The sequence below is a fragment of the Hypomesus nipponensis genome, chromosome 9, assembly GCF_054491055.1.
Source record: "Hypomesus nipponensis isolate SF chromosome 9, ASM5449105v1, whole genome shotgun sequence".
In the NCBI taxonomy this organism is placed as follows: domain Eukaryota; kingdom Metazoa; phylum Chordata; class Actinopteri; order Osmeriformes; family Osmeridae; genus Hypomesus; species Hypomesus nipponensis.
Window position 1 is genome coordinate 457501 of NC_140369.1, and position 68873 is coordinate 526373.

At 48.0% G+C, this 68873-nt stretch overlaps 7 protein-coding genes across 9 annotated transcripts in view; 3 read left to right on the plus strand and 4 right to left on the minus strand.

Moving 5' to 3' along the window:
- The first annotated feature begins 10606 nt into the window (after positions 1-10606).
- Positions 10607-17242, plus strand: pusl1 (pseudouridine synthase like 1). 3 transcript variants are annotated; one of them, XM_084705922.1, is made up of 9 exons: positions 10607-11022; positions 11145-11282; positions 11412-11469; positions 13029-13216; positions 14246-14395; positions 15252-15422; positions 16268-16322; positions 16534-16753; positions 17055-17242. In XM_084705922.1, exons 2-8 carry the CDS (start codon positions 11221-11223, stop codon positions 16747-16749), a joined length of 900 nt encoding a protein of 299 aa, XP_084562048.1. In that variant the 5' UTR covers positions 10607-11022; positions 11145-11220; the 3' UTR covers positions 16750-16753; positions 17055-17242. The 3 variants fall into 3 exon arrangements, with proteins under 3 accessions (XP_084562048.1, XP_084562047.1, XP_084562049.1); XM_084705921.1 differs by having other exon boundaries at positions 10607-11282; XM_084705923.1 differs by having other exon boundaries at positions 10615-11282; positions 16534-16696.
- Positions 17243-19064: 1822 nt separating this feature from the next.
- Positions 19065-30286, minus strand: ddx19b (DEAD-box helicase 19b). Its single transcript, XM_084705920.1, has 12 exons — positions 30029-30286; positions 28755-28794; positions 28226-28315; positions 27958-28093; positions 27741-27833; positions 27473-27575; positions 25245-25359; positions 24619-24796; positions 23572-23809; positions 23170-23332; positions 22164-22355; positions 19065-19324 (listed from the first exon to the last, which is right to left on the minus strand). The coding sequence occupies exons 1-12, from the start codon at positions 30083-30085 to the stop codon at positions 19263-19265; spliced, it is 1467 nt and encodes a 488-aa protein (XP_084562046.1). The 5' UTR covers positions 30086-30286; the 3' UTR covers positions 19065-19262.
- A 15330-nt stretch (positions 30287-45616) lies between these two features.
- Positions 45617-46878, minus strand: LOC146272215 (calcium/calmodulin-dependent protein kinase II inhibitor 2-like). Its single transcript, XM_084705790.1, has 2 exons — positions 46381-46878; positions 45617-45733 (listed from the first exon to the last, which is right to left on the minus strand). The coding sequence occupies exons 1-2, from the start codon at positions 46550-46552 to the stop codon at positions 45663-45665; spliced, it is 243 nt and encodes an 80-aa protein (XP_084561916.1). The 5' UTR covers positions 46553-46878; the 3' UTR covers positions 45617-45662.
- A 2167-nt stretch (positions 46879-49045) lies between these two features.
- LOC146272216 (trypsin-like) lies at positions 49046-53325 on the minus strand. Its single transcript, XM_084705523.1, has 5 exons — positions 53209-53325; positions 51970-52276; positions 51084-51225; positions 50475-50741; positions 49046-49856 (listed from the first exon to the last, which is right to left on the minus strand). Exons 1-5 carry the CDS (start codon positions 53273-53275, stop codon positions 49686-49688), a joined length of 954 nt encoding a protein of 317 aa, XP_084561649.1. The 5' UTR covers positions 53276-53325; the 3' UTR covers positions 49046-49685.
- A 2785-nt stretch (positions 53326-56110) lies between these two features.
- On the plus strand, positions 56111-60005 carry LOC146272217 (trypsin-3-like). The gene is made up of 6 exons (XM_084704392.1): positions 56111-56189; positions 57568-57635; positions 57731-57880; positions 58248-58389; positions 58641-58898; positions 59533-60005. The coding sequence occupies exons 4-6, from the start codon at positions 58345-58347 to the stop codon at positions 59683-59685; spliced, it is 456 nt and encodes a 151-aa protein (XP_084560518.1). The 5' UTR covers positions 56111-56189; positions 57568-57635; positions 57731-57880; positions 58248-58344; the 3' UTR covers positions 59686-60005.
- A 1130-nt stretch (positions 60006-61135) lies between these two features.
- On the plus strand, positions 61136-64763 carry cdab (cytidine deaminase b). The gene is made up of 4 exons (XM_084705601.1): positions 61136-61392; positions 62460-62571; positions 62896-62953; positions 63074-64763. The coding sequence occupies exons 1-4, from the start codon at positions 61197-61199 to the stop codon at positions 63206-63208; spliced, it is 501 nt and encodes a 166-aa protein (XP_084561727.1). The 5' UTR covers positions 61136-61196; the 3' UTR covers positions 63209-64763.
- The window catches only part of LOC146272219 (dnaJ homolog subfamily C member 16-like), a 12905-nt gene continuing 8719 nt past the window's right edge, over positions 64688-68873 (minus strand). The window contains 3 exon segments of the mRNA XM_084705596.1: positions 64688-66859; positions 66862-67211; positions 67571-67741. Of these exon segments, the coding sequence (XP_084561722.1) occupies positions 66723-66859; positions 66862-67211; positions 67571-67741 (658 nt within the window). The 3' untranslated portion in view covers positions 64688-66722.

A 68873-nucleotide genomic window follows, 5' to 3' on the forward strand; every position in this document is an offset into this window, starting at 1 on the left:
AACAGGCCCCAACCCTCTACACAGAGCAGAGCAACAGGCCCCAACCCTCTACACAGAGCAGAGCAACAGCCCCTAACCCTCTACACAGAGCAGAGCAACAGGCCCCAACCCTCTACACAGAGCAGAGCAACAGGCCCTAACCCTCTACACAGAGCAGAGCAACAGGCCCCAACCCTCTACACAGAGCAGAGCAACAGGCCCCAACCCTCTACACAGAGCAGAGCAACAGGCCCTAACCCTCTACACAGAGCAGAGCAACAGGCCCCAACCCTCTACACAGAGCAGAGCAACAGGCCCCAACCCTCTACACAGAGCAGAGCAACAGGCCCTAACCCTCTACACAGAGCAGAGCAACAGGCCCTAACCCTCTACACAGAGCAGAGCAACAGGCCCTAACCCTCTACACAGAGCAGAGCAACAGGCCCCAACCCTCTACACAGAGCAGAGCAACAGGCCCCAAACCTCTACACAGAGCAGAGCAACAGGCCCCAACCCTCTACACAGAGCAGAGCAACAGGCCCCAACCCTCTACACAGAGCAGAGCAACAGGCCCTAACCCTCTACACAGAGCAGAGCAACAGGCCCTAACCCTCTACACAGAGCAGAGCAACAGGCCCTAACCCTCTACACAGAGCAGAGCAACAGGCCCCAACCCTCTACACAGAGCAGAGCAACAGGCCCTAACCCTCTACACAGAGCAGAGCAACAGGCCCCAACCCTCTACACAGAGCAGAGCAACAGGCCCCAACCCTCTACACAGAGCAGAGCAACAGGCCCTAACCCTCTACACAGAGCAGAGCAACAGGCCCTAACCCTCTACACAGAGCAGAGCAACAGGCCCCAACCCTCTACACAGAGCAGAGCAACAGGCCCTAACCCTCTACACAGAGCAGAGCAACAGGCCCTAACCCTCTACACAGAGCAGAGCAACAGGCCCTAACCCTCTACACAGAGCAGAGCAACAGGCCCCAACCCTCTACACAGAGCAGAGCAACAGGCCCTAACCCTCTACACAGAGCAGAGCAACAGGCCCCAACCCTCTACACAGAGCAGAGCAACAGGCCCTAACCCTCTACACAGAGCAGAGCAACAGGCCCCAACCCTCTACACAGAGCAGAGCAACAGGCCCCAACCCTCTACACAGAGCAGAGCAACAGGCCCCAACCCTCTACACAGAGCAGAGCAACAGGCCCCAACCCTCTACACAGAGCAGAGCAACAGGCCCTAACCCTCTACACAGAGCAGAGCAACAGGCCCTAACCCTCTACACAGAGCAGAGCAACAGGCCCCAACCCTCTACACAGAGCAGAGCAACAGGCCAGCACAGATTGGGTCATACACGTCTCTTGTGTTGTCAGGGGAGAACATGTGTTGTCAGGTGATCAAAGCCTAAATATCCCGGTTTTCCGGGAGGAAGGAGAAAGTTGTATTAAGAAGAATCTGGAATGGCCAGCTGTCTCTTCTAGTTCCAACACGCCAGCCACATTACCTCCTGAGGGGGATGTGTGTGATCGTGTCAAGCTGTTTCTTCACACCTTGATACAGGTCTGTCTTGAGTGTGTGTCTGCTGAAAGAAATGAACATTCTTCCCACACCACCTGCCATCAGCGCCTTCCCAAGGAGTCATTATCATCTTCATTTTCCTTCCTGTTCTTTAGGGTTAGGGCTAGGGCTAGGGCTAACCCTTTCCCTCTCTTACCGTCCAACAATCATCACTCCATTCCTGTAAGGCACCTTTCACAGTGTTCCAGCCTAACTGTCATCTGTGTCCCCAAACATCGAGGAATGTTGGAGGGTTGGAACCTGAATATTCCTTCATCAGCGTTGAGGACGCCATCTGTCAGACTTTCAACCATCATCAATACTCTGATCTCCAGAACGTGATCCCGACCACGATAACTCAACACTACTTTATATCCCAATGCTCCACACACATCACACAGACAGATTGAAGGGGAGCTTGTAGGGTTTGGTGGTCCGTAGGAACTACAATCCCCCGCCCAGATGACTTGGCCAAGAGGCTGAAGCAGTGTTAGAGAGGTGATGGGATATGTAGTCCAGCTGTTTGGTTTCAATGTGTGAGAGGTGGTTCCTATGTCCTACATGTCCAGACTGTAGGGGTCATGTGACAGGTCAGAGGTTAATCTGCTGCATGGAAGACTGAGACTACAGACACACATGTTTGATGTTGGGTGTGTCTGTGGTGTGTCAGTGAATGGTAGCCCATTATCCAGACCTCCACACAGACCGAGACACCAGCAGAAAGACACTCCCCTTCCGTACACACAAACACAGTGACAAGCCCAGTTGCTATAGCAAACAGACAACTGTTTACAATTGTCTCCTGGCTTCACATGATCTAAGCCTGTGTTGTGTCGCACACACACACCCTACCTAACACAAACACACAAAGGCCAGTCTGTGCTGATCAATGTCTGCCTTCCACACATGATCTCTCAGCCGATAAGAGAGGCTGAGATGTTTCTGCACCGTGTGGAAGATGACTCACAGACTGCAGTGAACATTCCTCTTAGAGCAGGACAAGACACACACACACAGCCTCCTTCATAATCCTGCTTCTTCACAATCCACTCCATAACTAACCCTGCAGCCAACCATGACGAGGGATTAAACAACCACATTCCTCCAAGAACATGACTATCTCTCCTCATGCTTGGTGTTCATCCATGAACAGCTCAATTGAAAGGTCACAGCCATGTAGGACAAGTAAACGTCCTCTGTGGTATCATGCATAATTATTAGGGGTGGAACGGTACATTTACATTTAGTCATTTAGCAGACGCTCTTATCCAGAGCGACTTACTGTACAGGAACATTCCCCCGAGGCAAGTAGGGTGAAGAGCCTTACCCAAGGGCACAAAGTCATTTGGCACGGCGCGGGGAATCGAATCTGCGACCTTCTGATTACTCGCCCGATTCCCTAACCGCTCAACCACCTGCCTCCCATGTACATGTATTCGTATTGAACCCAAACGGTACGGGCGTCACGGTTCAGTGCATGAAATTACACGGAGAATACACGGTATGAAAATTAATAAAAGTTGCGTTCAAATTAATTAATGTACTCGTGTTCTTTAGGGACACCTAATCTGTAGCCCCGCTTTAGCTCTGAAGCTCTGATTGGCGTCGCAGGGAGTCAGAGGTAGCTAGCAGCACTAAGGACGAGTATGGTGAGTGGTGGCGACCCACAAGAGATAGAGGACCCGCCGGCCTCTTTAAAAGCGCAAGTTTTGGAAAACTTTGGATTCCCAGTCAGTTACAGTAGTACAGGCGAGATAGTGGTGGATAAGACAAGCACTGTGTGTCGGCGTTGTTCAGCAGTTGTGGGGTATGAGAGTGGAAATACATCTAACATGCTAACGCATATAACACATCTGGGTTGTGCTAAATTACTAAAATATCCAACACCATCACCCAGGTGTGCCAATCATTGGAACGAGACAAAAAAACCTGTCCAACTTCTCTTCCCTACAGTGCTTAACCAGCCATTAGATACACTTATAAATAGGGCAAAAAAAAATCACTGAACCAATCTGAATTTACATGTCATCTTCAATGTGCCGTATTCACTCACAGAAGAACCTGGTTTGTTTTGCTTTTCCCTCCGTGGTACCGAACTTGTACCGAACCGTGATGTCTCAACCGCGGTATGAACCGAACCGTGATGTCTGAACTGGTATGAACCGAACCGTGACTTCAGTGTACCGTTCCACCCCTAGTATTGTGCTTTGTTTGCTGTTACTTGAAGGATATTTCAGAATAATCTCAGTCTGTCCTCGATCTTTCTGTCTCCAGCAAAGCCGTGCCCAGCTCCATCTGCCTCAGTCGTGGAGACTTGGGTCTCTGAGGAGACCATCCTCCTCTCTGCTCGCTGGGGGTGAAGGACAAGACAGGGAGGCCAAACAAGAGCTTCAGAATAGAGGAGGCTATTAACTAGTCATGTAGTCAATATACAATGACACTAGCTTGTATCATCACGAACAGCACAGACAACACCCAAACACATGAATGGGAGCACACACAAAAGGATGAATATACACAATCTCACATACCCAACCACACACAATCTCACATACCCAACCACACACAATCTCACATACCCAACCACACACAATCTCACATACCCAACCACACACAATCTCGCATACCCAACCACACACAATCTCGCATACCCAACCACACACAATCTCGCATACCCAACCACACACAATCTCGCATACCCAACCACACACAATCTCGCATACCCAACCACACACAATCTCGCATACCCAACCACACACAATCTCACATACCCAACCACACACAATCTCACATACCCAACCACACACAATCTCACATACCCAACCACACACAATCTCGCATACCCAACCACACACAATCTCGCATACCCAACCACACACAATCTCGCATACCCAACCACACACAATCTCGCATACCCAACCACACACAATCTCGCATACCCAACCACACACAATCTCGCATACCCAACCACACACAATCTCGCATACCCAACCACACACAATCTCACATACCCAACCACACACAATCTCACATACCCAACCACACACAATCTCACATACCCAACCACACACAATCTCACATACCCAACCACACACAATCTCACATACCCAACCACACACAATCTCACATACCCAACCACACACAATCTCACATACCCAACCACACACAATCTCACATACCCAACCACACACAATCTCACATACCCAACCACACACAATCTCACATACCCAACCACACACAATCTCACATACCCAACCACACACAATCTCACATACCCAACCACACACAATCTCACATACCCAACCACACACAATCTCACATACCCAACCACACACAATCTCACATACCCAACCACACACAATCTCACATACCCAACCACACACAATCTCACATACCCAACCACACACAATCTCACATACCCAACCACACACAATCTCACATACCCAACCACACACAATCTCACATACCCAACCACACACAATCTCACATACCCAACCACACACAATCTCACATACCCAACCACACACAATCTCACATACCCAACCACACACAATCTCACATACCCAACCACACACAATCTCACATACCCAACCACACACAATCTCACATACCCAACCACACACAATCTCACATACCCAACCACACACAATCTCACATACCCAACCACACACAATCTCACATACCCAACCACACACAATCTCACATACCCAACCACACACAATCTCACATACCCAACCACACACAATCTCACATACCCAACCACACACAATCTCACATACCCAACCACACACAATCTCACATACCCAACCACACATTGGGACAACACAAATTCTGATATTAGTATTGGGAAGTGGAGTCCTCTTGGTTAGTGGTCTATTTTTACATGTATGTTGCTTGTATTTATGGTACAGTGTATGTTTGTAAATTAACAAATGCTAATTATATATTTTGTGATGTATTTGCACAGTTCGAAAAGAACCGGAGTTGTATGTTTCCTGGAGGGAGTGATACTCGTGAAGGAAGGAAATCCCAAAGACTATCAAATGGAAATGAGACATGTCTACAGATGATCCAGTAAACCCGCTCTTCTCAAGCATCATGGTATGGACCACTCAAGGCCCTGGGATTATACCCTGTTGTAAATGACAGTATTCCATTAACAACTCAAACCAGCCTCACCTCCTGAGAAACATGTCAACATTCAAGACTAGATCTGTTTCAAGGCTCATTATTGGCTTGTAATATCTTAGGTAAACAGCACAGCATCTCCCTCATAGACTGATCTACAGACACGCGCCACAACAGACACACGCCACCACAGACACACGCCACCACAACAGCAGAAGAGACATCAGTTCATCCTCCTCCCCTTCGACGGAGACCCAACCTTGTGATGAAAACCTGGTTCACCTCGTATTCCCTCCCCCGGCACCAAAAACTCCACATCTCCTATCACCCAGAATGCCTTTGAAGTTGTGGAATGGTGCTCTTATGCTTCCGACATGAAAGATTTCTCCCCTGGTGCTCATGGCAGGAGACATTCGTCACGGCAGCAATATGCCCCCCCAACGGAAGACAAATATTGTTGCAAATTGGAAGGGCTGGACAGCCGGTTTTTGTGACACTATGAACAGCAAAGGTTCAGATGGTTAACAGTTGGTATAAAGGCTGCTGATTAAATCATGTAACAACACATGCTCAACCTGAGGGAAAGAAAAAGAAAGAGCGAAGGAGAAAAATCCAAACGGTTGCCATAGCAGCTCAAGCAACAGGTCACCAGGGCGACGTCAGCATTGATACCTGCCAGCGATGAAGAAAGAGATTGGGCCACCCTGCTGCATAGTTGCCAGGTGAACCAGCCGTTCTATCTACCAGACAGGCCATGAGGTCCTCGAAACTGGTATGGAACAGAGACAAACAAGCTCTGGGACGTCAGTGTGTAAAAACCAGGGCATCAATCTGGAACCAACAGACGCTGGGCCTTGTTAAAAAAATGACGTGACTCAGAACACAACAATCACTGAAGAACAGAATGAGACATGCAGCAAGAAGAGATGAACATCCCTTTCTGTTCTTAATATTTATGGTTATGAGGAGAACTCGACAGGAGAGAGGAAATAAATACTATCGTCTTTCTGGCTCAGATCACCCTGAACCATGCATGCATCCCCTGCCTCACTCCCATGTGGAGTTGGTTAGCAAGACTGTGTCTAAGACAGAGGTTCCATAGAAAGGTCACCACCTCATATCTCCTTCTCGAAGAAGTAAGAAGTGGTTCTTTTTCAGTAACAATCAGAAACAAAACAGATACACTATCATACCAAGTACATCGTCAAAGGAATAAAAACCAGGGTTGTCCTTTTTAAAGAATAAAAGAGTAAAAACGACCAGATTTGACACAGCAGAATCAGGCCAGACGTGAACCTGGAACAGAAGCCACCAGAGCAGATCAGCCGAGTCTGTCCTCACATGGAGAGCGTGGGTGAACTAGAATTGAAACCTGCACCTTCAACCTTCCAAAGACAACTCCTTCATAGCATCGCTCTTTTGGTTAGTGTGTCATGTTTTCATGGATTAGATAAGACCCATGTCCGTTTGTGTTGCAGCTTAACTCTGACTCCATTTGCTTCCTACTCAGAGACAGCACTGCTGTTTAAACATGCATCAGGCTGGAGGACTGGGCCGGAAGCTTGTGTTGGATCCACTGACCTGCAAATATGCCAACAGGAAAATGAGAATTATCTGAGCCAATCAACATCCCTATCCTGAGAATGAGAGCAGGTCACCTGACTAACCCTAAACATGATTTACAACCAACCCTGCTGGAGAGCAGGTCACCTGAGCTGCACACCTCACACAGCTCTGGTGTACAACCTGCCAACACGGCGTCATCTCCTCACCGCCCATGAGGGGCGAGTGAAACTTAATGACAGAGAGGTGGAACTCCAGACAGCGTTGTGTGTTGACACAGAGTCCAGTTCAGCTGGACAGTGGAGCAGCTCTGGACAGGAGGGGTTTAGGGTGTGGCAGCTGCAGGTGGCAGGACAACAGAGGGACTCATAGGGGAGAGAGAGACAGAGGAGTGTCAGTGTGTCTCAACAAGGAAACCAGAAAGAAAAAGAAGTGTGTGTGGCACAGGCAGGTCTGGGCCTGCAGAGAGAGGGGGTGTGCTGTTAGAGACACTTGTTTTACCATCCTAGTGAGGACAAATTCACTCCAGTTCCAAATCTTATTTCCCTGACCCCTAACCCCAACCCTTAATGTAATTCTAACCATAACACCCCCCAAAAGGTACATTCTTTTATAGTTGACCAAAAAAGACCACACACACTCACTCTCTCTCCCTCAACAGCATTGCACAACAGCCACACCAGACAGCAGCCTGCCGTCTTCTAGAACTCTCCCTCCGGTTGGAGGAACACAAACCAGATCTCACTACGTAAGGAAAATGTCCACTTGCTCCACACAGACCGTAGCTCTGTCATACATGCGAGTGTGGATCCCCTCCAGACTGAGATTCCTATCAAAGTTTGGGGGTTTTAAGTTGTTTTTCCTCATCTGCTACTTCCATTATAGTGTCGAGCCTTATGAAACAATCTAGCTCTTATCCCCTGTTTTAATATGAATGTCCTGAGAGAGGCTGAGGCTGAGAGGCTGAGGCAGAGAGGCTGAGAGGCTGAGGCAGAGAGGCTGAGAGGCTGAGGCAGAGAGGCTGAGAGGCTGAGGCTGAGAGGCTTAGGCAGAGAGGCAGAGAGGCTGAGGCAGAGAGGCTGAGGCAGAGAGGCTGAGGCAGAGGGGCTGAGGCAGAGGGGCTGAGGCAGAGGGGCTGAGGCAGAGAGGCTGAGGCAGAGGGGCTGAGGCTGAGAGGCTGAGGCAGAGGGGCTGAGGCAGAGGGGCTGAGGCAGAGGGGCTGAGGCAGAGGGGCTGAGGCAGAGAGGCTGAGGCTGAGAGGCTGAGGCAGAGAGGCTGAGGCAGAGGGGCTGAGGCAGAGGGGCTGAGGCAGAGAGGCTGAGGCAGAGGGGCTGAGGCTGAGAGGCTGAGGCAGAGAGGCTGAGGCAGAGGGGCTGAGGCTGAGAGGCTGAGGCAGAGAGGCTGAGGCAGAGAGGCTGCCGTAGGGACGCAGGGAAGAAGGACAGAAACAGAGAGTTTCCCAGGAGGAGAGAAGAGAGTGAATTCTCCAGTGTTTCAGATTACAGATATTTTTGGAGGGTTAGGATTAGAGAGCTGTTTGGAAGGTTAGAATCTGTTTGGAAGGTTAGAGATCTGTTTGGAAGGTAAGAGATATAGAGTAAGTAGCGAAGAGTTGTCAGCCTTGATCTCTGGTGTTACTGGGTAATTTCTATAAGTGACTGCATCCCTGATAACTCTACTATTATCATAATACCCAACAATACTTTCTCAAAAGCTCATTATCACAAAATGTTTCTAAAATGTTTATGTTCCAAGGCAGATTGCCAGCAACAGACATTTTAGGATTGTTTGAGTTTGTTCTTGAGTGCGTGTGTGAGAGTGGGAGTGTTTGTGTCAGAGTGTGTGTGTGTAGGATTGAGAGAGATGATACATAAATAACATGAAAATGTGAGAAAATTAATGAACGACAAAAACGACAAAACCAGAATATTTCAGTACTATAGTGTGCTCATAACTCCAAATAAGAACATTATACTTCAACACAGACAGGAACTAACAAAATATACCTCAGTAGATCTCAAATCAACAACACCAGATTATATAACCATAGTAACCAGGCAATGTATGACCTAGATCTTAGATGACCTTCGTTTATCAAGCTCCCCTGGTCATACCCCTGAAGGATGTTTGGTGCATGTTAGACGCTACCCTCCAGGGGCCAGAGAACTGGCCCTCTGCCCAGAATATTAGGCCCTTCCCTGAAGACAGAATCCACAACCTCCCTGCCACGGCTCTGGTGGTTTGACAAGGGCATCTCCAGATTGGCAGCCACTTGTCTTTGCACTGTCGTGTCCCTACAGTGTAGTAAGTGAACCGAGGGACTGCATCTAACATGCATCGCTTTCAGAAATTGTAATACGTCAGGAGACATGCAAATAGACACGGGGACAGCATCCCCCTTCAGAGCGCTGACTATCCCAGGGAAGCCCTCAGCTACAATAGTTTCATGTTTGTGAATGAAGAAACTGAATTAGTTTCTACAGTCTCAGAGAGAGAGGGAGAGAGAGGGAGAGAGAGAGAGAGAGAGAGAGAGAGAGAGAGAGAGAGAGAGAGAGAGAGAGAGAGAGAGAGAGAGGGAGGGAGGACCCCATTGATGCGTATGTCTGATTGTTGCCTCTAGAAAAGAAAATCTTCGAATTCAACATGCTGTATTATGAATACATTTTCAGGATGTTTATAAGAAATTATTTTCCCACATCATCTCTGTGTACGATAGCAATCTCCTTTCTACCCGTCACCTTATAAAGAGTAATTAATTCAACTGGTTCTGGGGGGGGGTTGTGCAGGCGGTTACAAACAAGGTGACAGACAGCAATCCTCAAATTAAAGGGCACGAGTAAAAATCTTTCAACGATTGCTTTCTTTCATCAAAGCAATGTAAACATGTATCGATAATAAGTCAACGTGATTTATTGGAAACCATTGTCAATATGTCCGCATTGCCGTCCATCAGTGAACGACAATATTGTAATAGCGTTATTGCACGAAAGAATCGACTAAATATATTCTGACCCTGGAATGATATTACTCGTTCCAGAATTGGGCACAGCTGTACTCGACATAAGTATTCTTACCTGAATCGAGGTGAATCTTTAATACATTCCTCAAAATCCACCGTCATTTTTGCGTTTATTGTATGTTTTTTTGGTACTATTCCTTCAATCTGTAAATTACATTGCCCGGCGCTTCTTTCGCGTGAAATATAGATACAGTGTCTGTTATTCCCTGTCGCGCGGCAGCTTCTTGCCCGGTATCGTTGACACTGTGTCACCGTATTCACTCTCTCACTGCATGTCAAATGACCAGTCAAACGAGCACTGCCACCGCCGGAGAACGACTGGGGGGCGTGGTTGCACAAGTGAGACGACACACCCCTCTGCCAATCCACATGACGACATCATAGAGGGACGAACTTCTTTGACGGATAAAGAACCAAAGCGTAAAACACACTTAAAATCCGTGTTTTTCCCTAAATGCTTCACATTTCTGTTGACATAATATTTGTCCAAAATGTTTTGGGTAAATTACCTTTTTATGTAATTGGTAGGCTATTTTATGATTTTTAATAATGTGTTGAACGCGATCAGCCCTGCAAAGGCCACATGCTCAGGGCTCTCAAGTTGGATATAAATGTTATCTTGAGATTGCCATACCTGTTAACGTTTTAGTACTAAAATTCGGGAGACGGGTTGGTCGATGTTTCTGATAGGGGCCATTTAACTCTGTTTAACTCGAGAGCTCTCAACTCGGCAGAAAACTTCCCTCAGTAGCCTATGCCTGCGGCTCAGCGTGAGAAGTTATAGCCTACCTTACTTCTCAGCATGATAAATACATCTGACTGTCTCACTCTGTTTCTATAGCAATTCATGCATTTCATGTTTTCAACTATGTCATGTCACGCACATGATTAGACTGCTGTGAAAGTTCATACCGGAAAGACTAGGCTGGGTTACAGGAAGACTGAGATCTATACATGAAACTTCAGTAATGATGAACACAGGTAGCACACGCTATCTTATCTTTTTTCAATACATTGGAACTAAATACTGGTAAGAAGAACATTGTCATAACTGTTCAATGTATATATATCTTCAGTCTATATATGTATATATACGTCTATACGTATGTAGTTCTCATGTATGTAGTTGTCACCATGATGTCTTGTACTGTGTTCCCAGTGGAGTGGTCAGGTCACCTGCACACCATCAGATGTTCGGGGTCCAGAACCATCTGGAGGTGAGTCAGCCGGGAGGCGAGGCAACAGGTAGGCGAGGCAGCCAGGTGTTGATGCACCAACACCAACACCAGCAGACCCTTTTAACAAGCCTACTGATGTATTAGCTTATGTGTAGAGGCCTCATCAGGAGAGAGGCAGGGCCTCATCAGAAGAGAGAGAGGCAGGGCCTCATCAGGAGAGAGGCAGGGCCACATCAGGAGAGAGGCAGGGCCACATCAGGAGAGAGGCAGGGCCACATCAAGAGAGAGAGGCAGGGCCTCATCAGGAGAGAGGCAGGGCCTCATCAGGAGAGAGAGAGGCAGGGCCTCATCAGGAGAGAGAGAGGCAGGGCCTCATCAGGAGAGAGAGGCAGGGCCTCATCAGGAGAGAGAGGCAGGGCCTCATCAGGAGAGAGAGAGGCAGGGCCTCATCAGGAGAGAGAGGCAGGGCCTCATCAGGAGAGAGAGAGGCAGGGCCTCATCAGGAGAGAGAGGCAGAGCCTCATGAGGAGAGAGAGGCAGGGCCTCATCAGGAGAGAGGGGCAGGGCCTCATCAGGAGAGAGGGGCAGGGCCTCATCAGGAGAGAGAGGCAGGGCCTCATCAGGAGAGAAGGGCAGGGCCTCATCAGGAGAGAGGGGCAGGGCCTCATCAGGAGAGAGAGAGGCAGGGCCTCATCAGGAGAGAGACGCAGGGCCTCATCAGGAGAGAGAGGCAGGGCCTCATGAGGAGAGAGAGGCAGGGCCTCATCAGAAGAGAGAGGCAGGGCCTCATCAGGAGAGAGAGGCAGGGCCTCATCAGGAGAGAGAGGCAGGGCCTCATCAGAAGAGAGGGGCAGGGCCATCAAGAGAGCATGATACATGTATTATTGTTTATTGTTTTAATATTTATTTTGATTGATTGAGCAAACGTTTGCTGAGATTTCAAAGACGTCAACAAATCACTTCTAGAATAGACCGTTTTACCACCAATCAAGTAGTGTAGTCCAGTAATAAAATGACAGCATGCAGAGACTGCAAATGTGTCACGTGTCACTATTGAGAAATGGCAGACATAGAAAGATTGTTCCTTTCATGCAGCATCGTCAGCATGTGCATGTCTAGACTTGAAAACGAGGTAAAGTCCAGGAAACAGACTCCACTCAGGTTGTGAGAACGTTTGGGTGTTGTCTCTTCCAAACCATGTGATTTATCTTCAGGAGGAACAAGTTTGGTGTGATCCTGGTGTTATCTGTGCTTCTCTGATCTCATGACTGTAAATATCGTACGCCTCCCCCAGATGTGGACCCAGAGGGCCTCATACTGCACCCGTGACATCATCACAGCGACAGGAGCTGAGATTAGATAGTGGAAGATAAATCCTCGTTATTTTGCCTCTGCTCTAATGTTATGATTGAGATGACATGGCTGAGATCAACCCTTGTGTTATCTAATGTGTGTATTTAATCTATGGATTTAAGAAGTGACTGATTCTTTTTTTCACAGAATTGCTCACAGACAGTTTATAGGGACCACATTGATCTGTAGATCTCTCTCTATCCCTCCCTCTGTCTCCCTCTCCCTCTCTCTCTCCTCCTCTTCAGGACGCAGTGAGGAAGCTTCGTCCGCTTAGCGACGTGTCTTTGACCATCTCCAGCCGTACAGACACGGGCGTCCACGCCCTCTCTAACTCCGCCCACTTTGACCTACAACGCAGAAACAACAAGCCCCCATTCTCAGAGGATGTCCTAGTCGATGCCCTCAACTTTCACCTGAGGCAGGAGCCAATCAGGTATGGGCTTTGTTGTTATGTGAGCAGGGCCATAGAGATGTCATGGCAGTTGACTGAAGGATCTGTGACTATATGACGTTGAGGTTGACCTATGTACCGTATTTTTTGGAAATAAAGCTGCGGTTTATATACTGATTTCGAACATTCCTCTCCATTCCATTCAGACTGCATTTGGAGTCTGCTTGGTGTGTGTGTGTGTGTGTGTGTGTGTGAGTGACAAAGAGGGAGAGAGAAAAAGCGGTTGGGAACGTTTTGGATAGTGGCAGAATCCTGCTTTCTCTTTCACACACCGGGCCTGTGATAGGGACTATTACCAACTGCTGAGGGAGTGTGTGTGTCACCTGTGTGTGTCACCTGAACTCACAATACTTCAGTCAAGACACCCGAGAGAGAAATAAAAAGGACAAAAATGACTTTACACTAGCATTAAATATGAGCCATTATATCAGTTATGTTGATGTATATATATGTTGTGCTGTTCTGCCACATGTCCCTGTTGTGGGTCATGTTTTCTGAACAGGGTTAGATGTTCTTTGAACATTTCACAGTGTAGGAAGGGCTGTCTAATCACATCCTGCTTGACGGTTGATGCAAGGCCTGACTCTGCGAGGTGTCACACTCAATCTCCTCCCCAGGAAACCTAACCTACTTTCGCTATAGTCTACTGAGTACTGTATGCTGGCAATATGCACTGCACTCAAATATACCACACACACATCACATACGTGTGTGTGTGTACCTATTCTATTAACATTGAGAACAGACAGACTACAGGTCAGGAAGTCTTCAGTCTCCTAGGAAGCCGAGGGTGTTTTCTTCAAACCTGTTCTGCTCTTTGTTTCACTCACTGTACGACCGCCTCCGAGGTCAGAGCAGGCCCTCCTGCTGTGGTTGGAGCCACAGGCTCTTCAACTAAACAAGAAAAGAGTTGTTCCAAAAAGCTGTGTCAGAATCTCTCTCTAAAACATTTCTCAGGTGTTTTTTGGGGGCCGCTTGATATTCATCTGTGTTTCTGTATGTATTTGTCAGGGTCAACTGTGCCTACCGTGTGCCTGAAAGGTTCCACGCACGATACCGCGCCACTTCACGGACGTACGTGTACCGGTTGGCTGCCGGCATGACCCGGCCCTCCCAGCTGCCCCTGGCTGACCTCAGGCTGTGCTGGGGCCTATGCAACACGTGAGTTACCTTGGCAACCAACGGCCCCTTCCCTAGCTGGGTCACAGTATGTGTTTGGTGTCTTTCTACAGAACCATGAGGAGATCCATCCTCTAACTGAGTTGTAGTCACCCCCCCATGAGAGCTCACCCCCCGACACACAATAATACATGAGCCACACTGCCGTGCCTCTCTCTCCTGATGAAGCCCTGCCTCTCTCTCGCTCTCTCTCACTCTCTCTGATGATGAAGCCCTGCCTCTCTCTCGCTCTCTCTCACTCTCTCTGATGATGAAGCCCTGCCTCTCTCTCTCGCTCTCTCTCACTCTCTCTCTCTCCCGATGAAGCCCTGCCTCTCTCTCGCTCTCTCTCACTCTCTCTCTCCCGATGAAGCCCTGCCTCTCTCTCTTGCTCTCTCTCACTCTCTCTGATGATGAAGCCCTGCCTCTCTCTCGCTCTCTCTCTTCTGATGAGGCCCTGCCTCTCTCTCTTGCTCTCTCTCACTCTCTCTGTTCTGATGAGGCCCTGCCTCTCTCTCGCTCTCTCTCACTCTCTCTCTTCTGATGAGGCCCTGCCTCTCTCTCGCTCGCTCTCTCTCACTCTCTCTCTCCCGATGAAGCCCTGCCTCTCTCTCTTGCTCTCTCTCACTCTCTCTCTTCTGATGAGGCCCTGCCTCTCTCTCTCGCTCTCTCTCACTCTCTCTCTTCTGATGAGGCCCTGCCTCTCTCTCGCTCTCTCTCACTCTCTCTCTTCCGATGAGGCCCTGCCTCTCTCTCGCTCTCTCTCACTCTCTCTCTTCTGATGAGGCCCTGCCCCTCTCTCTCTCCTGATGAGGCTGTGCCTCTCTCTTTCTCTCCTGATTGTGTGTGTTTGTTTAAGGGAGCTGAACGTGGGGGCCATGCGTGAGGCTGCTTCCCTGCTGGTGGGGACCCATAACTTCAGCAGCTTCAGAGCATTGAACTCTGAGACACCCTTCAAGGACCCTGTGAAGACCCTGGACCTGGCTCTCCTGGAGCCGGGAGAGGCGTTCGCTCACAGACATTTCCACAGGTAACACACCTCCACAGGTAACAACACAACAGGAAGTCTCTATTCTCACAGAGACAAAGAGATAAGACATTGACCCTCTCGTGGGGACATTTGAGAGTACTGTATGTTTACAGAACACAACATAAATGAGTAGGAATGTAGACTGATACTTATAATAAAGTTAATATGCATGCAGGCTTTCAATCTGTTAGCTAGACTTGATTCTATGCACTTCAGGGGGGGGAAGAAAAGAAAATGTTTAAATATACCATGCAAGGTTTTTAGAACTGGCTTAAACACCCTTTCAGCTTTTACAGTAAATGTACATCCCCTCGTTTGTGTGTGTGTGTGTGAGTCTGCCTGTGGGGTGGCAGATATAATCCAGAATGCTGCAGGAGTTCAAAGTGGAGGCGCATGATGTTGACAGGATTAAAGGACCACAGGGGTGCTCCCTTGCCAAATGGCACTTTCATGATCATTTATTATTACACTTTTCTTTTAAATTATTAACCATAAGAATATGGTCAAATCCCAAACAGACATACGGTCACATGAAAACTCCATTAGCCCATGTTACTTTTTCTGGATTGTCAGACCAAACTTACATTCTCTTGAGCTACTATTCCCTTTAACCTCAAATCAGTTTGTGATTTGTTTGTCGAGCAGTAAAACAGATTGAGGATGAAAAACCGAATGTGTACCGCATACATTTTCAAACGGCCTCTCAATTTAGAATATTCCATCTAAATTTTCTAAATTCCATTGATTTTCTTGTATATATATATATATATATATATACAGTAAATATATTGATTTTCTTCACCATATCTTCCACTTTGTTTGACTTTCTGGTTGTGTCCTTTCAGAGAGATCCAGTTCTGGGAGCTTACTTTCAAGAGTAGATCCTTTCTCTACAAACAGGTGCGTCTCAAGTGGCTTTCCTTCATTTTCACAAGATACCAAAAGGCCTTCCTATTCACGAACAAGTTTACAGTAGATTTTTAGCACCTCCTGCTGGCAAATATGGAATACTGACTGGTAAACATCAATGACTGATCTGTTGTGTTTGTATTTTTGCAAGCTCCCTAACCTGCCCTCCTTATTGCCTCGCCTGTTTGCTGTTGTCCTGCAGGTGCGCAGGATGACTGGGGCTCTGGTGGCGGTCGGCCAGGGAAAGCTCTCCATCTCTCAGCTAGAGAAACTGCTGGAGGCCCAGGACTCCCTGGCCTACCCACAGAACCTGACCGCACCCCCCCAGGGCCTGTTTCTGACCCAGGTGGAGTACCAGCAACAAGGTGAGATGCTGCAGCTGAGCTCCAGGATTCTGAACGCCCCGGCAGCTTACTAGATAGGTATGTGTGCCGTGTAGGATGAGGCCTTACCGCACGGCCTGGGGTCCAGCTGAGGCCTTACCACACGGCCGGCCTGGGGTCCAGCTGAGGCCTTACCGCACGGCCGGCCTGGGGTCCAGCTGAGGCCTTACAGCACAGCCTCTCCTGTCACTTTATTTTCTTTTGGGTTAGGAAATTATTTTTAAAAAGGCATATAAGCCAGGAAATATTGCTAAAAAGACATCTTCAAAAGACAGGGAGGGATGCATACGACTGTAGCTCAGAATGTGTTGTTTGATGGAAGATTGTGTTCCTGTTTCAGATCTCCTTCCCTGCGCCAGCCCTGTGGGGTGACATCAGGACAGAGTTCACCTACTTTAGATCCCTAGGCCCATTCATGTCCGTCGTCATGTCATTTATTCTTTCAAAATATTTGTATTTATGTTTATGTAACAATATGCCAATATTCATGTATTTGTATCGAGCCGTTATAAACGTACTGAATCTCAATGAAGATCCACAAAGTTTATTTCAACACATCATTCAGTGATACATGACTGTGTCCATAAATGCAGCTCAGGTATGGAACATGACAACAACTTAGAACAGATTGTCGTCATGCTACATAACACCATAGTCCTCACAACTTGTGTTATAAGATCTGACATCTAATAATTCCTACATCAGCTTGAATATTAAACCTAAGTCTATTTACAATTAAAAACAATTTCTTTAGAATGAAGTAACTTTAGTTTCAAGTACACAAAGACAGTTTGTTCTAAGTGGAGCATATGGGACCATAGACTTTGCTGCTCGGTGTTCAATGGAAAGGTTATGTAAGGGCCAACAAAGTTCACTCAAAACTGTATGTCCAAACATCCTGGCAAAACTGCATTCAAGCCTCTTGGCTTTAACAAAGACCCAGCACAATATATAGATACATGTTGCTCAACACGATACTCTCGCTGATTACAAATTTGGCAGCATTTTTTCATTCAATATAAACGTGCATACACGTCTTTCTCACAACACAACATTCCAGAAAACAGTCAATAGAACAAACTCCAACTGCATTTTCAATGACAGTTGGAGGAAAATGAGGTTTGTAGGATACAGTTCTGATTTGTCATTAATTGCCCTTTATGTTTGACAGCAATCAAATTAGAAGTCATGAACTTTGAAAATCACCTTCAGCTACAATAGGTGTTTTAAGATTTACCCGTGAACAAGATGATAAACTACTTATTTGCGATCAACAAGTGCCGTGCCTAGCGTCAGGAATGTTACCGCACTTTAAGCAGTGATGCAAAATCATTCGGCCAGCCCAAAAAATAAGTCTGTCTAATGTGAAAAGTTCAGGCAATCCTGTCCAAGAATCCATACACACATTAATTCTGGCATAGCCACTGTCCTTGAGTCAAATCTGCATTTGGCTTTAAAGAGAAAACAGTACGTCATGTTTTCCTAAACCTGCCCAAATTTCAAGTGTCTCAGAATATGCACTTCAGGAAGGAATTCGGTTTGGAGTTGAATTGAGCACCACAAAATGATGTTTCAAGTGACTTTTTACCCGAGGGCAAAACCACAGCCTGCTCACTAATGAAGTTGACAAAGTGCGTAATTTGAAATACCGACCCAGAAGATTGTGAAAGGACTGATAAGAGTATTAAAATGAGACCACTAGCTAGTTTATACTCAGATATGAACATTAAATAAAACAGGACAGAAGCAGTAACATAATGACCAAGTTTAAGTGTAGCTGCTAAAACATTGAGATGGTCCATGGTTGGAATTCCCAAACGCCCAAGCCTTTGATCAAATGTTAAATAAATGATGAATAGGCTACTCATCACTGGATTCGTCTATATATCCTCAAAATGTATTTTGCTATCCAAGTATTCGCATTTGAACTAAAATCCCTGACTTTGAAAATGAATTTAGCCTCATTCCCATTCCGCTGTGTAAGCTGCACACTAAGACAGTGCTACAGGTTTGCATAGAGCCTAAAACCCAACCATAACCATGTCAAAGTAACCGTACGTAAAAAAATAAAATATTCTCTGAACAATCATATTTCACTCTTTGTAATTCCATTAGAGGCATATCATTTTGTTGTTGTTAAGAATTAAATTTGTTTACATGTAAACATGTTTGTTTACAACAGAAAATCAATGTTGCTTGAGGCAAATATTTAAGGAATGCTCTTTTTAAGAGATAAAATTGTGTCTAGTGTTTTAAGCAAAGTGTTGTTTTCAGTACCAGCACAGACATGAGCAGAACGGGAGGTACTTCACTGTTAACCACCCTTTCCTTCAGGCACACACAACAGGACTAAAGAGCACATATTTTATTAAGAAGCACAAAGAGTGAAAGACATGTTTCAGAGATTAAAACAATCAAACAAGGAGGTACAGGAGGACATGTCCATATGTGTGTGTGGCTTCAGTCGTCTCCCAGTAATAAAAGAGTAAAACACTATCCAGTCTGGGGGGGGGGGGTAACCTAAAAGTTGTGGTCGCAGACTTCCACTTTAGCTCGCGATTTTCTCTATTTCATCCAGATCGTCTGTGTCCAGTTTCTCGATCTTCTTGTCTGTGGAAAGCGTGGAGATGGAGAGTCAGAGCTTCTGAAAACACTTCCATTGAATCTAGGCAGCTGCTTGGGAAGATTCTGTTTCCCAACCAACCAACACATACAGTAGTCCCCTTTCTACAAACTACATTTCACTAAAGTTGCACTCTTAAACACTACGCTTCACACAGGAACAAACACTCAGTTCTCCTAGCAGCAACTTGCTTAAGTTTCTACTCGACTAGCTGTAACATTATTTCACAATTAAATAATAATAATAATAATCAGTTGGCCATTACATCAAACATTAGGCCTACATTGGGAATATTAATTGTAACTAAAATATAGTTAACTTAAAGGCAGGGTAGGCTATGTTGTTGAGAAGCACTTGGTCATATTTGCAAAAAGTAACTTCACGTCTTGATGGCAACCAATATATCTGAAGGTTTGACAGTTATATGAAATCATTCTGACATCTGTGGTCATCGCAATACTGTAATAAACAGGACCAATCATTAAGGGGAACCGTGACTATTGATTGGAAGGGCTAGTTGTCTTTTTACCGACCTGTGCATTCTGCCCCTCCACTCAATGCTCGTTACTAGGGGGGTGGGGGGAAAATAGATTCGCATTTGAATCGCAATTCAGTGTTCTAGCTGATCATTGTTCGGTTCATACCAGTTCAGACATCACGGTTCGGTTCATACATCACGGTTCGGTACAATAAAAGGGAAAAGCAAAACAAACAAGGTTCTTCTACGAGTGAATACGGGTGCATGATGACATTTAAATTCTAGTGCTGTCAAACGATTAAAATATTTAATCGCATTAATGTCATAGTTAACTCGCGATGAATCATAATTAATTGCACATTTTTATCTATTCTAAATGTCCCTTGATTTCTTTTTGTCCCATTCTTTTTTCAAATTGTAATGCTCTTATCAACATGGAAAAGTGGAAAGGTGGACGAGGGGGCGGAGAATTCGCATCAGCTGTACGCTTGGCCATCAAGTGGTATTTCAGACTAGACATGCTGCGATGATAGCTCAGTTTACAACGACAAAACACAGATCACTTTGGTCTTGTCAATGGAACCATTTGGCAACTTTTAAAAGTACAATTTCCATTCAGAATCGTATTGGCATCCATTTCGGCGTCTCGCGCTCGCCATCCACTCAAAACGTAACGTTACCAACTACCAGAGAATGTCTAATATCCGTAAACGGGCTCTGCTACTACTCTTTAGCCAGCTCGCAAGCCAAACAAGTGTGTGGCGTGCCTGTTGTTTTGTTTCCGGTCTAGCTAGATCCGGTGTAGTTTGTAGTTTTTCTACCGTCGGTAGTTGCTGCAACAGAATGTGAAAAAAAACTATACAAAGTTTGCTAGGCCAAAAAGAGCGTTAATCGCGGGATAAAAAAAAATTGACGCCGTTAATAACGCGGTAAACTGACAGCACTAGTAAATTCGGATTGCTTCAGTGATTTTTGGCCCTATTTGTATGTGTATCCAAAGGCTGGTAAAGCACTGAAGTTTGGACAGTTTTTTTGGTCTTGTTCCAGTGATGGGCGCACCTGGGTGATGGTGTTGGATATTTAAGTCATTTAGCACAGGCCAGATGTGTTATATGCTTTAGCATGTTAGATGTATTTCCACTCACATACCCCACAACTGCTGAACAACGCCGACACAGTGCTTGTCTTATCCACCACTCTCTCGCCTGTACTACTGTAACTGAATGGGAAACCAAAGTTTTCACAAACTTGCGATCTTAAAGAGGCCATGGCGGCACCAATCAGAGCTAAAGCGGGTAAACAGATTAGGTGTCCCTAAAGAACACGAGTTAACTTGCTTCCCACAACTTGCCTACCCCTGCCTTTAACGTACGTTTAACTAGCTAGCTAGTTAACGTTCTCTCTCGCGCTATCTAGAGGATGTATCCTCTGCCCTGTCACCACCAGGCTGAGCGGGGAAGGGAAAGCGCTCCGCTCTCATCTCGCTGTTCTTTCAGTTGTCATGACTTCGTTAGTGATTGATGTTCTGTCACTGTTCAGTTGCTCATCATCCAATCAAAGAGAGAGCTGCAGATTACCGTTTGAGTCCCGTGGAGAGACAGCTCCGCAGATTAATATCAATGTGATATTTTATAGAATTCTGAAACAGCAATGGCAATGATTTTGTAGCGCCGGGCTGCCGCTGAAAAATGCATGCAGACGAAACACTGAACAAAGTACAAACGAGTAGTAATTAAAAGCTAAAAGGAGCGGTGAGGGAGTCGGGCTAGAAATCAGAAGGTTACCGGATCGATTCCCTGCCATGCAAAATGACGTTGTGTCCTTGGGCAAGGCACTTCACCCTACTTGCCTCGGGGGGGAATGTCCCTGTACTTGCTGTAAGTCGCTCTGGATAAGCGCGTCTGCTAAATGACTAAATGTAAATGTAGAGAAGGAGGTTTAAACAGTGAATGTAAGCTTGAAAAGGTGGGTTGAGGGCATCTCAGGTTGTGTAGAAGCTGGTACTGTCATTTAGGGTTCTGTGGTGGTTGTCAAACTACTTGTACTTGCTGTAAATTGGTACATTGTTGCTTGCTTTCCTATAGGTACACTCTTGAACTTTTGAGGTTCATGTTCTTTTAATTGTAATTTGTTTAACTACATGCTCTTATGTTTCTTCCCATTTTGCCTTCTTTGCTTTTCACAATGTATGCTTCATGTTTTGGCTACCCGCAATGTTTGAGGCCATATCGTTGTTTATGATCATTGACCTATGCACTTTTGTAAAGCTCTCTTGGAAGTTGCTTTGGATGTGTGTGGTTAGGGGTGTGCGGAGGCTGTGTGTGGTTAGGGGTGTGCGGAGGGCTTACTGAAGTGATCCTGGATCCGGTTAAGAATGTTCATACTGAACTTGCTGTCCACCATGTTGATGGCCAGTCCCCTTTTCCCAAAGCGGCCTGTACGTCCAATCCGGTGCAGGTAAGTCTCGTTGTCTGGGTTACCATCCCGGTCCACCGGCAGGTCAAAGTTGATTACCACAGAGACCTGCTCCACATCGATACCTGGAAGTCAGGTTCAGGGTGAGCCTTGGTAAACAGGTACAACCTTGTTACTATTGCAGCCCTTTGTGCTCCGACATGTTTAGTACCTTTCTCATCTGTTCTGTTGTCAAATACTAAGAGGGGAAAAATGCTCTTTGCAAATCAGATTTGACAGTCACTTTAAACTGCCACTGTGAACAAGACTGATCAACTTGTAGTTCCACAAAACTGTCCAACTCAACCCATTACACAAGCTGGACATGTTAGTGGTTTGGTACGTGTACATAACATTTAGAACATTCCTACCAGTGTACTGAGCATTATTATTAGCATTTTTATAATAACCTGTATTTGAGGTCATGTGATTAAATGAGGTGTTGTCAGGCCATAGTGTCCTCCCTGACGTCACAACGCCCAATTTAAAGTTTTCACTCCTTCGATAGCAGGTGCTAGCTAGTAGTTGTTTTTGTCCCCCAAAAATTACTTATTTAGCATCAATTTTAACAGACCGGGAAGGCAACACGTACAGTATTCTACCTGGGTGCGTTGCTGTCTCGGGAATGTTGAACTATTGAACACTTTAAATAGATAAGTAGAATAAACTGGTTTAAATAAGCCTAAATACAAAACTTCCTACCTAGTAACCAGTATAGCAACCATGACAGTTTCCTGCTAGCACGTAGATATCTCAGGAATTTAAGGTCAGCATAGCAACGGACGCGTCCATGCTTCGGAACGGCATTGTGACGTCAGGTAGGACACTATATGGCCTGACAGTGCCAGCAGGCTGTTTTTCAGAGCAGAGCACCAGGATGTGGCCAGGAGCAGGCAGTACCTCTGGCACAGACGTTGGTGGTCACCAGCACCTTCTCCTTGCCGTCGCGGAAGCGGTCGATGACGGCGGCCCTCTGCTCCACCTGCATCTCTCCACTCAGCAGCGCCACCTGGTGGCCCTCCCTGGACAGCTCCCCCGCCAGCCAGCCGGCCGTCTTCCTGGTCTGTGACAGGAATGAACAGGCTCACACTAACTCAGAAGCTTTTTTTCACACACACAAACTTAGTAATACAACAGCTGGAAAATCACAACCACCCAAAACCACCTATAATTAAGGCTGACTTGCATCCAATCAGGAAATGAACAGGTGGAGACAGACAAACCTGACAACACAGAACGATACCCCTGCCCTCCCTCCCACGCACACACGCAATCTCACACACCCCAGTCACACACACTCACATGACAGAAGATCATAGCCTGAGCGATGGTGATGGCTCCATAGATGTTGCAGAGGGCTACAAACTTCTCCTCCTTGCTGTTGCAGAGGACGTAGTACTGCTTGATGGTATCCAGGGTTTCCTCCTCGCGCTTCAGCTTGATGATGTTTGGGTCGGGGACGATCCGCTGGGCGAAGTTCCACACCGTCTCCTCGAAAGTGGCAGAGAACAGCAGCATCTGGCACACCCTGGGCAGCATCCTGGAGATCCACATGTCACACTTTACACCCATCTGGGATGGCTCACACATCAACTGCACAACTTTTAACTTGAATTATTTTATCTTCTGATCATTGCAAGGAAACTCGGCTTGATATACAGGGTCAGTCTGTCAACAACAAATGGTTTGTTCTTGTTGACATGATGTATGAGAGACGTAAGAGACATTAAGCACGTTAGGTTGTGTGGGCAGAGACGTTAAGCATGTGAGGTTGTGTGGGCAGAGACATTAAGCATGTTAGGCTGTGTGGGCAGAGACATTAAGCATGTTAGGTTGTGTGGGCAGAGACATTAAGCATGTAAGGCTGTGTGGGCAGAGACATTAAGCATGTTAGGTTGTGTGGGCAGAGACATTAAGCATGTTAGGTTGTGTGGGCAGAGACATTAAGCATGTTAGGCTGTGTGGGCAGAGACATTAAGCATGTTAGGTTGTGTGGGCAGAGACATTAAGCATGTTAGGTTGTGTGGGCAGAGACATTAAGCATGTTAGGTTGTGTGGGCAGAGACATTAAGCATGTTAGGTTGTGTGGGCAGAGACATTAAGCATGTTAGGCTGTGTGGGCAGAGACATTAAGCATGTTAGGTTGTGTGGGCAGAGACATTAAGCATGTTAGGCTGTGTGGGCAGAGACATTAAGCATGTTAGGTTGTGTGGGCAGAGACATTAAGCATGTTAGGTTGTGTGGGCAGAGACATTAAGCATGTTAGGCTGTGTGGGCAGAGACATTAAGCATGTTAGGTTGTGTGGGCAGAGACATTAAGCATGTTAGGTTGTGTGTGCAGGTGCTCACCTCTGGATGCGGATGCTCTGGTCCTGGTGACCCTGGGTGGCGATCATCACGTCAGCTTCGTCCAGAACAAACACCTTGATCTTCTTGGGGTCGATGAACTTGAACTTGAGGCACCAGTCCAGCATGGTGCCGGGGGTTCCTATGACGACCTGCTCCTGCAGCTTGACCCCTCTCTGTACTGGACGAGGACAAGAATGGACTGACATTCTCTCCATGCTAATTCTCTCCTGTCACCATTGTTATGACGATCATAGCTAGTTACACATGGCTGCTACTGTTCACCAACAGCAAATCCTCCACTACACCAACATACCCCCCCCCCACTCCCCGTTGCAAGTGTCTTTGTAAATGTTGTTGGGCTTATGTGCTGAGGTTTTTGCCTGTTCCCACACTACTCCTCAAGGAGCATTGTCTGGGGGTTGCCTTTTTCTCTCCTCCTCATGTTATGCTGTAACTTTTCTAGTTGGTGCCGAAAATGGTTGCCTAGATAGGCTCTCCTGCCAAAGTAAATTTCTTGTCTGTGCAAACTTTCATGGCGAATAAACACCAATTCTGATTCCGATTCTGATACTGAACATCCTCATCCACAAAAGAAGTTACAATGCATAAATAATAAGTGCTGTTACGTTTGTTGCCTCTGATAGCGTAGACCAGCTGAACCTCAGGGTAGAACTTCCCCATCTGCTCGATGACCTTGCCAGTCTGCAGCGCCAGCTCATAGGTGGGGGACACACACAGGCACTGTGGAGAGAGTCACACACACTGAGGAGAGAGTCACACACACTGAGGACAGAGTCACACACACTGAGGAGAGAGTCACACACACTGAGGACAGAGTCACACACACACTGAGGAGAGTCACACACACACTGAGGAGAGTCACACACACTGAGGAGAGAGTCACACACACTGAGGAGAGAGTCACACACACTGAGGAGAGAGTCACACACACTGAGGAGAGTCACACACACTGTGGAGAGAGTCACACACACTGAGGAGAGAGTCACACACACTGAGGAGAGAGTCACACACACTGAGGAGAGAGTCACACACACTGAGGAGAGAGTCACACACACTGAGGAGAGAGTCACACACACTGAGGAGAGAGTCACACACACTGAGGAGAGAGTCACACACACTGAGGAGAGAGTCACACACACTGAGGAGAGAGTCACACACACTGAGGAGAGTCACACACACTGAGGAGAGAGTCACACACACTGAGGAGAGAGTCACACACACTGAGGAGAGAGTCACACACACTGAGGAGAGAGTCACACACACTGAGGAGAGTCACACACACTGAGGAGAGAGTCACACACACTGAGGAGAGTCACACACACTGTGGAGAGAGTCACACACACTGAGGAGAGTCACACACACTGAGGAGAGAGTCACACACACTGAGGAGAGTCACACACACTGAGGAGAGTCACACACACTGAGGAGAGAGTCACACACACTGAGGAGAGAGTCACACACACTGAGGAGAGTCACACACACACACTGTGGAGAGAGTCACACACACACACTGTGGAGAGAGTCACACACACACACTGTGGAGAGAGTCACACACACTGAGGAGAGAGTCACACACACTGTGGAGAGAGTCACACACACTGAGGAGAGAGTCACACACACTGAGGAGAGAGTCACACACACTGAGGAGAGTCACACACACTGAGGAGAGAGTCACACACACACTGTGGAGAGAGTCACACACACTGAGGAGAGAGTCACACACACTGAGGAGAGAGTCACACACACTGAGGAGAGTCACACACACTGAGGAGAGAGTCACACACACACTGTGGAGAGAGTCACACACACACTGAGGAGAGAGTCACACACACTGAGGAGAGTCACACACACTGAGGAGAGAGTCACACACACTGAGGAGAGAGTCACACACACTGAGGAGAGAGTCACACACTGAGGAGAGAGTCACACACACTGAGGAGAGAGTCACACACACTGAGGAGAGAGTCACACACACTGAGGAGAGTCACACACACTGAGGAGAGTCACACACACTGAGGAGAGTCACACACACTGAGGAGAGTGTCACACACTGAGGAGAGAGTCACACACACTGTGGAGAGTCACACACACTGTGGAGAGAGTCACACACACACTGTGGAGAGAGTCACACACACACTGAGGAGAGAGTCACACACACTGTGGAGAGAGTCACACACACTGAGGAGAGTCACACACACTGAGGAGAGAGTCACACACACTGAGGAGAGTCACACACACTGAGGAGAGAGTCACACACACTGAGGAGAGAGTCACACACACTGAGGAGAGAGTCACACACACTGAGGAGAGTCACACACACTGAGGAGAGAGTCACACACACTGAGGAGAGAGTCACACACACTGAGGAGAGTCACACACACTGAGGAGAGAGTCACACACACTGAGGAGAGAGTCACACACACTGAGGAGAGTCACACACACTGAGGAGAGTCACACACACTGAGGAGAGTCACACACACTGAGGAGAGTCACACACACTGAGGAGAGTGTCACACACTGAGGAGAGTGTCACACACTGAGGAGAGAGTCACACACACTGAGGAGAGAGTCACACACACTGAGGAGAGTCACACACACTGAGGAGAGTCACACACACTGAGGAGAGTCACACACACTGAGGAGAGTGTCACACACTGAGGAGAGAGTCACACACACTGTGGAGAGTCACACACACTGAGGAGAGTCACACACACTGAGGAGAGTCACACACTGAGGAGAGTCACACACTGAGGAGTCACACACACTGTGGAGAGTCACACACACTGAGGAGAGTCACACACACTGAGGAGAGTTACAGAGTCAGGGGGCTCACCTGGGGCCACTTGTTGTTGGGGTCAACATGACTGAGCATGGCCAGGACGAAGGCAGCTGTCTTGCCCGTGCCGGACTGGGATTGGGCAATCAGGTTCTGAGGTCTGTAACACAATAGGAGACCATGTCACGACCAGGGGGACGAGGGGGAATAGAAAGTGAGAGAGATGGAGAAAGAGAAAGAAATAGAGAAGGAGAGAAACAGAAAAAGAGATCCAGAAGTGGAAGAGCATTGTATCTCCTGCAAGCATGTGGCATTATGTCCTCACGGTTCAGCGAGCATCATGGGTAAAGCGTTCTCCTGGATCTTGGAGGGCCTGTTGAAACCCATGGCATACACACCTTTCAGCAACTGAGGTTTGCTGTTGAGGAAGAAGTTCAATAAGAGAAGAATAATAAGAATAATAACCAGCTAAAGGAAGAGGATTGTCAACGATTCAAAATAATCTTTGTATCAACAGGTGGACATTTAGCAGGGCAACTCACAGTCTCAGTTCCTCGAATGACTTGACAGAGTAGAGAGGAGAATTAGGATCCCTCTGTAGCACTTCGACCTGATTGGTTGTGTTGACCAGATTACTGCGTATCAACTTATTCAACAACGACTGTGCTGCCTTGTCATCTGAAAAAAGAGAAACAAGTGTCATTTGGATGGTAAATTATTACAGATCTGTTATACAAAATAATTACTTTCTGACATCAGCTTTAGTGAGTCACAAAATTCGGAGAAACCTCCAGAAGTCTCAGGAATAACCTTTATCATCCTCCTCCGTCTTGTCTCCTTCGGCTTTGTCTGGCTTCGCAGCGGTGCTTGCTTCTGTTGAGGTTGCTGTTGTTGAGGTGCCTTTAGAACAATGTTACCCATTGACAATTATTGAGGGGACTTGTTGCTCTTGTTGGCTAGTTGTAAATGATATAACTATTTGTACTAGCTGTGAATTATATTATTGTTGCTTGCTTTCCTCCAGGTACACTAGCACTTTAGAGGATCATGTTGATTAATTGTATTTTGTTTAACTACAAGCTCTTCTGGTTCGACCCATTGGCACTTATTTGGTTTTTCACAATGTATGCTTCATGTTTTGGCTACCTGCAATGTTTGGGGCTGTCTCACTGTTTATGATCATTGATCTATGCACTTTTTGTAAAGCTCTCTTGGATGTTGCTTTGGATAAAAGGCTGCTAAATGTTTTACTGTTACCCATCAACTCAGGCTACGGCCAGTTCAGGGTAAGTTACTCATTTACTTTTGGAATATAATATATCATGTGATTTACTCTCACCATTTTCTTCTGGCTTGTCGTTGATTTGAAGGGTTCCAATCTGCAAAAGAAGTACAGAGGCTGTTAACTAAACTCCTCAAAAAAAGGTTTGGAAACGTTATTTTTGTTGATTATTCCTCCCCTTCAATAATACCAATTGGTATTGTATTTTATATTGTTGGAAAGCCTGATTAGTCACCTTTACAACGAGGTACAACTTGTAAGGATCGTGCATTCGTGGAATGAGCAACACAGCTAACCGTGTGGGTAGCGGCCCAATATAGTTGGTATTTACCCTCGTTTTGAGCTTCAAATGGGATCAGCTTGGGCGTGCTGTACGTGCCAGAGTGACCAACGCAAACATGTTGATTGACTTGTGACAAATCCTGGTTGAGGAATGGGATGCCATCCCACAGCAGTGTTTGACAAGGCTGGTGACCAGCATGAGGAGGGGCCAAGCTGTTGTGGCTGTGTATGGATTCCACACTGAGGTCCCTGACAGTGTAAAATGAATAAAATGTAAAAATGGCCAACATGTTGTTTTTTCCATATTACTGTGGGAGAGTGCAATTATCAAATCCACCAAGTAACTTAAAACGAGAGTGAATACCAACAGAAGAATATTGCAGAGGATTTGGGCACATTTTTGGGCCGCTACCCACACGGTTAGCTGTGTTGCTCATTCCACGAATGCACAATCCTTACAAGTTGTACCTCATTGTAAAGGTGACTAATCAGGCTTTCCAATGATATAAATACAATACCAATGGGTATTATTGAACGGGAGGAACAATCGACCGAAATAACGTTTCCGAACTTTTTGAGGGATTTAGATTTCTGAGGCGACGTCCGACTCCGATGTCATGATGATGGGACTCGCTGTAATGTCCACATGTTGTGATTGCATGCAACCTAGTAGGGCTGGACACGAGTCTTGTGTCAGCGTGCTGGCTTTCAAGCAATGTACAAAACCCTTAAGTTAGAGTCTCTAACTAACACAGACGGTCTGGGTTAATCGGGATACATTGGGTCAAGCCAAAAATGCTCTAGGCCAGCAAACTCACCTCAATTAACGACACTGAAAAGTTAGTTGGATAGCATGCTTATTAGCTAGCGCAGACACTGCTGCGTCAGCAAGCTAGCCTAGTTGCTATGAGAGCAAATAAATGACAGAGACAAACACTTCAGGTAGCTATAATACGTTGAATAACAACCTAAATAAATTGCAAGTGGCCACACAATGGGCCCATGGTCAGACACATTTCACACAGACAAGTTTGGCTTGAACGACTTACAGATTCCGCCGCGGCTTCCTGCTCGTCCACCGCCAGGGCCCAAGAGTCTGTAGCCATGATGCAGCTGTTCTCCGTGTGCCAATGCTTCAATTTCTCCACCAAAACTGCTTTCGCTTCGGTGCCGACCAGATAACCCCACTAGGAAGCCTAGCTATAAGTTTCAAAAGTCTGTAAAAGAAACTAATTTGTACAATGGCGTGACGAATTCAGCTCCGAGTGCCCCAGTACGACCGCCTAGTCTTCCGGGTGGAGAGACGATAAAACGTAAGATGGGTTCCCCCTGGAAAGCGCTTCATCCTTTCTCACGACGAGTTTAAAAAAAAAGAGTCGGTTCACGGTTGATTTTAGAATCCAATAGTTTGTAGCGAATGTTTAATGCATTTAGATTTATATCAATATATTGTTATTTTATTTATTTTATTTTAGGACATACTTCTTAGCAGTGAGAATACCTGACTCGGTCTGTAGATGTCGCCCACAACGTCCAACCTGAAGAACTCTTTCAAGAACTATTTCATATCTACAAAGTTGCATAGAATGCAGTGCAGTGAGTTAAACGAGTCCCACAAAAGAATATATTATTGTTCGTAATTTAAGAAAAACCATAGTCCCGAATATTAGGGAAAGGATTGGTGGATTCAACAGGAAAGGAGGATGAATGCCAATTTACTATTATGTAACATCCTTCGACATGTTACAGTAATGAATCTCTCGTTCAAGGACAAGGGTATTCCTGATCACGAATAGATAAATATATCTAAAAATCTAAAATAAAGGTAACGTTACTCTCTAGATTGCCCCCAAGGTAATGCTCGGTCTTTAACCAAGGCCAACCAAGACTATTCTGAACCGTCCGTATTAGCTAATCCAAACGTTGCCGTTTGAATCTGTTCTTTTAGAACGGACTCCTAAATTGACACCCAAAATAAGCCATGTTCTTGCAGCCGACTCGGCATTTTGAACAGCCGAGAAAGCCTGTCATACAGCGATTAACGCCATCATCGCCATCATGGAACATTTTTATAAAACGGAGTGATGTCGCAGGTGAAGTAGCCCTGGCTCTAGCCCCCCCTCCCCACTCAGAGCCCCTGAAGGCCGGAGGACCTCGTGCCCTGCATTGACCAGGTCTGCATCAGTTAAGGACGCGAGGCCCAGAGGTCGCCTCTGTAGCCAGACTTGCGCTCCTTAATTAAATCCAGAATTGATTCCACACCTTCCCCTCGTTCCACTGGGGTGGATAGATAGATGACGACAGTAGCTTTGGATTGTGCTGAGGAAGATTACATTGATCTCTGTTCCGCTGTCACTCGATGACAATCGTGTGAGCGGGTGTGTGTGTGCGGATGTGTGTGTGCGGGCGAGGGTGTGTGTGTGTAACACAAGGAAAAAAGGAGACTTGTCAAGCTTCAGTTTAGAGACACAGTTCAGTCTAATGTTGCTTCCAAATCTGCTGCTGTGCTGGAGGTATCCATGGCAACTAAAAGCGTAAAAGTAAGGTTTAGGTCCCGTGAGAGAAAGATAACACCAGAAGACTCATTTGAAGGATCGAATAACACGTTAAAATACTGTGTGGAATCGTGACAGAGTAAAGGTTATCTGTAAGTTAGGCAGAGAAACCATATATATAGATGGTTGCAAAACTGATTATACAACATAATTTCATATTAATGAAAACATATGATTTATTATGTATGCAACAATAGTGTTCCAATGTTCCTTTCTTCACACAAGCTTTTAACTAACTGCCTTTTCTCTGTATGCCTGAGAGGTGATGTAGCTTGGTGTATATGTGGTGTAGATGTGGTGCAACTTGGTGTAGATGTGGTGTAGCTTGGCGAATATGTTGTGTAGCTTGGTGTAGATGTGCTGTAGCTTGGTGTAGATGTGCTGTAGCTTGGTGTAGATGTGCTGTAGCTTGGTGTAGATGTGGTGTAGATGTGGTGTACGTGTGGTGTAGCTTGGTGTAGATGTGCTGTAGCTTGGTGTAAATGTGATCATTGCAAAGTAAATGTTGTTACCTTTTACTGAAACATGTCTTTCCTTTAATGCACATGTGCAAAAGTACACAATTCACTCAACAATACCACTGTTACCCCCCACACATCTTCTCATGATGTAGTTGCCACACAAACAAACAAACAAACTGCATTTATTCCACTCTGGGGTTACATTTGTGCGTGTGTGCAAGTGTGTGTGTGTGGCACTTGTGGCAACACTAGAGCCTTAGAATGTACACAAAACTATGTGGAACCCTTCAAACACATTTGGTTCCAGTCTGATCCCCTTCTAAGACGTACAGCCCTAGTCCTTTGTTGCTACTCGTCCGCTAATTAATCAGAATCAAAGCAACATACTTTATGTCCCTGAGCAGACAGGGATGGGGATTAGGGAAGATTCTCCCCAGACCTCTGCTCTCCTCCTCCTGACAGTCTTTAAGATTCAGACCCATGATGCTGTTCCCTGGCAGGAGCACTCCCACGCCAGAATTAAAATGGTGATGCAGCACTTGTTTTCTGTCTTTGGGAAAAGAGAGGGAAAACGAGAGAGGGATGGCGGAAGAGAGGAGAAAATGAGAGAGGGGGTGAGTGGGCAGCAAGAGAGAGAGAGGGGTGAGAGAGAGAGGGGGTGAGATAGAGAGAAAGGGGGTGCGAGAGAAAGAGAGAGAGGGGGGGGGGGGGTGGTTGGTATTCCTGAGGCTTAGCTGGCAAACCGACCGATTCAGAATAGACACCACCTTGGAATTACAATGGGGATGAAACAGTCCTTCTATTGGTACATAGTCCTAGGCCAGGATAAGGATTTATAGGATAAGGAGACCCTTAATGGAAGTCTATGTACCTGAGGGTTCATTGGATGTGTGAAATAAAATGGGTCGTGGGGTTATCCTTGTCGATGACTTGGACCATAATATTATTGACTTACTACACAGTACCTTTCTACAGGGTATAGGGTAAGGGAGAGGAGTGGGAGAGAGTGGGTGAAGGTGGGGGAGAGAGAGAAGAACGGAGAGGGTGAGGGTAGGGGAAAGGATGGGGTAGAGGGGGTGAGGGAACAGGAGAGGGGGAGAGGAATTGAGAGGAGGTGAGGGTGGGTGAGAGGGAGTGAAAGGGAGAGGAGGTGATGGTGGGGGAGAGGGAGAGAAAGGGAGATGAGGTGATGGTGGGGGAGAGGGAGAGAAAGGGAGATGAGGTGATGGTGGGGGAGAGGGAGAGAAAGGGAGATGAGGTGATGGTGGGGGAGAGGGAGAGAAAGGGAGATGAGGTGATGGTGGGGGAGAGGGAGAGAAAGGGAGATGAGGTGATGGTGGGGGAGAGGGAGAGAAAGGGAGATGAGGTGATGGTGGGGGAGAGGGAGAGAAAGGGAGATGAGGTGATGGTGGGGGAGAGGGAGAGAAAGGGAGATGAGGTGATGGTGGGGGAGAGGAAGGGAGAGGAGGTGATGGTGGGGGAGAGGGAGAGGAAGGGAGAGGAGGTGATGGTGGGGGAGAGGGAGAGGAAGGGAAAGGACGTGAGGGTGGGGGAGAGGGAGAGGAAGGGAGAGGAGGTGAGGGTGGGGGAGAGGAAGGGAGAGGAGGTGATGGTGGGGGAGAGGGAGAGGGAGAGGAAGGGAGATGAGGTGATGGTGGGGGAGAGGGAGAGAAAGGGAGATGAGGTGATGGTGGGGGAGAGGGAGAGAAAGGGAGATGAGGTGATGGTGGGGGAGAGGGAGAGAAAGGGAGATGAGGTGATGGTGGGGGAGAGGAAGGGAGATGAGGTGATGGTGGGGGAGAGGGAGAGAAAGGGAGATGAGGTGATGGTGGGGGAGAGGGAGAGAAAGGGAGATGAGGTGATGGTGGGGGAGAGGGAGAGAAAGGGAGATGAGGTGATGGTGGGGGAGAGGGAGAGAAAGGGAGATGAGGTGATGGTGGGGGAGAGGAAGGGAGAGGAGGTGATGGTGGGGGAGAGGGAGAGGAAGGGAGAGGAGGTGATGGTGGGGGAGAGGGAGAGGAAGGGAGAGGAGGTGAGGGTGGGGGAGAGGAAGGGAGAGGAGGTGATGGTGGGGGAGAGGGAGAGGGAGAGGAAGGGAGATGAGGTGATGGTGGGGGAGAGGGAGAGAAAGGGAGATGAGGTGATGGTGGGGGAGAGGGAGAGAAAGGGAGATGAGGTGATGGTGGGGGAGAGGAAGGGAGATGAGGTGATGGTGGGGGAGAGGGAGAGAAAGGGAGATGAGGTGATGGTGGGGGAGAGGGAGAGAAAGGGAGATGAGGTGATGGTGGGGGAGAGGAAGGGAGAGGAGGTGATGGTGGGGGAGAGGGAGAGGAAGGGAGAGGAGGTGATGGTGGGGGAGAGGGAGAGGAAGGGAAAGGACGTGAGGGTGGGGGAGAGGGAGAGGAAGGGAGAGGAGGTGAGGGTGGGGGAGAGGAAGGGAGAGGAGGTGATGGTGGGGGAGAGGGAGAGGAAGGGAGAGGAGGTGATGGTGGGGGAGAGGAAGGGAGAGGAGGTGAGGGTGGGGGAGAGGGAGTGAAAGGGAGAGGAGGTGATGGTGGGGGAGAGGGAGAGAAAGTGAGATGAGGTGATGGTGGGGGAGAGGAAGGGAGAGGAGGTGAGGGTGGGGGAGAGGGAGAGGACGGGAAAGGACGTGAGGGTGGGGGAGAGGGAGAGGAAGGGAGAGGAGGTGAGGGTGGGGGAGAGGGAGAGAAAGGGAGATGAGGTGATGGTGGGGGAGAGGAAGGGAGAGGAGGTGATGGTGGGGGAGAGGAGGCTCAATATTCAACCAGCACAGAGCCATCACCTGGCCCCTCCAGTCAATAAACAGGAGAGGGAGCAGGCTGGTCCTTGGGAGAATATTAAGGGGCCTACCTTAACACAGCCCTTTGTTCAGGGCTCAGACTCAATCCCCGCCAAATTTAAATTCCCTCATAATTTATTGATGCGGGCAATCAAATTGAGTATCAATAATGTAGAAGGGCTCAGAACAGTGTTGATACAAAGTACTGTGCTTGTGTTTATTCAGACCTGCAGACCTGCAGACATATGTGCTATGTTTAGTCACATGTGCTCTCTCTCTCTCTCTCTCTCTCTCTCTCTCTCTCTCTCTCTCTCTCTCTCTCTCTCTCTCTTTCTCTCTGTCTACCTTTCTCTACCTCTCTCTCTCCCTCGCCAGCACACTGATGCATGATTTGTGTCTGCATCAGTGAGTAGTAGAACAAGACCTCTATATTGCTTCAGAAATGTCTCTTGTCTCCGATGATTTTGCTTTCATAGATTTATGCAGAATAAACCTCCCTGAGGTGAATAATCCCATTAGGAGCGGTGAAACGGCAGTGCATGCAATGCAACACATTTGTGGAAACTGTGGCTGTAAGTTAGAAGAGAGATGACTAGGAGACATGGTGTCACAGCAGACCAGGAGATGACCAGGAGACATGGTGTCACAGCAGAACAGGAGATGACCAGGAGACATGGTGTCACAGCAGAACAGGAGATGACCAGGAGACATGGTGTCACAGCAGAACAGGAGATGACCAGGAGACATGGTGTCACAGCAGAACAGGAGATGGCCAGGAGACATGGTGTCACAGCAGAACAGGAGATGACCAGGAGACATGGTGTCACAGCAGAACAGGAGATGACCAGGAGACATGGTGTCACAGCAGAACAGGAGATGACCAGGAGACATGGTGTCACAGCAGAACAGGAGATGACCAGGAGACATGGTGTCACAGCAGAACAGGAGATGACCAGGAGACATGGTGTCACAGCAGAACAGGAGATGACCAGGAGACATGGTGTCACAGCAGAACAGGAGATGACCAGGAGACATGGTGTCACAGCAGAACAGGAGATGACCAGGAGACATGGTGTCACAGCAGAAGAACAGTGCCAGTCTTGACGTGGGAGAGCGTTCTGTCCCTGGGCTCCTCCGCTGGAGGGGGAGGTCAGCAGACGATGGGAACAGCTGTCCAATGACATGACCACTTTTAATCATGCCTCATTGGATGGTACACTGTTGTGTTTGGACGCGGGCCAATCACGCATGTAGGACAAATTAAGTGACCAATGGCGGATTTCCATCTAGGTCACCATATTTTATTCAGGAGGCACACGTACACAGTTACATGCCATCTCGCCTGGGGGCCTCGAGGAGTCCCACTCCGCCATGGAGACACGCGCCTCCATTTTGTTCCGTTTTGAAAATGATCTCCATGCATCTCCAGGCTGGAGGGAGGCTGGAGGGAGACTGGAGGGATGCTGGAGGGAGGCTGGAGGGAGGCTGGAGGGATGCTGGAGGCTGTCCTAGAGGCTGTTTGTCCTGGAGGCTGCCTGTCCTGGAGGCTGCCTGGAGGCTGTCTGTCCTAGAGGCTGTCTGTCCTGGAGGCTGTCTGTCCTAGAGGCTGTCTGTCCTGGAGGCTGTCCTGGAGGCTGTCTGTCCTGGAGGCTGTCTGTCCTAGAGGCTGTCTGTCCTAGAGGCTGTCTGTCCTGCAGGCTGTCCTGGAGACTGTCTGTCCTGGAGGCTGTCTGTCCTGGAGGCTTTCTGTCCTAGAGGCTGTCTTTCCTAGAGGCTGTCTATCCTGCAGGCTGCCTGTCCTAGAAGCTGTCTGTCCTGGAGGCTGTCCTGGAGGCTGTCTGTCCTGGAGGCTTTCTGTCCTGGAGGATGTCTGTCCTAGAGGCTGTCTGTCCTAGAGGCTGTCCTGGAGGCTGTCTGTCCTGGAGGCTGTCTATCCTAGAGGCTGTCCTGGAGGCTGTCTGTCCTAGAGGCTGTCTGTCCTGGAGGCTGTCCTGGAGGCTGTCCTGGAGGCTGTCTATCCTGGAGGCTGTCTGTCCTAGAGGCTGTCTGTCCTGCAGGCTGTCCTGGAGGCTGTCTGTCCTGGAGGCTGTCTGTCCTAGAGGCTGTCTGTCCTGCAGGCTGCCTGTCCTAGAGGCTGTCTGTCCTAGAAGCTGTCTGTCCTGCAGGCTGTCCTGGAGGCTGTCTGTCCTGGAGGCTGTCTGTCCTAGAGGCTGTCTGTCCTGCAGGCTGCCTGTCCTAGAGGCTGTCTGTCCTGGAGGCTGTCCTGGTGGCTGTCTGTCCTGGAGGCTTTCTGTCCTGGAGGATATCTGTCCTAGAGGCTGTCTGTCCTAGAGGCTGTCCTGGAGGCTGTCTGTCCTGGAGGCTGTCTATCCTAGAGGCTGTCTGTCCTGGAGGCTGTCTGTCCTAGAGGCTGTCCTGGAGGCTGTCTGTCCTAGAGGCTGTCTGTCCTGGAGGCTGTCCTGGAGGCTGTCCTGGAGGCTGTCTGTCCTGGAGGCTGTCTGTCCTGGAGGCTGTCCTGGAGGCTGTCTGTCCTGGAGGCTGTCCTAGAGACTGTCCTAGAGGCTGTCTGTCCTTGAGGCTGTCTGTCCTAGAAGCTGTCTGTCCTGGAGGCTGTCTGTCCTGGAGGCTGTCTGTCCTGGAGGCTGCCTGTCCTAGAGGCTGTCTATCCTGGAGGCTATCCTGGAGGCTGACTGTCCTGGAGGCTGTCTGTCCTAGAGGCTGTCTGTCCTGGAGGCTGTCTGTCCTGGAGGCTGTCTGTCCTAGAGGCTGTCTGTCCTAGAGGCTGTCTGTTCTGCAGGCTGCCTGTCCTGGAGGCTGTCTGTCCTGGAGGCTGTCCTGGAGGCTGTCCTAGAGGCTGTCTGTCCTGGAGGCTGTCTGTCCTAGAGGCTGTCTGTTCTGCAGGCTGCCTGTCCTGGAGGCTGTCTGTCCTGGAGGCTGTCCTGGAGGCTGTCCTTGAGGCTGTCTGTCCTTGAGGCTGTCTGTCCTAGAGGCTGTCTGTCCTGGAGGCTGTCTGTCCTGGAGGCTGTCTGTCCTTGAGGATGTCTGTCCTAGAGGCTGTCTGTCCTGGAGGCTGTCTGTCCTAGAGGCTGTCTGTCCTAGAGGCTGTCTGTCCTGGAGGCTGTCTGTCCTAGAGGCTGTCTGTCCTAGAGGCTGCCTGAAAGCTCCCTGACACAGCATCCATCAACAGAGCCACTGACCCAACACACATTTGTCCTGGCACAGGAGTGCTTTTCTCTCTAGATCAACAATGAGTCAAACAGTAGAAAACAAACTTACTAACTCTCTAGCAATTCAGTTACAACTGTTCTGGTACACATATTACCGTATTTTACAGTAACTGCAATAAGCAAAGACAGAACAGTAGAAGAGTCTAGAAGTTGGTTTCCACCAGCTCCTGTGATGATGCCCCTCGTCTCCCTCCCAGACTTCACAGCAACAAAGCCGGCAAGATCTGGGAACGGTTGCCATGACAACCATCCGGTGGGTCTGAACTGTTTCTCTCTGGCGCACGTTTCAACATACTGAGTCTGGATCCCTCTCTCTCTCTGTCTCTCTCTCTCTCTCTCCCTCCGTCTCTCTCCCTCCGTCTCTCTATCTCTCTCCATCTTTCTCTATACCTCTCTCTCCCTCCATCTCTCTCTCTCCCTGTCTCTCCCTCCATGTCTTGTCTCTCCCTCCATGTCTTGTCTCTCCCTGTCTCTCCCTCCATGTCTTGTCTCTCTCTGTCTCTCCCTCTATCTGTCTGTTCATCGCTCTCTCTCCTCTCTCTCTCTGTCTCTGTGAGCTCCCCCATATTCCTGTTTGATGATAACACACTGTGGCCTCGCCTGTCTGTCTGTGTGCAACGCCTGCCTGCCTGCCTGCCTGCCTGCCTGCCTGCCTGTCTGTCTGTCTGTCTGTCTGTCTGTCTGTCTGTCTGTCTGTGAACTGTCTCACCACCCCAGGAGAGTGAACTGTCTCACCACGCCAGGAGAGTGGACTCACAGTGTGTCTCACCACGCCAGGAGAGTGGACTCACAGTGTGTCTCACCACCCCAGGAGAGTGAACTGTCTCACCACCCCAGGGGAGTGGACTGTCTCACCACGCCAGGAGAGTGGACTCACAGTGTGTCTCACCACCCCAGGAGAGTGAACTGTCTCACCACCCCAGGGGAGTGGACTGTCTCACCACCCCAGGAGAGTGGACTCACAGTGTGTCTCACCACCCCAGGAGAGTGAACTGTCTCACCACCCCAGGGGAGTGGACTGTCTCACCACCCCAGGAGAGTGGACTCACAGTGTGTCTCACCACCCCAGGAGAGTGAACTGTCTCACCACCCCAGGGGAGTGGACTGTCTCACCACGCCAGGAGAGTGGACTCACAGTGTGTCTCACCACCCCAGGAGAGTGAACTGTCTCACCAAGCCAGGAGAGTGGACTGTCTCACCACGCCAGGAGAGTGGACTCACAGTGTGTCTCACCACGCCAGGAGAGTGAACTGTCTCACCACCCCAGGAGAGGGAACTGTCTCACCACCCCAGGAGAGGGAACTGTCTCACCACCCCAGGAGAGTGGACTCACAGTGTATCTCACCACCCCAGGAGAGTGGACTGTCTCACCACCCCAGGAGAGGGAACTGTCTCACCACCCCAGGAGAGGGAACTGTCTCACCACCCCAGGAGAGTAGACTGTCTCACCACCCCAGAAGAGTGGACTCACAATGTGTCTCATCTGAGAAGACAGACCCGGCATACACTCTCAGCTCAGTACTACCAGGATATTACTGGTAGCTAGTATCAGCAGCAGTATTACTGGTAGCTAGTATCAGCAGCAGTGTTACTGGTAGCTAGTATCAGCAGCAGTATTACTGGTAGCTAGTATCAGCAGCAGTATTACTGGTAGCTAGTATCAGCAGCAGTGTTACTGGTAGCTAGTATCAGCAGCAGTATTACTGGTAGCTAGTATATGGAACTATTCCCAGGTAGCTAGTATATATGGAACTATTCCCAGTATAATTTCCATCCAAACCAGACTTTCCGAGTGCGTAGCAGCAGTGAATTCCCTGCCTCGCTCCTGCTGAGCAGAAGGAACAGCTGATTAGCACACAGGCAACCTGCAGACACCAGACACCAACATTTATATGCAAATCTGTTCACATGCAGCTATTTGCATGCTCCACCTCCCCATGCCCGGAGGACAAGCTGCCGGGCCCTTGTCCAGTCTGCAACGCCTGTCTGTCTATCTGCATCGCCTGTCTGTCTGTCTGCAACACCTGTCTGTCTGTCTGTCTGCAACGCCTATCTGTCTATCTGCATCGCCTGTCTGTCTGTCTGCATCGCCTGTCTGTCTGTCTGCAACGCCTGTCTGTCTATCTGCATTGCCTGTCTGTCTGTCTTCAACGCCTGTCTGTCTGTCTGTCTGCAAAGCCTGTCTGTCTGTCTGTCTGCAACGCCTGTCTGTCTGTCTGCAACGCCTGTTTGTCCGTCTGTCTGTCTGTCTGCAATGCCTGTCTGTCTGCAACGCCTGTCTGTCTATCTGCATCGTCTGTCTGTCTGCATCGCCTGTCTGTCTGTCTGTCTGTCTGTCTGCAACGCCTGTCTGTTTGTCTGTCTGCAATGCCTGTCTGTCTGCATCGCCTGTCTGTCTGTCTGTCTGTCTGTCTGTCTGCAACGCCTGTCTGTCTGTCTGTTTGCAATGCCTGTCTGTCTGCATTGCCTGTCTGTCTGTCTGCAACGCCTGTCTGTCTGTCTGTCTGTCTGCAAAGCCTGTCTGTCTGTCTTCAACGCCTGTCTGTCTATCTGTCTGCAACGCCAGTCTGTCTGCAATGCCTGTCTGTCTACAACGCCTGTCTGTCTTTTGGCTCATAGGTGAGAGCTTAATGGGATGTCTTAGAAGTAGTCTGAGTTTGTGAGCAGAGCATCAGGGTCTGTGGTTGAGTTTTTTATTGAAAAGTCTGAATGTCACACCATTGTTTGTGTGTGTCTCATGCCAGAGTGAGGTTCCCCTCACGTCAGACTGACCTCTCAACGCTCTCTCTCTCCCCAGCCTGTCTACCTGTCACAGCTTACATAACCCGACACTGATACACTCCTGCCAGCCCTCTCAAGAGCCCAGTGATTGCACTCTTCTCAGAGTCCTCCAACACAAACCATTAACTACACAATCACCCAGATTACAATGGATTCTTTTTAAAGCCCTCCAATTGCAGAGTATCTCAGTGCAAAGCCCGGCCCTTTAAATAAGCTCAATCATTCCATTCCTTCTAAACATTAGAGCTGTTCACTGGTAGATCTCTGTCATAGATGGCAGTTATCTACCAGGGAGTAAATGGCAGTGGAGCTGAAGAGAGAGGTGGATGTGAAGGGGGAAGGTTGAGGGGGAGGTGAATGGGGGAGAAAGATGAGGAGGTGAAGGGGGAGGTGGGCCATGGAGGGAAAACGGCTTGTTAGAGAAAGAAGGAACGCCAGGTATCGGAGACTTCCACCAGCTCCGGTCATAGCGGTGTGCTGGAACTGTGGGAAGAGGGTGGAGGGAGAGGGTGGGGAATGTTTGACAGGACAGACGAAAGAGGAGAACATTCCTATAAAGATCCAGATGGTATTGAGAAGCCAGCGCTCCGCTGAAGCGTCTGGTGAACACAAGGGGCATCCGTTACCATGGCAGCCAGGCCAGACAGCTTCTTTCATGTCTGTCAAGACTGGAGAGAGAGGAGAGGAGAGAGGAAGAGATAAGAGGAAAGAGGTAGGGAGAAGAGAGGAGAGAGGACAGGAAAGAACAGGAGATGAGGAGAGAGGAGAAGAGGAGGAGGGGAGAAGAGAGGAGGAGGAGACACAAGAGGTGAGTGGTGACAGGAGAGGAGAGAAGAGAACCGAAGATGAGCCAGCCCAGGTGACTGTGCTGCTGTGGCCTACAGCAGGAAGAGGACTACTGTGAGAGACAGAGTGTTCCTGGTATCTACAGCAGGAAGAGGACTACTGTGAGAGACAGAGTGTTCCTGGTATCTACAGCAGGAAGAGGACTACTGTGAGAGACAGAGTGCTCCTGGTATCTCCAGAAGGAGGACTACTGTGAGAGACAGAGTGCTCCTGGTATCTCCAGAAGGAGGACTACTGTGAGTGAGTTCCTGGTATATACAGCAGGAAGAGGACTACTGTGAGAGGCAGTGTTCCTGGTATCTACAGCAGGAAGAGGACTACTGTGAGTGTGTTCCTGGTATCTACAGCAGGAAGAGGACTACTGTGAGAGGCAGTGTTCCTGGTATCTACAGCAGGAAGAGGACTACTGTGAGAGGCAGTGTTCCTGGTATCTACAGCAGGAAGAGGACTACTGTGAGAGGCAGTGTTCCTGGTATCTACAGCAGGAAGAGGACTACTGTGAGAGGCAGTGTTCCTGGTATCTACAGCAGGAAGAGGACTACTGTGAGAGGCAGTGTTCCTGGTATCTACAGCAGGAAGAGGACTACTGTGAGAGGCAGTGTTCCTGGTATCTACAGCAGGAAGAGGACTACTGTGAGAGGCAGTGTTCCTGGTATCTACAGCAGGAAGAGGACTACTGTGAGAGGCAGTGTTCCTGGTATCTACAGCAGGAAGAGGACTACTGTGAGAGGCAGTGTTCCTGGTATCTACAGCAGGAAGAGGACTACTGTGAGAGGCAGTGTTCCTGGTATCTACAGCAGGAAGAGGACTACTGTGAGAGGCAGTGTTCCTGGTATCTACAGCAGGAAGAGGACTACTGTGAGAGGCAGTGTTCCTGGTATCTACAGCAGGAAGAGGACTACTGTGAGAGGCAGTGTTCCTGGTATCTACAGCAGGAAGAGGACTACTGTGAGAGGCAGTGTTCCTGGTATCTACAGCAGGAAGAGGACTACTGTGAGAGGCAGTGTTCCTGGTATCTACAGCAGGAAGAGGACTACTGTGAGAGGCAGTGTTCCTGGTATCTACAGCAGGAAGAGGACTACTGTGAGAGGCAGTGTTCCTGGTATCTACAGCAGGAAGAGGACTACTGTGAGAGGCAGTGTTCCTGGTATCTACAGCAGGAAGAGGACTACTGTGAGAGGCAGTGTTCCTGGTATCTACAGCAGGAAGAGGACTACTGTGAGAGGCAGTGTTCCTGGTATCTACAGCAGGAAGAGGACTACTGTGAGAGGCAGTGTTCCTGGTATCTTGGTGGGTGCAGCTTATGCTGACAGAGCCTTGTCACATGAATCATTCAGTTTCCAAAGCCGAGCAGAACATAAGGTCTCATCATGCTTCCCTGGGCTGCAGGTCAGGGTGAAGTGATGCAGGTCAGGGTGCAGCGCTGCAGGTCAGGGTGCAGTGCTGCAGGTCAGGGTGCAGTGATGCAGGTCAGGGTGCAGTGCTGCAGGTCAGGGTGCAGTGCTGCAGGTCAGGGTGCAGTGATGCAGGTCAGGGTGCAGTGCTGCAGGTCAGGGTGCACTGCTGCAGGTCAGGGTGCAGTGATGCAGGTCAGGGTGCAGTGATGCAGGTCAGGGTGCAGTGATGCAGGTCAGGGTGCACTGCTGCAGGTCAGGGTGCAGTGATGCAGGTCAGGGTGCACTGCTGCAGGTCAGGGTGCAGTGATGCAGGTCAGGGTGCAGTGATGCAGGTCAGGGTGCACTGCTGCAGGTCAGGGTGCAGTGATGCAGGTCAGGGTGCAGTGATGCAGGTCAGGGTGCAGTGCTGCAGGTCAGGGTGCAGTGATGCAGGTCAGGGTGCAGTGCTGCAGGTCAGGGTGCAGCACGAGAGGAGGAGAGAGGGGCTGAGATTGCAGTTCACAGCAGGAGCTGGAAACTCCTTGACTCCTTTCCCTTTGGAACAGGGAAATGGAAGCGCTTTGTGGGCCTGAAGAGTGAGATGTCAGAGATGCAGGTCTACATACATGCCCCCACATAAACTATGGAGGACTCTATGGCGAGCGCCAACACCAATTTGTACATTTTGTCCACTCGATATCCTGTCATAACAACCTTATTCCTCCAGCCATATCGTTTTTTGTTTCTTCTTTGTAGAAACAGGAATTCATGTTTCTCACAGAGAAACTTGCTGACTCGCCCCCTCTTGCTGTCACACACAAGCTGACAGTCTGGGGAACAAGGACAGGGTTTTTATCAGTCACATGGAGTCTGATTTCCTTCCATTCTTCTCTGTCTTTCCATTTCATGTTTTTTTTCCTCAGCATTTGGGAGACATCAGCCTGCAGTGCGGCCCACAATGAACACTGTAAACTGTCAAATAACGTCTTCAGAATCTTTATTTCAAGGTATTAGGCTACTGTACAAATAAGTGAATAGGTACAGTACTCAGTATTAAGACTGATCTCGAGGTTTGTCATTCAAAGCTGTATACGAGGTGTTTCAAACACAAGGTTCTCACAACGCTTTGCTGTGCATGCCTGATCCCAGTAGTTTACCATGCATGAGCTGGTACTTTAGTGTGTTAAGAAAGAGCCCTGAAAAATGGCAACGCCCCCAAACAAATAAAGTGTACAGTAAATGTATAGAAAGCACAAAAGAACAGTTACAGGTATATCTCCCCATGATATTTGGCACACACGATAATATGCAATGCAATATAAATAGTTTTATGAACAGAGTGTATACAGTTTCAGTCCAGGCCTGGGCCTTGCAAGCTTACCATCCTGACATACAGTATATAAACCATCCTGACGTACAGTATATAAACCATCCTGACGTACAGTATATAAACCATCCTGACGTACAGTATATAAACCATCCTGATGTACAGTATATAAACCATCTTGACATACAGAATATAAACCACTCTACAGGATGGTTACAAAACACTCAGATAACATCAAAATTCATAAGTAAAAAAAGGAAAATCCACTTTCATTCTCTACATACAAACACACGCTCTCAGACCTTGAGCACTGCAAAAAGATGCATCCCAAGGATCAATAAATATTGTCTTCTATACAGACGGCTTGTGACTAACCATTTTTCTGTTTTCCACTTGTGCAAGGAAATGTGGGCTACTGTTTCAATATTTACAAACTTGGTTATGTCGTATTTAATTGCACTCGTCAAACTCAAGGGGCAGAAAAACATGGTAACATGGTTTGATTGATAAAGAGTGTGTGCTTTAGTATCGAAAGTTTCATATCCTATCTATCCTCTCCCTGACTGTGTAGCTGAGTTTCCCCACGCTGCAGGAACCCTTTCCTATGTGTTCTTCAGGTGTTCTTCAGGTGTTCTGGAGGTGTTTGGAAACACCATGGATGAGGCGCCTCCTCCCACCTGGGTATCCCTCCGCCACCTCCTCCCACCTGGGTATCCCTCCACCACCTCCTCCCACCTGGGTATCCCTCCGCCACCTCCCACCTGGGTATCCCTCCGCCACCTCCTCCCACCTGGGTATCCCTCCGCCACCTCCTCCCACCTGGGTATCCCTCCGCCACCTCCTCCCACCTGGGTATCCCTCCACCACCTCCTCCCACCTGGGTATCCCTCCACCACCTCCTCCCACCTGGGTATCCCTCCGCCACCTCCTCCCACCTGGGTATCCCTCCACCACCTCCTCCCACCTAGGTATCCCTCCGCCACCTCCTCCCACCTGGGTATCCCTCCGCCACCTCCCACCTGGGTATCCCTCCGCCACCTCCTCCCACCTGGGTATCCCTCCACCCACCTGGGTATCCCTCCGCCACCTCCTCCCACCTGCTCCACCAGGCTACTGTCACAACCGGGAGGTCTGGAAGTGCTTGCTGTCGCATGAAAGTGCTTATATACAGTGTCTTTGGATTAAAACTGTTAATATCGAATAAAAAATTATGCCTTTTCAGGGAGTGTGTGCGCGTGTGTGTGATGGAGAGGGGGGGGGGGGTAATGGTTTAAGAAAGTGTGTGTGGATGGGGGAGGGGGGGTCATGGTTTAAGCCTCTGGAGGGGTCTTCTCTGTTCCATTTTTCTGTGTGTCGTCAACGTTCTCGTCCTCGATCACAACTGTGAGTGGCAGGAGAAAAGGTTAAAGGTCATGAGGAGCTGAGCCGAGTCAGCAAGTTAGTTTTCACACTGTCTAGAATGGATGCCATGATAACCCTGTGTGTGTGAGGGGCGGCTGTATGTGTGTGTGGGGTGTGTGTATGTGTGTGGAGTTCTGTGTGTGTGTGTGTGGGGGGGGGGGGTATTCTGTACAAGGACTACTAACTTGAACAGTTATCTGTAATACACTTGAGTAAATTATTTGAGATGTGTCATTAGTCATGCAGGACACAGAGACGCACACACACACTATTGTTTGGCGCTCAATAATAGGTTGCATTTTTCATGTTCATAGATTGACAATAACTAATTCGCAGCAACCATGCATTTGTTATAGGGGGGTCGTCAGCACGACTTGGCCATCATTCGCATTTGGGGGCAATTGCACGCACGCACTGCGCATTCAACTTATGTTGCAATGCGAATAGAATTCGTGTAAGCCATGGTTTACATAAATTATCAGAAAAACAGATTTTTGAGTCATTTCGCCTAGCTAGTGGTTGGCTGTGTAAGGTGAAGGTGTAGGGTTTCATCTGAGTGGTCCTACATCCATATGGTCCATACAGAGATTGAAAATACCATCATGAAAACATGATAGTTATAGTTACCCCGTTTGCTCCTGCCTATTTGTCCGAGTTTCGGCGGGCGTTTGCCATTCTGTGAGCCACTGAAGAAGTTGTTGGTGTCTTGAAGGCGACAGGTGAAGGAAAGGTGTCCCTCGTCGCCCTCATTTCCATAATGACTCATTTTTTCTTCGTTGAAAGGCAGCACTTCCGACATTTCCAACGGCGTCTTTACTACCAAGGCGCACAAAGGCAAATAGATGGTTGAAGTCAAGCCCTTTTGTGGTAAATAAACCAGAGAAAAAAATTAAACGTGCTGACACTATCGAGCGAGCCCTTTCTGTTTACCTCGAAGGCACGTGTCTCCGTTGATGCGCTACAAAACGCGATTAAAAATAATTTATTCAATTTCCCCCTTCGCCAAGATTCGGCAACATTATTCAAGATTTCCAAAGGTTTCCGTGCTTATATCTTTGGAAATGAAGTCGCATGTAGAACAGCCGTGATACGCCCGTTGGTTTCGAGCGGCTGGACCGTCGCTCGGAAAATCTGAGTGAGAAATGCAAATTGGGGAGCGATGCAAAACACGGATCCCAGGGAGACCTGGGGAGAGAGCGCGTCACGCGTGCGAGCCGGGGCTTTTCTGGTGCAGCCCAGAGAAACATCCAGTTGTCCTCGCGCAGGCTGGATGTTCCACTCGCCGGTATCTGGTATTTTTCTAGCCATTAACGTGTCGACAAATGGAATTTGTTTCGTATTTTTGCAGGAATATTCCGTGATTACCAATAAAGACTGGGAATGGCCAAACTGAAATTGGGGAACTCAAACTCAGATTTGATCTCTAACTAAATATATGTGTTGGTGGAAATAATGTTTTGGGATGTAGGCAACATGGTATAGTCCCGATGTTCTCCACCGAGAAGCCATACACCGCTATTCCATGGACCGATGAGAATACGCATGACGCCTAGCCAGATGATGGCAGTATTTTCTCAGGTTATGACATGACTCATTTGAGACACCAGCGAAGACCTTCCAATTCCCAAGTCAATTTAAACGTGCACCTGCTGTCCACAGCTTAATTTTTTAAATGTCTTCACTTGAAGATTGAGACAATATAGATGTATGAGTATGGGAAGGGTCTGGGATCAAATAGAATAGAGTGTTAGGAAGGAGAGATGGAGCAGTGAGCCTATGTCGTCACTCTTCTCAACCTCATCTGATTCACTCAGTGAAGTTTTTAAGGTTATAAACACAGGCTGAGTAAATGAGTAAAAGTACAGAATAGGATGACTCTTGAAACTTGCAGTGTTCAGTCCCCCAGCTCCATGCAGGTTAGGGTTAGGGCAGTGTTCAGTGCCCCAGCTCCATGCAGGTTAGGGTTAGGGCAGTGTTCAGTCCCCCAGCTCCATGCAGGTTAGGGTTAGGGCAGTGTTCAGTGACCCAGTCCCATGCACAGGGTCAGGGCAGTGTTCAGTGACCCAGTCGCATGCACAGTGTTAGGGTTAGGGCAGTGTTCAGTGACCCAGTCCCATGCACAGGGTTAGGGCTGTGTTCAGTGACCCAGTCCCATGCACATGCTGTCTCCAGTGACAGAGGCTGGTGTCTCTCACTGATGATCTTATAGTAGTTCTTGGGAGAAGCTGAACATACAATGTTGGGCATTTTGTGTTGATGTAGTTTCACCTCATGACAGAACAGTAGCCTAGTCAGGCCCACTGCAGCCCCCCCTCCCCCCACCAGGGACAGGCTGTGTCCAGGTGATCACACTCCAGTCAGACCCCTGGTCTCAGAGTGTCTCCAGAGTGTCTCCTTCTTACGGCCCCTCTGGGCTCCTTTGTGGAGGAGCAGGTGTAGCGTGATGGGCTTTACATGACATATAAGAGATCGGGTGTTCATCCCTAAATATAGTTTCTCACAGTCTCTGTCTCCAGAGATCTTCTTACAGAGCCATGTCAAAGATGATGAAACGAGACACCTGTACAGGAGCCACTGTGGACACGCCCCTGTTCTCACCTGAGGTACAGCTGGGACACACCCTGTCCCCACGGAGCTTCAGGTATAGAGGGACAGGCCTCCCTCCCTCCCTCTCTCTCTCTCTCTCTCTCTCTCTCTCTTTCTCTCTCTCTCTCTCTCTCTTTCTCTCTCACTCTCTCTCTCTCTACCTCTGGTTGGGGAGGGGGGTCTAGAGCTAAAGTTGTGAATAGGGGAGTTGTGTCTCTTGTTATTGATTTAGTTTTTTTGTGTTTTTGTTTGGTTTGATGAAGAAGTAACATTGTGTAAAAGTTGTAAGTGAAGTGGTTTTGTCTTGTTTGTTGTTTGGTGTGGTGAAACGGCTTGGTTGGCTAGCAGTTCTAACTGCCCAATAAAGGTATCTTTAAAAGTCAAGTCTCTCCCTCTCTCTCTCTCTCTCTCTCTCTCTCTCTCTTTCACTCTCCAACTCTTTCTCCCTCTCTCTCTTTCCCTCTTTCCCTCTCTCTCCCTGTCTCCCTCCCTCCCTCTCTATCTCCCTTTCCTTTTCTCTCTTTCTCCCTCTCTCTCCCACACATACAACCCTTTCTATATCAATGTAGCACTACTGTGTAACACCATTACGACAGCATTTGGTAGCATGTAGTCTGTGGTAGTGAGTGAACCCTCAAGGATTCTAATAAATCTTTTCAGTTTAGAACCAAGCAGAAAATTCACAAAGATTTAAAATTTGGCAATTTATTAAAATAAAATAATGGCATAATATTTCAAATCAAACCGATAAAAATCCACAACTATTTTGATTTGTTGTTTAAAAGAGAAAGAACATCTAACTAATACAAAATATTTGATTTAGCTTTGGGAACATTTTGAAATATTTTCAACACAAATAGGTAGTTTTTCTCACTGTAGTTGGGTTTACGTAATATGCTCTGTTTTAGGCTTCTCTCTTCTTCTCTCCTGTCTTCTCTCTTTTCAATGAGAGTTTCAAAAGGTTGAAAAAATATTTGCGAAAATGGTTTTTGAAAAAAAGGATTGGTTGAAATTTTATATATAAAAAAAAAAAGGAGACCAGTAACCAGGTAAAATGGATTCCTGTGTCCATAGTGTTTTGTTGTATTCATGTATTATATTATGATGTGAGGTCCAGTTACCAGTCTTTTTAAACATGAGTATCTGTACTACTTGAGTGAAGGATGTGTGTGCTTTTGCCATCTGACATGCTTCTCAGGAGTGTGTCATACCCACTCCTCTTCACAGGGATTGTCCCATGGAAAGTTGAGCAAAGTTGAACTACTGGGGTGGTTTTGGAAACAGTTAAGGGAGGTGCTGCGTGCGTGTGTGTGTGTGTGTGTGTGTATGTGTGTGTGTGGAGTGCATTAATACTTCATGCAGCGTGTGTACTGGGTGTAGATGGTTCTGTCGATCCAGCGGCGGAACTTCGACACCGCTGTGTAGACTCCTGGAAACCTGGCATCCCCACAGCCGTTGCCCCAGGAGACAACGCCGTAGACACGCCCCTCGCACACCAGCGGTCCCCCCGAGTCTCCCTGGAACAACAAGGCCCCGCCCATCCCTCAGTACTGAGGTCTGTCTCATGGAAAGTTCACTAGTGTTAGGAGTGCTAGGAAGAGTAACAGCCAGGTGAGGTAAGTGGTTTTGGAGACAGTGTTTAGAAAGCTCTCAGAAAGAGATGTAAGCATGCAGACAGGCAGACAGACAGGCTGACAGGAATACAGGCAGACAGACAGACAGACAGACAGACAGACAGGCAGCCAGCAGGCAGACAGACAGGCAAAGAAATGTGGTTTTGGAGACAGTGTTTAGAAAGCTCTCAGAAAGAGATGTAAGCATGCAGACAGGCAGACAGACAGGCTGACAGGAATACAGGCAGACAGACAGACAGACAGACAGACAGACAGACAGGCAGCCAGCAGGCAGACAGACAGGCAAAGAAATGTAAGCATCCAGACAGGCAGACAGACAGGCAAAGAGATGTAAGCATGCTCGTTACAGAAGCATGTTTGACACACAGTTAGTATCCATTTCTGAGTCCTGCTGAAGGTCAGTGGACCGGGCAGAAGGCCCTGGACAGTAGGCCCTGGACAGTAGGCCCTGGACAGTAGGCCCTGGACAGTAGGCCCTGGACAGTAGGCCCTGGACAGTACCTTGCAGGCATCGCGGCCTCCAGATTTGGACCCAGCACAGATCATGTTAGCCGTGATCCTCCCGTTAAAAGACTCGCTGCCGTTACATGTAGCCATGGAGACGATGGGCAGCTTAACAGTTCGGAGGGTGGGGGGTGTATGGGTGCCCTCCGGGCTGGTGGAGCCCCACCCAGACACCCGACACACCCTCCCTGCTGCCACGGCCCAGTCCTGGCGGGGAAGGGGGGCCAGGGACACCAAGCTGTTCAGCACCATCGGCACTCGCAGCTGGAAGGAAGCACAGAGCTGATGTCACCACTTCACTCCACTAGTCGCTTCATTTTGAAGCGACTAGTTTAGCCTATTGGCTAAAAACCTTTTATGCAACACATCTACAACGTTATTTATGTATGTAATAATGTGCACTGCATTGTCCCTGACAAATAAACAAATACATACAAAATAAAAATTTACAGGAGGAATTCATTTGGGCTTAAGAGCTTGACACATAGTACTCATGTGTTAATAGTGTAATACTTCATTGATTTGCACCGTGCAGAAGTTACTCATTGTAAGCATAGAGAAAGAGAGGGTGTGGTAGAGAGGCAGCAGTTTTCTGCAGTGTTGTACCTTGATGAGCATGATGTCTGCGTTGTTGGTGCTCCTGTTGTAGAGGGGGTGAGGGATGAGCGTCTGGGGTTTGGAGTACTGCTCCACCCCCTGGAAGCTGCCCAGAGTGTGCTCCGCAGCCACCACCATCATGTGCTCTGGCCTGACCACACGCCGGGAAACACTACAAATGTTTGTCCAAATAGCAACCATCTGTTGCCATAAGGACACACATACCCAAGGTATGTTCAATTTATTTGAACCCTACGTCCCCCCCCCCACAACAGAATATGACCTTGAATTGTGTTGGGAATCACAATCAGTGCAAACTGGTGGATGAATAGCACAAGTGTGTGTGCGTGTGTTTGTGTGTATCTGAGGGGGCACAAAGGGGCCTTGTGTGAGAGCTGGGACAGAATGACAGTATCTGAGTCCTGCTTCCTGCAGTCACCTGTAACACACTCCACAATGACACAGCAAGGTCACCTGCCAGCCCACCTGCTCCTTGCTGGCCCCCCACTGCTTGCTGTCTAACACAACATGACCCAGCAACATGAAGATACAACATCCCTCCTCTGCAGTGGGAAGTGTGTGTTTACATTCATGATTATCAAGTATCAGGTCAACATAGCTTCTAGGAGTCGTTCATCACTCTCCTTTCACTTCACACGTTCAGTTCATCACTGAAGAAATTCCCCGAAAGTACACCTGTTTTGACATACATTTTCCACTCGATGACTGGTTTGAAAACAACTGGGTTCTACCAATGCAACACCAATTCTCAACAAGGCGACAAGGAGAGTGGTTTTCCCTGACTGTGTCCAAATATCCAATCAAATTTAGAGCAGAGACCAAAACCCTCACCACCCTGTCTTGCACACCTGTACCTATTGAGTAGCAGACATACCCAATGTTGCAGTGAGCGGCCGTCAGCACCCAGTACTTGTGGACCAGGGAGCCTCCGCAGAAGTGTTGGCCTTGGGAGCTCTGGAGCGACACCATGTACCTCAGGGAGTGTGGGGCGGGGAGGGATCCTCCAACCACCCGCCCCTGCCCCAGGTCCTGGCCTCCCTGCCCCAGGTCCTGGCCTCCCTGCCCCAGGTTCTGGCCTCCCTGCCCCAGGTTCTGGCCTCCCTGCACCAGGTTCTGGCCTCCCTGCCCCAGGTTCTGGCCTCCCTGCACCAGGTTCTGGCCTCCCTGCACCAGGTTCTGGCCTGCATGGAAAGAAAAACAGTGTCATTACTGACCGCCGATGTCACGGGTGAGAAAGTGTGGAGTAAGGTTTGAGAGGTTGGATAGTGTTTCCTTTGAGCAACATGTGCTTTAAAGACTCAACAAATGAATTCCAATGAAACGTCCACATCAAATGTATGTTTTTGCATATTTTTTATGGAGATAGAATCAGGCTTGAGAGAAGTCAGTCGCAGCCTAGGTCATTAAGCTTTCACATCAGTTGCAGTTTGAAACTTATTAATCACAAAAAACTGAACGCTGAACAAGAAAACCCAGAAACATGTCGACTTTGTTGTAAAATGCTGTAGGACCACATGATAGGATGACGTATTCGTGCTTTTTCACGGCCATTGACCCCAGTCACAATTAATGGTTTTGTGTCATCTCCATGGGTTGGCTGTAATGAAGAAAATCCTACATGACCTGACCTTCTGTCTCTGTCACATTCCAGAACACTGGAGAGGGTTTGCCCTCGCTGCGTTACACAACCACAAACTACTTTCCCCCAGGCTAGAGACAACATACAAGAAAGACGTTAAAAGACAAGAAGAATTAAAAGCTCAGTCGTGTTTATTTCGCAAAGTCACAATTAAAATATTCATTGTCAGTTGTCAGGCTGTAATGATGGTGATGACAATGTGTGCCTTTATCTATTGTTTGTATTGGTAACATATATTTTTTGGCATAATGCTTAAGCAATAGAAATTGATTTGAGATGTCAGCATTGGAGCTTTCAAAAGCCTACCTGCCAATGTCAGCAAAATATTAACTATTGTATGCAAATATACAATGTCAATGACCTAGTTGTAAATACAAAAATGTACTACTCCTAATACAATGATACCATTACGTAAGTTAGAAGCCAAGCAAATCATTATTCTATCAACATGTGAACCAGTCGGGGAATACTCACAGCTGGCTGCCGGAAGCTCCATGGCCAGGCAGAGACCCAGTAGGACCAGCATGCTAGCAGAGAGCATCGTTTGTCTGAAGGCTATGCTGAGTGGCCAGGTAGCAGGAGAACGACAGTGACTACAGTAGAAGGGACTGGGTGGCACACTCTCCTGTCTGATCAGCAGCTTTCATACAAAACCCTCATTTCACTCTACAGGATACACTGAAAAAAATGGTATCATCGCAACAGTAAAGGATTGAGATTCCTCAACAAAGTGCACCTTTATTCAAGTCCAGACATGCACACACACACACACCCACACACACACACACACACACACACACACACACACACACACACACACACACACACACACACACCCACACACACACACACCCCCACACCCACACACACACACCCACACACACACCCACCCACACACACACCCACACACACACACCCACACCCTTCCATTCCTGACCCTCTGTTGCCATGGTAACACCCACAGTGCCACACTGCCTCTTCTATAACATGCTCTGTGTCATTGGCAAGCAGACAAAGCTTTGTGTGTGCACGTGTGTGTGCGCGTGTGTGTGCGCACATGTGTGTGCGCGTGTGTCTGCGCGCGTGTGTGCGTGCGCATGTATAAAGGAGGGGGTTATTAAAAACTAAAAGGGTGCATTCAAGAGGCAAACCAGCTAAGAAACCTGTATGTACAAACTCAAATCAATATCACAGTATATGTTTCACCTGGTGGAATGAGCAGTGCTCATTTTGGAAACTGGACTGATACGAAAGCACATGTAAGAAGGATAAGGACACGCCCCTCACACCTACTCAGTAACATGTAAGGAGTAAGGACACGCCCCTTACACCTACTCAGTAACATGTAAGGAGTAAGGACACGCCCCTCACACCTACTCAGTAACATGTAAGGAGTAACGACACGCCCCTCACACCTACTCAGTAACATGTAAGGAGTAAGGACACGCCCCTTACACCTACTCAGTAACATGTAAGGAGTAAGGACACGCCCCTCACACCTACTCAGTAACATGTAAGGAGTAACGACACACCCCTCACACCTACTCAGTAACATGTAAGGAGTAAGGACACGCCCCTCACACCTACTCAGTAACATGTAAGGAGTAAGGACACGCCCCTCACACCTACTCAGTAACATGTAAGAAGGATAAGGACACGCCCCTCACACCTACTCAGTAACATGTAAGGAGTAAGGACACACCCCTCACACCTACTCAGTAACATGTAAGGAGTAACGACATGCCCCTCACACCTACTCAGTAACATGTAAGAAGGATAAGGACACGCCCCTCACACCTACTCAGTAACATGTAAGGAGTAAGGACACACCCCTCACACCTACTCAGTAACATGTAAGGAGTAACGACATGCCCCTCACACCTACTCAGTAACATGTAAGGAGTAAGGACACGCCCCTTACACCTACTCAGTAACATGTAAGGAGTAAGGACACACCCCTCACACCTACTCAGTAACATTGATGTTTTACCCAGAATGGCAGGAGCAAGGCTTCCTGTGACACGGCGTTGCTATCAGTCATGGGCTGCTTTACTTCCTGCTTCACTGCCACCCAGCGGACGTCTGCTGCCTCGTCATGTATTGATGGACTGACTGGGCATGCCTGACAGCACGCTTCCTGCCCTGCACCTGGGGGTCACATCATGTTCGAATGGGGAAGGGTCAAAAAGAAACGATGCACAGACAAACCATTCACATTGTTTCCACAAACCAACTTTGAAATTCCACAAAATTCCTTTGACAAAGGAAAGGGACGCCACACAAACAGCATGACACCAAAACACAGTTTCAACAGCAAATACAGCATCTCTGGTGTGCAAACCTGAATTCATGGTCACTGTCCTGAAGTCATGGTCACTGTCCTGAAGTCATGGTCACTGTCCTGAAGTCATGGCCTCTGTCCTGAAGTCATGGTCACTGTCCTGAAGTCATCGACTCTGTCCTGAAGACATGGTCATGCATATGTAGGCTGCACTCACACACACACACAATAATGCACACACACACACACATCCTGTTGTCAAATCAGCTTCCATTCTCTGGGAAAGAAGGAAACACTATCACCTTGTGTGAAGCTCTCCCCTGGGAGCTCAGAACAGACCCTGAGCGGGAACCAAACACATCGTGCTCCAGCGCTTCAGCATGTCGGGTTTCTAAGTAGAATACTGTGTTACTTTGTGTTATTTCAGGACCGCCACACTTCTCTACATGTAGTGCAGCTTCTTATTCTGTTCATTGTCTCATCGTGCTCTGACAGTCTCAGTGAGGTCTGAGGAGGCTGGCAGGGGAAAGACAAGAGACATGGCTGGACATGCTCACACAGGAGACAGGGTCAGGTGTGACTGGGGACACACTGATAACCAATTCTTCCCTCCATATTAAATCACAAGTTGGCGCAAAACCAAGATACGAAAACCCAGAGCAATCAATCTAATCCCTGAAACTTTTGTCCCACAACTAGTTAGCAGCCAACAAACGATCATATAAGACGAGAGCACAACAACAGCCCGTCTGGAGATACCTGTTCAGGATGGCTATCCCCTCAGTAACAACGATGGATAGGATTTCACCTCCCTTGAGATTCACTTTCTTCCCACTCATAGAGGAAGCATGAATATCTGCACTCCACTGTAAGATAAGCTAGAGAAGAAAGAGGGAATGTAATAAAGAGGGTAGATGGTTTTTCTTTTGTGAGGTACTAGGTCAGTCACAGCTTTGTCTATCTCTCTCTCACTCCATCTCTCTTTTCTGTTTATCAGAGCAGTCATGTGGTGGACAATGGGAGAGACAGTAGAGAAAAGAGTAGATATGGTGACAGTATAAAAGCAGGGGCAGGGTCCCTGGCGTTTGGGTTTGGGAGGTGAGAGAGTGAGTGTGTCTCCGATAGAAAGACGGATCCTGATTATAGCTCGGTTAACTATTGGTACATCTTTAAGGTGAGTCTGTGAGTTAACACTTTTAGAGAGAGCTTTTAAGTGAGACATGATTAGTTTGTTTTTCTGCTTTTCTACTATTTGTGATTGATACTTAGATGGGTGGAGAAATGGCTTTATGGGTGGGTACAATTCTGTTGGTGACATGATTTCTGGATATGCTCATCTACTCACTTGTAGAGTCATTGATTATTACTCATAAATCATGGACGTTTATTGAGATTGATAAATTAAGTTTATGAGTAAAAGGAGGGCATAAATATTTCAAATGTCGATCCATGTTCAGTTTATGGTTAATTTAGCTGAAATGTACACGTGCATACATGTCAATGATTATGGCCCTTGCTGGAGGATTTACAAACAACCAGCTGGTTACAGTTAGGATATGTACTTATATGTTTGTTGATTGAGCACAGATTAGGTTTTGTTTGCAGGATTATAGAAGTTAATTCAGGGGTGAAAACAGGTCTCAACATGGGCTGGGTCCTGTAGTATAGTGTAGGCTGGGTCCTGTAGTATAGTGTATATACATAGTCTGGGTCCTGTAGTATAGTGTATATATATATAGCCTGGGTCCTGTAGTATAGTGTATATACATAGTCTGGGTCCTGTAGTATAGTGTATATATATAGTCTGGGTCCTGTAGTATAGTGTATATATATAGTCTGGGTCCTGTAGTATAGTGTATATATATAGCCTGGGTCCTGTAGTATAGTGTATATATATAGTCTGGGTCCTGTAGTATAGTGTATATATATAGTCTGGGTCCTGTAGTATAGTGTATATATATAGTCTGGGTCCTGTAGTATAGTGTATATATATAGCCTGGGTCCTGTAGTATAGTGTATATATATAGTCTGGGTCCTGTAGTATAGTGTATATATATAGTCTGGGTCCTGTAGTATAGTGTATATATATAGTCTGGGTCCTGTAGTATAGTGTATATATATAGTCTGGGTCCTGTAGTACAGTGTATATATATAGCCTGGGTCCTGTAGTATAGTGTATATACATAGTCTGGGTCCTGTAGTATAGTGTATATATATAGGCTGGGTCCTGTAGTATAGTGTATATATATAGCCTGGGTCCTGTAGTATAGTGTATATACATAGTCTGGGTCCTGTAGTATAGTGTATATATATAGGCTGGGTCCTGTAGTATAGTGTATATATATAGCCTGGGTCCTGTAGTATAGTGTATCTATATAGGGCTGGTTCCTGTAGTATAGTGTATCTATAGTGTATATATTTAGGGCTCTGATTGGAGCAGGAAATACATATATAAATACTTCTTGAGAATCAACAAAAGTTCATATATGAGTTAATATTTATGTATAAATGAAAATGTATGACTGTTTTGCCTGTACACTCTACCTTTCCAGAGACCAGATGATCATGTCTCCAGTCCTACACTTGTCTCTGCTCTTCCTGGCTCTCCTCAGCATCAGAGGTAAACAACAACAGAAAAACAGGGGGTCTATTAACCATGAAAACACCTCAGGAGAAGCTGAATAACTGATGACTCATTGATGACCTTCCCCCCAGGAGGGCAGGGCCAGCGGATCATCGGGGGAAGGAGGTGGAGCCGTACTCTATCCCCTACCAGGCCTCCCTCCAGTACAACAAGAACCACTTCTGTGGAGGCACGCTCATCCACCCCCAGTGGGTGGTGTCTGCTGCCCACTGCTGGAGACCGTAAGTACTGCAGCAGGATCAGCGTGCAGGTTAGGGTGTCAATTGACCTATAGGGGACCATCACTTTTTAACTTTTAAAATCACCTCTGCCTTGATTCTGGTAATTATGATATTAATGATCAAAAGTGACAAGTTGGCTGATGACAATCATCTTACTGGCTCTGGGCAGCAACATGTCATGTTTCTCCTGATTTGAAAAAAGCTTCAGAATCTCTGAGACACAACTTCTGCTTCTTTCATCTGGATCTTAAAATCAACATATTAAATTCGACCATTATGTTTCATTTTCATACACAGACTGATGGACAGATGTAGGTTGCCAGATTGGTGGTCAACCCCCCTTTCCTCCCCCTTTTCACACACACAGAAACTACCTGATCCAGGTGGTGTTGAGTGAGCACAGTCTGACCCGTGTGGAAGGCGTTGAGCAGGAGTTCAACGTCACCATTGTCCTGGTCTACTACATGTACAATTACCGGAGCTTCGACAACGACATCATGCTGCTCAAGGTGAGTTAACAGGTGTTAGATGCTGCTCAAGGTGAGTTAACAGGTGTTAGATGCACAGATAAGACTTGAAGTACTGTGTGTTCTGAATTCTTCAAACCTAAATAAGATCAGAAATGTACAATTCAAAGTAAAATATTTAAAATGTCCAAGGTTATGAACTAGAATCTGACTTTTGGGTTGGACGAAGTTTATACAATAGTGGCCTGATGGTGTTTTACGCAGTGGTCACTGAACCCCCCCCCCCCCCCCAGCTCAGCCAGCCTGCCACCCTGAACAGCTACGTGGTCCCCGCCAGCCTCCCAGACGTCAACACGCCTCCGCTGAGCAGCAGCACATCGTGCACGGTGAGCGGTTGGGGCGTGACGCAGCTCTACCAGAACTTCCTGCCCCCCGCGCTGAGGGCCGTGGACGTGGATGTGATCCTCAACTGCCAATACTACTACTACTTCAGGATCACTGACAACATGCTGTGTGCTGGCTCCCGCTCCGGCGGCAAGGATTCCTGTCAGGTGAGCCAGACGGTCTACGTCATGTCTGTGTGAATGAAAGGTGGTTTGGTTGTTGGAGAGGGTTTAGTCGGTGCTGATCTGGCAGCTGTGATGGACTTTGTGATGCTGCCGAGTCATAATGTGCTGAGCCTGAAGGCTGACTGTGAACCAGCTGAGCCTGAAGGCTGACTGTGAACATTTACATGTATTCATTTTGCAGACGCTTTTATCCAAAATGACTTCCAAGAGAGAGCTTTACAAAAAGTGCATAGGTCAAGGATCATAAAGAACGAGACAGCCCCAAACATTGCAGGTTGCTAAAAACTTGAAGCATACATTGTGAAAAGCAAATAAGTGCCAATGGGTAGAACCAGAAGAGCATGTAATAAACCATCGGAAGTGGCTGATGTCGGTTTCAGTGCAATTTTACAGCTCTGTAAAAAAAACTACTGACTGCATTGTCAAAGGATGATTACAGCTGCATTTGTACACTTAAGATCATTGTTCTTGGCTTGCTCTCGTAGCGCCAAGCTAGATACTAGGCTGAGGCCGGTTCTGCTCGACTGTCTCTGAACAAAAAGACTAAAAGCATATCTTTTAAACAGATGATTGTTCTTGCGGTCAGCTTGTGTTCGTTGTGACTTGTGCCCCTCAGGGCGACTCAGGAGGGCCTCTCATCTGCAACGGAAACTTTGAGGGCATCGTTTCCTGGGGCATCAGCTGTGCTAACCCATACTTCCCTGGCGTGTACACCAAGGTCAGGAACTACGCCCAATGGATTAACTGGATCATCCAGAACAACAGCTAGTGGGCACTGCCACCGTCCCTCCATCCTACCATGCTAACAAGCCACCCTGCTAACAAGCCACCCTGCTAACATGCTACCAGGAAATGACTTCAGCAAGGAACAAGTTGCCAACACTGTAAAGACCACCATATTAGTTGGCTGCTGTGAAGTGTCCAGTAACTTTTAAATTAAACAAATGTTTATTAACATGTGGTCAACATGATCAAAAGCTGTTTATTAGGAGAATATACTGTACTGACCTTTCCTCCTCTGAAAAACATACGGGATAAAAAAACAAGAGGATTTTATTAAATAAAAAATCTGTATATCAATGGACCTTATTCAACGCACTGTTGGGGATATTCCTTTTTTTATCAAATTGTCAAATATTCATGTGTTATACTACCTGTACTTTCTATATATATTTTGTAATCCACGACGCCATCTGTTGTGAGCTCACCTGGAGAGAGACGCCTCCTCAGACTGCAGGAGCTGCTGCTCTCTCTGGAGAGAGACACCTCCTCAGACTGCAGGAACTGCTGCTCTCTCTGGAGAGAGACACCTCCTCAGACTGCTGCTCTCTCTGGAGAGAGATGCCTCCTCAGACTGCAGGAACTGCTGCTCTCTCTGGAGAGAGACGCCTCCTCAGACTGCTGCTCTCTCTGGAGAGAGACGCCTCCTCAGACTGCAGGAACTGCTGCTCTCTCTGGAGAGAGACACCTCCTCAGACTGCTGCTCTCTCTGGAGAGAGACGCCTCCTCAGACAGCAAGAACTGCTGCTCTTTCTGGAGAGAGACGCCTCCTCAGACTGCAAGAACTGCTGCTCTCTCTGGAGAGAGACGCCTCAGACTGCAGGAACTGCTGCTCTCTCTGGAGAGAGACGCCTCCTCAGACTGCAGGAGCTGCTGCTCTCTCTGGAGAGAGACGCCTCCTCAGACTGCTGCTCTCTCTGGAGACAGACGCCTCCTCAGACTGCAGCAACTGCTGCTCTCTCTGGAGAGACACCTCCTCAGACTGCTGCTCTCTCTGGAGAGAGATGCCTCCTCAGACTGCTGCTCTCTCTGGAGAGAGATGCCTCCTCAGACTGCAGGAGCCTTATGAAAGCAATAAAGATTAATGTTCTGTAAGTCACACGTGCAGCTAATCAGTCCATGTATCAGTGTGTATTTTCCCCACGCACAGCAAGCCTGGCTTGGTGAACTTTATACATGAAGGGGATGATGATTAAGCTATCTGGATGGTCACAGAGTACTGTTCAGCATGTTCACCCCCCCCCCCTACAGAGTACTGTTCAGCATGTTCACCCCACCCCTACAGAGTATTGTTCAGCATGTTCACCCCACCCAACAACATCCCTTGCCAGGCGATAACAATGTGGGAGTTTAGGGGCGGACATCAAAGCCAACACGATTGGCTGGAAAAAAACAGCAACTCCCCCAACACTGTTCCCGGTTACAGGAACTGAACTCATTCAACCAAAACAGGCACACACACGCTCACATTCAAGAGAACCACATAGTCTAACAGCCGCTATGGGAGACCTGGATGTGATGCCCCAGGCCAAGGCCCAGGGTGTGAGGATAGCCTGCCCAGCCAGAGGGCCCCAGGTGGGGGTGAAGGAGGGGCTGGTGGCTCGGTCTCTGGAGGCCAGAGAGTTTGCCTACTGCCCCTACAGCAGCTTCAGGGTGGGGGCAGCCCTCCTGACTCACGACGGCTTGGTGTTCACAGGTGAGATGGCTGCACTGGCGGTTCATTTTTGTGAAACGCTCCCTTAAATGTATGAAGTTGCTATATGTAATATTATAATACATGATTATATGTCACTATGCATGCTCTCATTTTCTATGTTGAAATTAAATCAATGTATGTTCCGAGATAACCACTAGACAACCGTTTTGTTTTTTCTTATTATAAGTTGTTTACATATTTACTGTTCTTAATGAGGACAGGGTTTTTATTGATTCCACTGACGAGACTGACAAAAGTCATTAATAGAGAACTAAAGACGGAAATAATCCCTTATATCGTCATCTGAAAACATACAAATCTAACTACACAGTTTTTAACGGTCTGTTTTATAAAAGATACTTCTGGATTCCGCTGTGCAGTGTAGAAGCACACGAGATCAATGATCACATCTGACTTAGTTCAGAAACAAGTTACTGATTAGCTACAGCAGGCCTACAGTATGTCATCACTTTGGACTTGAGACAAGATTTCAGAAAAAAAAAGTTTCACATAACATTTATCACTGTTAACAGAAATCTTGTTTCATGGTTTGAAATAAATGAATGTTAATCATTGTAACGTTTGTTAACCAATCACTAAATAATTTACCAATAATTAATTTACTAACACATTTTTTATACTTGTATTATATGTTGCTTCAAATTTGGCTATCATTGGGAGAATGTTTTTGAAAAATAGGATCTGTAAATCTCTGAATGTAGATTTCAACAACCTTGCATTACAGGGACATTTCCATCATGACTCAATCCTGTCCAGGTCACACTGCAAGTGTGTCAACAACCAGACCTGACCTCCTTGCTTGTGAAACCACTTCCTGTTAGTTAAAAACATTGCTGTCATGTTTCAGGGAAAAACATGTCATGTTAAGACAAAGAGGGAGAATGTGGAGGAATGACAGTAATAATCTTGATTGTGATCTTGACATGAGGATCTCAGTTACTGGGTCTCTGTGGGGGAGGTGAGGAGGAACAAACCAAAGACTATAGTAACTGAAAGACAACACTCAACTCAGCAAGGTTTGGATGACTGCTTTGTGTTCCTGTCAGGGTGCAATGTGGAGAACTCCTGTCACAACCTGGGAGTTTGTGCGGAGAGGAATGCCATCTCTAAAGCTGTCTCAGAGGGCTACAGGCACTTCAAAGCAATAGCCATTGCCAGGTACAGATCCAGGGGCCAACACTTTAGTAAAGAACAATATTTTCATTATTATTGAATACTTAAAAGTTATATTACTTTTACTACGTGTGTTAGAACAACTGTGACATTAATTATGGAATCCTAAACTGTCAAATGACATCACTGATATTCAAGTGCTCAAGTCTAATCCTGAATCCACATCTCAACCTCTCTAATGCTTCCCAGTAGTGGTGATGCAGAAATGTGACATTTCTCAATAAAACTACAAACATGTCTGAAATAAGTCCAGGTCAGAGTTCATCTCCTTCTGATGCTCTATGTGACGAGACATATGTGTGCTTCCAGCGATCTTCAAGACAAGTTCATCACCCCCTGCGGAGGCTGCCGACAGTTCATGAGAGAGGTCAGTCCATGTCTGGACCTCCCTGACCGCTGACCTCCAGTAATCTGCTTCCCACTGACCTCCAGTAATCTGCTTCCCACTGACCTCAAGTAATCTGATTCCGTCTGTCTCCCTTGCTAGTTTGGGATGGACTGGGAGGTGTACATGTCCAAGCCTGATGGCTCTTTCCTGGATATGCGGGTGAGGGACCTCCTGCCCCTCTCGTTTGGCCCAGAAGACCTGAAGATGAAGAAAGAAACCCCCAAGGAGTTTTGACTGTACACCTGTCCTGTTACACACCTGTCATCTGGAATCATCCTGTCATACACCTGTAGCCTCAGTAATTCATCCTGTCATCGACCTGTAGCCTCAGTAATTCATCCTGTCATTGACCTGTAGCCTCAGTAATTCATCCTGTCATCGACCTGTAGCCTCAGTAATTTATCCTGTCATCGACCTGTAGCCTCAGTAATTCATCCTGTCATTGACCTGTAGCCTCAGTAATTCATCCTGTCATCGACCTGTAGCCTCAGTAATTCATCCTGTCATCGACCTGTAGCCTCAGTAATTTATCCTGTCATCGACCTGTAGCCTCAGTAATTCATCCTGTCATCGACCTGTAGCCTCAGTAATTCATCCTGTCATCGACCTGTAGCCTCAGTAATTCATCCTGTCATCGACCTATAGCCTCAGTAATTCATCCTGTCATCGACCTGTAGCCTCAGTAATTCATCCTGTCATCGACCTGTAGCCTCAGTAATTCATCCTGTCATCGACCTGTAGCCTCAGTAATTCATCCTGTCATCGACCTATAGCCTCAGTAATTTATCCTGTCATCGACCTGTAGCCTCAGTAATTCATCCTGTCATCGACCTGTAGCCTCAGTAATTCATCCTGTCATCGACCTATAGCCTCAGTAATTCATCCTGTCATCGACCTGTAGCCTCAGTAATTTATCCTGTCATCGACCTGTAGCCTCAGTAATTCATCCTGTCATCGACCTGTAGCCTCAGTAATTCATCCTGTCATCGACCTGTAGCCTCAGTAATTCATCCTGTCATCGACCTATAGCCTCAGTAATTCATCCTGTCATCGACCTGTAGCCTCAGTAATTCATCCTGTCATCGACCTGTAGCCTCAGTATTTCATCCTGTCATCGACCTGTAGCCTCAGTAATTCATCCTGTCATCGACCTATAGCCTCAGTAATTTATCCTGTCATCGACCTGTAGCCTCAGTAATTCATCCTGTCATGGTCAGATATGGCATCAGGCATGGCATCCCACAAATTTTGGAATTTATATTTACAAAAATATAAATTTATATAAACGTATGACTATTTATCTAATGATGCAGCATTAAGTCATATATTGTCAATAACATGATGTACTTTTTAATTGGTTTTATATTTAGATTATTATATTTATATTTGGAATGGATAGAATCTTTAATCACTAGAGCTAAATGTTACAAGTAGCAACTAGAATGGTGCTAAGGAAACCACTTAGAGCTAACTTGAACTAACTCAGTGTGAATTCGAAAATTATTTGTGTATATTCAGATATGTGCTTTGACGGTTGTCGGTTAATAATGTTACGGTTTTTTGTTCATGAATCATTTCCTTGAGTTGTATTTGTTGACTGTTGCTTTGGTTTGTAACATGTTTTAGTCCTGCTCCAGTTCTCTCCCTCTGCAGTTTGTCTCCATGGTAACAAAGTAGTAAGTCAAACCTGTAATGCAAATCCAAACGAAAAAACAATTTAAATCAACTTAAGTTTATTTGTGTTAAGAAGCACATGAAAAACAAGAAATAAATATCTTACAACACATTATTCTATATTATCGACAACTTTATAAATAAACCTTACGCAGACGTTTTCAAAAATTGACTTGCTACCGATAATTTCCCCTTTCAACATCTCAAACATGACAGTTTTGTTTTCAAAGATGTTGAAGGTCCAGTAACCGTCCATTAACATGATCAGGAGAAAGATATTGTGTATCCATTTAGTAAGCAGCAAATCATTCAGTAAAGACAGTGGATAAAAGAGGCATTTTACCTATTCAACAGCGTCGGCTAGTATAACGAATAGTGTACCATATAGTTCTGCTAATCTTCCATGCGTCAAGATACGTAGGCTAGTGGTTAAGAGCACTGAGTGGAAATGAAGGATGAGTGAAAAAATTCAAAGATATTGGGAGATGGAAGCAACTGAACAAGTCTGATTAAGAAATGATAACAGAAAACATATCCTGAAGACATCAAAACAAAACGCTGTTGAGATCCAGCGTGATAGCTAGGTCTGAGCAGAACTTGTCCCAGTTCAATCAGTCAAGTTGCCAGGTTTAATTATTTTATATACTCTTGTTGAACTTTTACAATTTACAATTATGTTCACAATTCTCCCAAATCACCCCTTCACACAGAAAATGGTAATCAGAGAATTGGGAGGATTTTTTTGCGAGCAACCTGGCAACCTACATTGATTGAATAGTGACCTTCACACTACACAAACAGAGTCAGTGCATAACAGTGCAGCGGGTTCACATCCCTGAAGCCCAGAGACACTAACCAGCATCAGTGCATCAGTAGCAGTCAGGCCCAGAGACACTAACCAGCATCAGTAGCAGTCAGGCCCAGAGACACTAACCAGCATCAGTAGCAGTCAGGCCCAGAGACACTAACCAGCATCAGTAGCAGTCAGGCCCAGAGACACTAACCAGTAGCAGTCAGAGTGTAGTGACAGGACACCACCTGCCTGCACCCTGTGTTATATATGAAACGGTTGCCTATGCTGTCAGAGATCTCCCTCACTGTACCATTACTAAGATCTGTCTCCATTTGCTAACATAAAGGCATTGTAAGGGCTAGATTCAAATCAGTTAAGTTGGAAAGTCACCTTTCTGAAATTCAGCACACAATGGAAGGTGGCTGGTCAGCAGGTTGTAATGAAGCCTGCAGCTCCAAGAGGCCACATCTCAACAGACTAAAGACGTTTACAAGCCTTGTCCCCTGCCCTTTATCTACAAATAACAGGTTTGAAGAGAGAAGCCTGATGTGTAGAGGTTGGCACGCAGGTAGGACTCTACCATGTAACCTGTGAGGCCCATGCAGAACAGCAGGACAGGAAGCTGGAGAGAGCAGCTCACTACTGGTGGGTCCTGGTGGAGGTGGGGTCAGGGTTTCAGGTGGAGGTAGTGGGGGGTTGGTGTTGGGGTTTCAGGTGGAGGTGATGGGTGGGGTATCAGGTGGAGGTGATGGGTGGGGTTAGGGTCAGGGTCTCAGGTGGAGGTGATGGGTGGGGTCTCAGGTGGAGGTGATGGGTGGGGTTAGGGTCAGGGTCTCAGGTGGAGGTGATGGGTGGGGTTAGGGTCTCAGGTGGAGGTGATGGGTGGGGTCTCAGGTGGAGGTGATGGGTGGGGTTAGGGTCTCAGGTGGAGGTGATGGGTGGGGTCTCAGGTGGAGGTGATGGGTGGGGTCTCAGGTGGAGGTGATGGGTGGGGTTAGGGTCTCAGGTGGAGGTGATGGGTGGGGTCTCAGGTGGAGGTGATGGGTGGGGTTAGGGTCAGGGTCTCAGGTGGAGGTGATGGGTGGGGTCTCAGGTGGAGGTGATGGGTGGGGTTAGGGTCTCAGGTGGAGGTGATGGGTGTGGTTAGGGTCAGGATCTCAGGTGGAGGTGATGGGTGGGCTCTCAGGTGGAAGTGATGGGTGGGGTTAGGGTCAGGGTCTCAGGTGGAGGTGACGGGTGGGGTCTCAGGTGGAGGTGATGGGTGGGGTTAGGGTCAGGGTCTCAGGTGGCAGGATGGTCCTCCAGGCTGGGCCAGGCCAGCACATGCAGCCGGGGCAGAGTTCCCTCAACCAGCCTCTCCATCCACAGACCCAGCCGGTCCAGCTTGTGCTGCACCTCCAGACTAGTGGCCCTTCCCGCCCTTCCCCCTCCTCCCTTGATCGGGACCTGGACCGGGACCGGGACTGGGACCGGGAGCGTGAGCGGGACTCTCTGCGGGAGGATCCCCCGGTGTAGGCCACGCCCTCACCCGCTTCCCCGGTAAACACGGGCCGGAACAGGCAGAAGTACTTCTTGTGGCCGTTGAGGGCGAGCACGTGGCCGGTGTAGTCTCTGGGCCGTCGAGGTGTGGCGTTGCTCCCCTCCTCCTCCTCCTCCTCGTCGTCCTCGGGGCCGAGGCCCCGCGCCCCGTCTGGGGAGCGGCTTAGCAGCGAGGGCAGCCAGGAGTGGTGCTTGTCGGCATTCAGGAAGGAGAAGTGCAGCGTGGGAGTCCTGAAGGAGGAAATAGCGTCAGGGGTGGAGCGAACGACTGAGGTGCTGAGTTTCACTTGATCAAGTGAGTTTATTGTCCGAGAGGCACAGAACTATGACACCTCTACCTGCAAGTAGCTCTCAACAATTACAAACAGAAACTAATATGATGATAAGCCCCACAGCTGTATGGATTACTTAAACCTAGACCCATGTCAGAACGTCAAAATGCAAAACACAAACATTTTGGGACATGTCAAGTTCAGTTTGGGACTGTTCATTTTGCACTTGGGGACAGTACTGGGACAGTACTGGGACAGTACTGGGACAGTGAGCTAGCTGGGAGCCCTGTGTGAGGGTGTGTGTGTGTCAGGCCTCACCCAGAGAAGGAGAACACCTCCTTGGCGTACTTCTTGAGCAGGGCATTCTTGGAGGCGTTGGACAGCACCAGCACCACATTGATGTGGCCGGGCCGCAGCTTCACCAGGTTACTGCTGTAGGTGATGTCAGTCAGCTCCGTCACCTCCACAAAGTCCTTCTTTGGGGGGCGACTGGAAAAACAGGGAGGAAGAGAAAGAGACAGAATGAGAGAAGGAAGGAAAGAAGAGAGCTTAGTTTTGGGGTGTTTATCCTAGTCTTTCTATTGCAAACTGCTGTCACCATACTGTCAAGCTGGACAGTCCCCTCAGCTGGTGGGTGTCTGGGGGCTACCTGGAGGTGTCTGGGGGCTCCCTGGAGGTGTCTGGGGGCTACCTGGAGGTGTCTGGGGGCTCCCTGGACGTGTCTGGGGGCTACCTGGAGGTGAGGTGTCTGGGGGCTACCTGGAGGTGTGGTGTCTGGGGGCTACCTGGAGGTGTGGTGTCTGGGGGCTACCTGGAGGGTGTCTGGGGGCTCCCTGGAGGTGTCTGGGGGCTGCCTGGAGGTGTCTGGGGGCTGCCTGGAGGTGTGGTGTCTGGGGGCTACCTGGAGGTGTGGTGTCTGGGGGCTACCTGGAGGTGAGGTGTCTGGGGGCTACCTGGAGGTGTGGTGTCTGGGGGCTACCTGGAGGTGTGGTGTCTGGGGGCTACCTGGAGGTGTGGTGTCTGGGGGCTACCTGGAGGTGTGGTGTCTGGGGGCTACCTGGAGGGTGTCTGGGGGCTCCCTGGAGGTGTCTGGGGGCTGCCTGGAGGTGTGGTGTCTGGGGGCTGCCTGGAGGTGTGGTGTCTGGGGGCTACCTGGAGGTGTGGTGTCTGGGGGCTACCTGGAGGTGAGGTGTCTGGGGGCTACCTGGAGGTGAGGTGTCTGGTGGCTACCTGGAGGTGTGGTGTCTGGGGGCTACCTGGAGGTGTGGTGTCTGGGGGCTACCTGGAGGTGTGGTGTCTGGGGGCTACCTGGAGGTGTGGTGTCTCGGGGCTACCTGGAGGTGTGGTGTCTGGGGGCTACCTGGAGGTGTGGTGTCTCGGGGCTTCCTGGAGGTGTCTGGGGGCTACCTGGAGGTGTCTGGGGGCTACCTGGAGGTGTCTGGGGGCTGCCTGGAGGTGTCTGGGGGCTGCCTGGAGGTGTCTGGGGGCTACCTGGAGGTGTGGTGTCTGGGGGCTACCTGGAGGTGTGGTGTCTGGGGGCTACCTGGAGGTGTGGTGTCTGGGGGCTACCTGGAGGTGTGGTGTTTGGGGGCTACCTGGAGGTGAGGTGTCTGGGGGCTAC

Excerpts from the sequence above, each read along its gene's own strand:
- pusl1 (XM_084705921.1), top strand. The coding sequence starts at position 11,221 with ATGATGAACACAGGTAGCACACGCTATCTTATCTTTTTTCAATACATT. Across the intron at positions 13,217-14,245 it reads CTGAGGCAGGAGCCAATCAG|GGTCAACTGTGCCTACCGTG; the intron begins GTATGGGCTTTG and ends TGTATTTGTCAG. Across the intron at positions 14,396-15,251 it reads TGCTGGGGCCTATGCAACAC|GGAGCTGAACGTGGGGGCCA; the intron begins GTGAGTTACCTT and ends TGTTTGTTTAAG.
- ddx19b (XM_084705920.1), bottom strand. The coding sequence starts at position 30,085 with ATGGCTACAGACTCTTGGGCCCTGGCGGTGGACGAGCAGGAAGCCGCG. Across the intron at positions 23,810-24,618 it reads CAGAGCATCCGCATCCAGAG|GATGCTGCCCAGGGTGTGCC; the intron begins GTGAGCACCTGC and ends GTGGATCTCCAG. Across the intron at positions 22,356-23,169 it reads CACCAACGTCTGTGCCAGAG|GTATCGATGTGGAGCAGGTC; the intron begins GTACTGCCTGCT and ends CCTGACTTCCAG.
- LOC146272215 (XM_084705790.1), bottom strand. The coding sequence starts at position 46,552 with ATGTCGGAAGTGCTGCCTTTCAACGAAGAAAAAATGAGTCATTATGGA. Across the intron at positions 45,734-46,380 it reads AATAGGCAGGAGCAAACGGG|TTGTGATCGAGGACGAGAAC; the intron begins GTAACTATAACT and ends TGCCACTCACAG.
- LOC146272216 (XM_084705523.1), bottom strand. The coding sequence starts at position 53,275 with ATGCTCTCTGCTAGCATGCTGGTCCTACTGGGTCTCTGCCTGGCCATG. Across the intron at positions 51,226-51,969 it reads GCCGCTCACTGCAACATTGG|GCCAGAGCACATGATGGTGG; the intron begins GTATGTCTGCTA and ends GCGTGTGGTCAG. Across the intron at positions 49,857-50,474 it reads GAGGCCGCGATGCCTGCAAG|GGAGACTCGGGGGGACCGCT; the intron begins GTACTGTCCAGG and ends TTGTTGTTCCAG.
- LOC146272217 (XM_084704392.1), top strand. The coding sequence starts at position 58,345 with ATGTACAATTACCGGAGCTTCGACAACGACATCATGCTGCTCAAG. Across the intron at positions 58,390-58,640 it reads ACGACATCATGCTGCTCAAG|CTCAGCCAGCCTGCCACCCT; the intron begins GTGAGTTAACAG and ends CCCCCCCCCCAG. Across the intron at positions 58,899-59,532 it reads GCGGCAAGGATTCCTGTCAG|GGCGACTCAGGAGGGCCTCT; the intron begins GTGAGCCAGACG and ends TGTGCCCCTCAG.
- cdab (XM_084705601.1), top strand. The coding sequence starts at position 61,197 with ATGGGAGACCTGGATGTGATGCCCCAGGCCAAGGCCCAGGGTGTGAGG. Across the intron at positions 61,393-62,459 it reads CGACGGCTTGGTGTTCACAG|GGTGCAATGTGGAGAACTCC; the intron begins GTGAGATGGCTG and ends TGTTCCTGTCAG. Across the intron at positions 62,572-62,895 it reads AAAGCAATAGCCATTGCCAG|CGATCTTCAAGACAAGTTCA; the intron begins GTACAGATCCAG and ends GTGTGCTTCCAG.